This window comes from Scleropages formosus, chromosome 12 (assembly GCF_900964775.1).
Source record: "Scleropages formosus chromosome 12, fSclFor1.1, whole genome shotgun sequence".
Lineage (NCBI taxonomy): Eukaryota > Metazoa > Chordata > Actinopteri > Osteoglossiformes > Osteoglossidae > Scleropages > Scleropages formosus.
The window spans coordinates 1,103,912-1,160,178 of NC_041817.1; the positions used below are offsets into that span (position 1 = coordinate 1,103,912).

General features: G+C 43.4%; 2 protein-coding genes across 5 annotated transcripts; both read left to right on the forward strand.

The window, feature by feature from the left end:
* The first annotated feature begins 9,360 nt into the window (after window positions 1-9,360).
* On the forward strand, window positions 9,361-18,745 carry itgb6 (integrin, beta 6). Its single transcript, XM_018741488.1, has 16 exons — window positions 9,361-9,432; window positions 9,590-9,680; window positions 10,160-10,239; window positions 10,676-10,874; window positions 11,359-11,605; window positions 12,035-12,200; window positions 12,651-12,812; window positions 13,262-13,357; window positions 13,832-13,921; window positions 14,353-14,487; window positions 14,855-15,275; window positions 16,034-16,256; window positions 17,097-17,188; window positions 17,803-17,925; window positions 18,155-18,321; window positions 18,410-18,745. The coding sequence occupies exons 2-16, from the start codon at window positions 9,611-9,613 to the stop codon at window positions 18,494-18,496; spliced, it is 2,358 nt and encodes a 785-aa protein (XP_018597004.1). The 5' UTR covers window positions 9,361-9,432; window positions 9,590-9,610; the 3' UTR covers window positions 18,497-18,745.
* Window positions 18,746-19,877: 1,132 nt separating this feature from the next.
* On the forward strand, window positions 19,878-52,628 carry pla2r1 (phospholipase A2 receptor 1). Of its 4 annotated transcripts, XM_018741607.1 has the most exons (30): window positions 19,881-20,185; window positions 25,240-25,620; window positions 25,725-25,898; window positions 26,338-26,502; window positions 28,136-28,249; window positions 28,504-28,650; window positions 28,889-29,077; window positions 29,335-29,495; window positions 29,586-29,693; window positions 36,102-36,214; window positions 36,298-36,467; window positions 38,069-38,277; window positions 38,404-38,549; window positions 39,911-39,995; window positions 40,377-40,512; window positions 40,878-40,913; window positions 40,989-41,146; window positions 41,583-41,647; window positions 42,495-42,598; window positions 42,998-43,134; window positions 43,377-43,494; window positions 44,609-44,742; window positions 45,040-45,178; window positions 45,334-45,569; window positions 47,388-47,565; window positions 48,238-48,369; window positions 49,565-49,687; window positions 50,612-50,788; window positions 50,912-50,947; window positions 51,397-52,628. In XM_018741607.1, exons 1-30 carry the CDS (start codon window positions 19,996-19,998, stop codon window positions 51,612-51,614), a joined length of 4,479 nt encoding a protein of 1,492 aa, XP_018597123.1. In that variant the 5' UTR covers window positions 19,881-19,995; the 3' UTR covers window positions 51,615-52,628. The 4 variants fall into 4 exon arrangements, with proteins under 4 accessions (XP_018597127.1, XP_018597126.1, XP_018597123.1 ...); XM_018741608.1 differs by lacking the exon at window positions 19,881-20,185 and having other exon boundaries at window positions 25,521-25,602; XM_018741611.1 differs by lacking the exons at window positions 50,612-50,788; window positions 50,912-50,947; window positions 51,397-52,628 and having other exon boundaries at window positions 19,878-20,185; window positions 48,238-48,260; window positions 49,565-49,657.
* The last annotated feature ends 3,639 nt before the right edge of the window (window positions 52,629-56,267 follow it).

Below are 56,267 nucleotides of genomic sequence, written 5' to 3' on the forward strand. Positions count from 1 at the left end.
TGCCATACTCCATCTGGGTTTGAAAGCTGGAGAAATTCTCTGTACAGGAAAACAGTGCTCATTTGATTAACCATCATGTATTAGTCAGCCATTAAGTTATGAAAAAGTAATAATTTATGAGAAACATTTTGTACAGACTGAAGAAATTTAAAAAAAGATTTTCAGAGATATATAATCGAGAGTTAATTTTTTTTTTTTTTTTTTTTATTTTTGTTCTAAGTGTGCCACATACTTGCCAGTGGGAACTTGTATGTTTGGTTAAAGATACTCCTCCTGTATTTTTGTTTTCTAGTCTTTGTTAATGCCAAAAAAAAAAATCTTTTTTTGAACTGTAAATTGAGGTAGATTAAATTTTATTTCTGTTCATTTCTTTGACAAATTTTTGAAATAAAAATCTGATACATACTTGCGGACTGGGTGCGTCTCCATGCTGGTGTGGGAAAGGGGTTGCCGGCCAGTTTTAATAGCGATAATCTCCCGCAGCTGTAGCTGCACCCCCCACCCCATATCGTCGCCACTGATGAGGGGAGACAGCAGGGTCGGCCGCCCGCGCTGCTGGGAACGGATCTGAGCCGTCTCCTCCCCTGCCGGAGAAATGCCAGAACTCGAGCCACGAGAGGCACCGTTTTTGCCCGCGTGGCCATCTATGGTGGCATGGATCGGGCCCGGATCTCCGCACCATGGAACAACTGTTCGGGATCCAGTCATGGAGACCTGGAGGAGGCAGGAGAGGAGATAGACCCTTGGGAGGGGGGAAACCATTTTGGTTCATTTGCTTCTCTTGAACCTCCACGTCAAACACGCCGAGCATGTTTTGCAGACCTCTCGTATGCAGCTCGTCGTGCTGCTGTCCTCGCGCTTTGCGAGTACTGTGTGAAACGCACACGGCTCGTCTTCCTCTCCGAGTTCTTTGTGCTACATTGAAAGAGTCAGGGGCTCCAAGCCTGCAGTGTCAGGACTAACATGACATGGTGCATTTGCAGTTCCTTCTTTGAGCACTAGGGGCCACTCTCGGGCAGTTATGCAGGACATTGGCGTTCATCTGAAAATACATAATCTGTGGTAATATAAAGTGCTATCTAAAGCAAAAAGTGGCACTGAATCACAAAAGATACGCCTCATGAGGCTGTAAAATATCACATGTAATTACAAAACGGTAGCCTTAGGTTGCTTTTAAAATTTTCTTTGAGACCAAAAAAAATCCAGCAATTAATACCGAAAATCATGGAAACGAAGGCAAATTAAAATACAGCGCTGGTAGACAATGGGTTATTTTTAAATCCTTTGTGCGGATGGAAGTGCAGGAGGTCTGGAGAAGGTTGAATTTAAAGCCACAGTCCTCCTTGGGATTTATTCTCATAACTGACAGCGCAGGTAACCTTAGTCCTTGACAAAGCCCACAAAGAAAAGCCTTTCACAGACTCTATTGACAGCGCGAGCCGTTGCTGCCTTTGTATCATCGCTGCTATCGAGTTTTGCCACAAAGCAAAAGGCCTTCAATAAGATAATACCAGAGACAGTGTGGCACCGTGTGTGCTTCTCCCGCAGACAAATGGCTCGGCTGGGCCCGAGGGTGGAGATTACTCCCGGCTCTTTCTTCAACCCAGATCAGAATTCCAGCAATTTTCACAGATCGCTGACCCTGACCTTCTCTCGGCTGTATGTGGTTGGGGGAGGGGTTTTCATGTGGAAAGAAGAATGACACCGCTTACTCGAAAGCCCGGCGTCTGAAAAGGCACGTGATGCATTTCCTGCTCAGTTGCGGGTGGGTATTCTCTTCTCCTCGCTTTCATTCGCTTCCGTGCACGAGCACAGCAGTCCCTGCTGCGCCGCCCCATTTCGCCATCGCAGAAGACGACCGAAAGAGCAGAATGCGGGATCAATACCGCAAGGAACATGAACCACCTCGGACCCCTCCTTATAACCACACAGTCAGTGCCAAGTCGCAATAGAGTGGATGAGAAATCTAAAGCATTATCCCAACTCATAACTGAACCTATGTGGTGCAGATGGTAAATCCACTTTTGAATTCTTGTGAATAATCCTTTTAAAGTATTTAAACGTGAAAAGAAATCTTTAAAAAATAAAAAATGAGATGCTTATTGTGGGTCACTTACTAATAGCGGCCCATCGTGTTTTTCCTCTTTCCGCAAAATACGTTTTTCTCAGCGAACGGCGTGCGGTCGGCACAGGTGCTGTTGAACTGGGTTTCTTTCTTTGCGATTGCCGTCGTGCCACACAAAGGACAAAACACTGCTCCATCGCACGCTTTACCTCCCCTCAGAGCGAGGTGCAGAGTCTGCCTCGGAAGTTTAAGAAGTCATTTCCACTTTAGGGTTCGCTCCCTTTCGGACGGCTGGCGTGATGACCAGCTGTCCGAAACGGCCACCATCTGTGGCCTTACCGGGGATGGGTTAGCAGAAAAAAACCGAGCTAAACGCCGCAGACATAACTTCTCCATGTGTCATCTCTGAGCGCTCGCACACTGGCCTGTCAATCTAAATTTGTCCGATTATCCCTCGACTAATGAACGCCTGGCATCTGTACATATCAGGCCTGCAGTTGCCACTATCATTCATTACCGCGATAAGAGTCCCTTCCCAGCTGCGCCGTGGACATGCAGAGAGGAGCCACGACATGCTCTGTAAAGCTGTCTGTTACTCTGGGTTTGCTGTTACTTGGCTAAAGGGCTACCGTCGTGTCACATGCGTTGACTTGTTTCTTTTTCGCCAGCCTGGAAGCTCCCATCTGCTTAGACAGCATGGTCTCGAAGGACGACTGTGGAGGTAAGTGGTGTGATTCACTGTTACGGAGGTTAAAGCGGTATGTTGTTTGGGTTCAGTCTGGGAAGCTGTAACGGGAGATGCGGGGAGATCGGGGGTTCTGGAGCCGTGGCGTTGAATTACGTGGAATTGGCTATGGGCGGTTCTGATAACATTCTCATGACGGTTATTGTGTGTTAAACGTCTTGGCAACGGTTGGATGGAGGCCTGCTCTTCAGTTAGCGTGAGGCAGCGCTGGCAGCGCTAGAGGGGAGCTCAGGGTGTGAGGGATTGTCCACAGCCTGGGAGAGGGCGCGTGCGCTGAGCCAACAGAGGTCTGGCGTTGGGGGGTGGCTTGAGGCCCTGGAGCAGCAGATGGGGCTCCACGGGATCTGGAGCGAAGTGACGCTGCCCCATGGGAAGCCACGAGCAGGAGACAAGCCATGCAGCCTGCGACGCCTTTGTCTGCGCTTCACCACCTGTGTTTCCCAGCACTCTTAGCGCCCTCCTCCTCACCAGACACATCCACTGTACCATCACACTTACCCCACCAGGCTCCAGATATTTACACCCTGATTCTCACTGTATGGGATTGGCAGTTCCAAACCTGCATGGGCCAGTGATTAATTCGAAGAGATTAAGCTAAAGAATATATCAAACCACAGTCTTCTAATTGCTTCTGTGATGCAAAGTCTAGTCATCACCTCATCCATCCCAGCATGCTGAGAAATAAACAGGAATTGTTTTGCTATCAAGAGAATAAGTGGTAACAAAATGCAAACAGTTTTCCAACACACTCATCGTTATTTCCGACATTAGGCATCTAGGCATGTTAGTTTGATGTTGTTGTTGTTAGGTGCCGTCAAGTCAATGTCGACTCATGGCGACTCTATGGATAGTTGTCCCGAAAAGCATCTGGTCTTGTGCCAGCCGGCTAAGAAGTTTGATGTTAGGCATATTTTCAATGCCTTAACATAAGAGTTCAATTTCTGCCAAAATCTCAGCGATAAAATCTTTACAGGTTCTTTTTTTGGGAACTGAGTCCCAGCGAAACATATTTTCTGGGGTTTTGGATCAAAATATGGATTTTTCTTAGACATGTTTTCTTCCCCCAGCATTGATTAAACCTATAAACTATATTTTAATGTCATACTCTGTATAAGTCTGATCTGGAATATCTGACAGTTCCAGATAATTTTTACATTGTTCCACATTTTGCAATATACTGGGGCTTTGTCATTTTTAGTAGACTGCCCTCACATTTCAGAGATGGACATTTATTTAGTAGATATTTGTGTAGGAATTTTATGGATGTAGATGTATTGGCTGTACAGATGTGACTGAATTTTTCACTCATTGTCACTTCTGTGAAGACTGAACAATTCCAGTACAGTACTGTAAGAAAGCTGTCAGAAATATACTCCCTGAAGAAATTAAGTATACACACACACACACATTTTCAGAACCGCTTGCCCCATACAGGGTCACAGGGAACCGGAGCCTAACCCGGTAACGCAGGGCATAAGGCCGGAGGAGGAGGGGACACACCCAGGACGGGACGCCAGTCCGTCGCAAGGCACCCCAAGCGGGACTCGAACCCCAGACCCACCGGAGAGCAGGACCCGGTCCAACCCACTGCGCCACCGCACCCCCTAGAAATTAAGTATTCTACAAAAAAAAAAACACAACTCAGGAAATAAATCCATGCATTTTAAATGTATTTTCTAGAATAAATCAGGACAGCATTGTGAGGCAGGTAAGCAAATAGGAGTCTAGACAAACCATTTAACTGAATCATGGGATGTCGTCATGAGTGTGCAGACCAGTTTTTACAAGTTTCTCTTCAGACATCTAAACGGCAGTCCACCAGCAAAGAACAGCCTCCCATAAAATGGGAAAACCACACTGGAAAATAGAGAATCCAACCTTTGCCCAGACACCTAAAAGATCCCATAAAACTGCACTTTTCGTTTCCTTAAGAATGGAATAAAAATGAACTGAGCCTGTTTTTGTTTGTCAAAAGGTATATGAGACCTAATCAGAAAGCCATACAAAAGACAGTGTCCAGAGGCAAGACAGACAGACAGACAGACACACACACACACACAGTCTGAAACCGCTGGTCCCAATGAGCCGGAGCCTAACCCGGCAACACAGCGCGCAGGGGACACACCCAGGGCAGGACGCCAGTCCATCACAAGGCACCCCAAGCGGGACTCGAACCCCAGACCCACCGGAGAGCAGGACCCGGCCAAACCCGCTGCACCACCACACCCCCTCTAGGCAAATACAGGCATTTAGATTTACCGTATGTAAATACAGCTATTCTCCAACTTACAAACCAAAGTTAGACAGAGCTGGGCTATTGCTACAAAAGTTAATGAATTGACACGGTGTTAATTAGTGGCATGGAGTTCGCAATTCATTTTACACGCTGTTACCTGTGTAATGTGTGCCAGCAAAAATTGGTGGTACTGGACTAGCTGACAGTACTTTGAGAATCACATGTACGCACCTGTATCTTTCTGCATGCTGTGAAATGCACTTTTGTTTACTCTGAGTTGTATGTCACTCTGAAGAAAAGCGTCTGATAAATGAATAAATGCGAACGTCACCGAGCCGGTTTTGGAGTGCTGCACAGACGCCCTAATCTACAGAGTAGATAAAGGGCACGGAGTTAGGCAGCAGTAGGGTTTTTGCATGGAAACAGAGCACCAGAGGAGACCGTCTCGCTCCCATTCAGCGGATTGCAGACGACGAAGGGGCAGACGGTCCCTCCCTGCGGCAAGCCGGAATGCCTCATGCACACACCTGTGTGATTTCAGTCTCTTGGCAGGAGAATTTACAACTCTGTGCAAATAAGAAAGTTCAATAAAGAGCCCTGGCCCTGAACTGCACCAGGGTGTTTACGTTCATCTGCAGCTCCTCAATACCTCCTTTTAATGTACACATCACACAAAACTCACTAAAACCAAATTAGCATGATCATAAGAAATTTAAAAAAAAAAAAAAAAAACAGAGTAAGCTGTATGTTATTTACCTTGAAGAGCATGAAGTGGCCGATGAATGGATGGATACGGCCAAATTTCGGTTGCAATTTCTAATTTGATATCTTCCTGTTCAACGAACTCAGAAGTTCGGAAGTCTGAAATGTTGAGAGCGCCAGCCTACATTTATAACTGTTTGCTGTCTGAAAAGTTCAAAGATATGATTCAAATACTATCCCTACTTCCTTGTTGCTAAGAAGCTGAAATGATATACTAACACAAGACATGATGTATAAGAAAGAAAAACAAATACTTCTCAATGAGTCACCATGATTTGTTGATGTGTTAATAACAGAATATGTTCAATGCAGAGTATTGTGCCCCATTAGGTCAAGCTCAGTTCTGGATTTGGAAGAGTAACAGACTCCAAAATCAAATTACTTGTCAACTGGGGATCGCGGCAAGCCAGAGCCTAACCCGGCAGCGAAGGGAACAAGGCCGAAGCAGGAGGGGACGCACCCAGGGTGGGACGCCAGTCCGTCGCAAGGCACCCCAAGCAGGACTCGAACCCCAGACCCACCACAGAGCAGGCACCGGCTGAGCCCGTCGCACCACCATGCCCCCACATTATGAAATACAAGACAAAAATATAAATAGTCACACTCATTACCACATCACTCATACTTGTTAAACATTAACAAATTTTTTGTTGTGTTACTTGTACGTGACTCAGAAATACTGACTCACTGACCGGGGTCAGAAAGAGTCATTCAGTCTCGGCAACACTTGTTACTCACTGTATTCTAACACTACAGATGTGTGGAGAACATGTACCTGACTTCAGACGTCCTTCAGATATGAGTTTCTTCAAGCCATTAAGGTCTTGTACGTGAATGTCTGCCATATGATTACACATTATAGGCTACAATAACAACCGTTCATGCATACATGTAGCTCAAATTCAAGTTTTAATGTTGCATTTTCACTGATACATTGCTCATACTTGGAGTAGTGGTTGGCATGGTAGTTAAGGACATGCTGTAATCTGAAACCTGTTGATTCAATAGCCTCAGGGCTGCTGAGGTTGTATTCAGAAGACACCTACTTCAATTGAAACTATTATGTACAGTACCAGTCAAAGGTTTGAGTACATCTGGACAACCTGGGAAATGCCTGTTTGGGAAGAACTGGATAGAAGGCTGAAAAAGTGCCCAGCAAATGTACTCAAACTATTGATTGCTGGTATTTATAAAGGCAAATTTGTGCTCAGCAACACATTATAGCAGAGTTTAAAACATTAATACAGTCAGTATAATGATGCTGCTATGGCCTTATGCATGACTCGGGGTATCGTAGACCACAGGCTTCCAATGCAGATTTAAGGCAATACTGGGACCGCACATCAAGATGATGCTACTCAGAGTTTCCATTTCAGGTCACCACTGATGACTAAAAACTTTTCCAGTATTTCCTGTTATTTCATGTCTAAGAAATAGGATGGATAAAGAAGCAGCTCGTTGGTCGCTTCTATTGTTTTGATAAAAGTTAGGGTTCGGTTAGGAACTGCAGTGTGTGGAGTAACAGTCCTTCACAAGTTGTGTATGAAATATACAAGAGCTATGGGTGCTGCTACTTCTGAGCAGCATGAGGCAAGCTGTTTTGGATAGCTTATTCCCTGTCCTGACAATGTGGTTCTTTACAACCAGTAAACAGTAATTAAATTTTTTCTTCCTTTGAAATACAGGTGGTAAAGTAATGAGATGGTACAGTTCATTATTATAATATCAACTCTGTGTAATTGTGCATTTAGGAGCGATTCCTTAGGTGTGCAAATTAAACACGAGTAATGAATAGCCCCGGGGGGGGGGGGTGGCGTACTGATACGGAAATAGAAAGACTGGAACGTGCTAACGCAGTACCGGTAATCTGTTCTCGGTTCTCCAAAGACTCCCGCGTCCTTTAGAGAATTTGGAAGTAGTGGTTACATAGAAACCCGTGTCTGTTTCGAACAGATAATGCCATGTCTTGTGACATTTGTGTGCGTATTCATTGCAGCAGCACGGAGGACATTTCCCCGTTCCTTACAAATTTTCCGTCTTTTCACGTCGGCATTACAAGGCAACAGCTACCATACCCGAAAAGGCAAAACACCTTGAAGAAACGATACTAACGTGGGTCACCCAGTCAACAGCACTGTTAAGTTTTCCGCACCTGGAGCGTCATTTGTCATTCAGAAGGCAATTAATGGTGTATAACAAACATAAGGTTATTTTGTTGCGCCAACTATAATGTCCGAAAGGGTCAGGTATTGATTTTTACAAAGCATTACCAGAGGTTCTGCAAGGTGTAGGATAATCGTTACACATTACTACCGTACAGTCCATAATTTCAAGTGACAGTAATGTAATTTTGTTTGATAGAAAATATTGTATAAAAGGACTTTAAAATTTCTGGAAATTTAAATTTAATTTTTATCACCACCAAAGAGGGGGGTGTAGCGGTGGGACGGGTCTGGGGTTCGAGCCCTGCTTGGGGTGCCTTGTGATGGACTGGCGTCCTGTCCTGGGTGTCTCCCGTCCCACCTCGGCCCTGCACCCTGTGTTGCCGGGTTAGGCTCCGGCTCACCGTGACCCTGCTCGGGACAAGCGGTTGTTGACGTCGGTTGGTTGGTTTTTTAAGAAATCTTTCTATTTGTTTAAAAAAAAAAAGAATTCTTAAATGTGTTTCAAAGTCAAGTGAATAAATGTGGACAATGTCTGGTTAATGTGGCTATGTGATTAATAATATGCATATTATTTTTCATTGAAAACTTTTCTGCGTAATCTGTATGACACCATTACTTGGGCACAACAGGTAGCATAGTAGTTGGAGCTGTCAGAGCTGAACCTTTGCATCTTGAAGGATCCACATTTGAATCCACACCTCCACTGCATACCCTTGACCAAAGTAAATAATTACTGAGGTGTAAAAATGGCAATATGCTACATGGTAAACGTCATAGAAATGGGTAAAAACAAGTAACTTGGGAGAAAAACTTAATACTGTAACTTATGCTTGGAGAAAATGCATATAAGCAGAATGCATTCAGTCATTTACCTGCAAGACCAGCAAGCTACTGTAGTCACCTGTGAGCTCAGCACACACACCTTCGCGACCTTACCTGTGAGCTCAGCACACACACCTTCGCGACCTTACCTGTGAGCTCAGCACACACACCTTCGCGACCTTACCTGTGAGCTCAGCACACACACCTTTGCGATCTTACCTGTGAGCTCAGCACACACACCTTTGCGACCTTACCTGTGAGCTCAGCACACACACCTTCGCGACCTTACCTGTGAGCTCGGCACACACACCTTCGCGACCTTACCTGTGAGCTCGGCACACACACCTTCGCGATCTTACCTGTGAGCTCGGCACACACACCTTCGCGACCTTACCTGTGAGCTCGGCACACACACCTTTGCGACCTTACCTGTGAGCTCGGCACACACACCTTCGCGACCTTACCTGTGAGCTCGGCACACACACCTTCGCGATCTTACCTGTGAGCTCAGCGCACACACACACACACACACACTACCACACCTTTGTGATCTTACCTGCACGGAAGTGATCGTCCCAGCTTAGCCTCACAAGTATGTCTGAGCAACACGTACAGTCGGTGTTACCTTCTCACACAGGTAAGGCTGCCTTCCTTTTCCCAACTACCTTCCAGCAGTATGAATAGAAATACACGCCACATCAATATTATTTGTTCGGTTTTGTTGCTGTGGAAGTTGCGCTGCGAGATGTAAACTCGTCTGAAATCACGTCGTTTCCCCACTTTTTTACCTGTAGCAAAGAGAGCCGCGAGGACCAATGGAGACTCATGTACTTCTGAGCCTAACTTTTACTCTTCTCTACGTGCAGCAGCTGCGCGGTGTGGCAGGTAAGAAGAAGGCGAAGAAAGATCACCTTTAATAATAATAATTTGTGCCCAATGAAAAACCTGTTCGCCTTCAGACTGTAAATTCCTCTCTACGTTTTGATTTCCTTCGAAGATGGAAACACGATATTATTATAATCAAGTTTTCTAATAATTTCTAACCGTCCTTGGCAAGAAACCCCTCTTCTCCGCTCCCTCCGGCGTCACTTCGGTCTTGTCGTCTCGTCACAAATACTCGGTATTTTTCCAGATCAAGTTGCGCCAAACACTCATTGTTGTAAGAGGAAGATAAAAATGCGTACGCGCGAGTGTAATGCGCAGAGAGATTCGTCTGAGGAGGAGGAGGAGGAGGAGGAGGAAAAGCCTCCGCCGTAACGGCTGCATGCGGAGCGGAGCGGTACGTGTCCCCCCACAGGGCGGGACTGGAGCGAAACGTGCTCGGCTTACAGTGTCTAACAGCGCTGCTGACCGCTCATGTCCAGGTGCTTGTTCCGCGGGCAGCGCCACGACCTGCAATGAGTGCCTGCAGCTGGGACCGCAGTGCGCCTGGTGCGTCCGACAGGTGGGTTCCCGCTAAATCTCTCGCCCCTGATAGGCTCCGAACCACCGCGACCCTGCATGATTATCGCATCACACACACACGTTGTCTGCAGCGAAGCCGCTTGTCCCAAGCGAGGTCGTGGCAAACCGGAGCCTAACCCGGGCGACACAGGGCGCAAGGAGGGGACATACACACACACCCAGGAGGGGACACACCCAGGAGGGGACGCCAGTCCATCGCAAGGCACCCCACCAGGGAGCGGGACCCGGCTAAAGCCGCTGCGCCACCGCACCCGGGCGCCCCACTGACCCTGCATTATTATAACAAGCGCTTATATCGAGAATGAATGAATGAATGAATGAACGAACGGACGTGTGTTGTTGCCTTTTGTTTAACAGGACTTGTTGCGTGGCCAGACTGAATAGCACCGGAATATGTTTTCTGTTTATCCTTGCAGAACTTCACAGATTCTTTTTCTGTGAGTGAGAGGTGTGACACAGTGGAGATCCTAGAGCAAAAGGGATGTAGCAGGGAGTTCACTGAGTTTCCCAGCACCAGTGTTCTGATCCACCAGAACAGGCCCTTGGGAAAGAGAGATGCCAGTGCCAATGTCACTCAGATAGCACCACAGAGAATGTCACTGAATCTTAGACCAGGTACAGTTCGTTCTTTGTCCGCAAATCCACAACCAACTCTTCGACATACTTTAAAATAGATTCGTGGAAGGTGTTTTCCACCATATTCCAAAAAATTCACATTTCTGTTGCATATAGCTGGAGTTTCTAGACACTGTTTGCAAATGAGCTCCTGCTTTTGTTTAGATATCAAATATAGCTTACTATGACAAAGAAATATTATATATATAAGGTAAAATTTTTAAACTTTAAAAAGCAACGTTTTTAACAATGAATAAATAAATAACACTGTTCCTCTTTTTTGAGGGGAAATACCTGTGACTGAATATGTCTGTTAGACTTTTTCAGTGCCTCGCTACATATATGATCTTCTTATTGTCTCAGAATTGTTTATTGTCTCTGCACTGAGTTTTATGAGCTGTTTTACTAGCTTTCTGTTATGTTTTCTGTGATTTCTTCAAAAAAAAGAAAAACCCAACAGAAAATCATTTGTGCTTTCTGGCAGGCAGTAAGGTCACTTTCCAAATTCACGTACAGCAAACGGAGGACTATCCCGTGGATATGTACTACCTGATGGACCTGTCAGCCTCCATGTTTGATGATCTGCAAACAATCAAAAATTTGGGGTCCACTCTGTCGAAGGAGATGGCCAAGCTGACAAGTAAATTCAGGCTGGGCTTTGGATCATTTGTTGAGAAACCAGTCCTCCCCTTTATTAAAATCACGCCTGCAGAGTTAGAGAACCCCTGCAGGTACATATCCTGAACACGGCACTGGCCTGAAGCTGGCTAGCACTCATTTTCAGAGAGGTTTACTAATGAGCTGTTAAGATTTTTATCCCCATCAGTTCATATCTGTCTAAATTTTCTTCTTTGCCTAATTTGTTAAGAGTTTTTTTCAAGGTTAATTTCCCATTAACTATAATTTCCCAACTTACTTTGCAATGTTAGTCTTAGTTATCGGTCAAAATATTTTAAACATTTAGCAAGAAAAAGTTAAATGCTTTTTTGGTTAGCCATCTGGTGTTATTACTATGATATAGACAAGTTTTCCATTGTTTCTGTTCTCAAGAGCAGTGTCAGTGGTACATGTTTATGTTTATATTGCAAGCAGGGGTGGCAATAATATTCCATCAATGTTTTGTGAACAGTGGGATAAAGTCTTGCTGTCGTTCTTCTTAGGAGTGTTGGTACGACCTGTCTGCCCACTTTTGGATACAAGCACGTTCTTTCACTTACCAGCAGTGCAGAGAAGTTCAACGAAATCATCAGTAGCCAACAGGTTTCAGGCAACGTCGACATTCCTGAATGTGGCTTTGATGCCATCATGCAGGCAGCTGTTTGTGGGGTGAGAGTTCTCCAGTCATCCAATTGCTGAGAAGATACTTCTATGCACAACCACTTACATAGCTCAGAGTTCTGAGCAAATGTTTTGCAGACAGGCCGACTAAGTGGCTCAGTTAGTAGCTCTGCACTGGGTGCAGATCCAGGTCTGGCTTGCTGGAGTGGAATTTCCTTATTATGCAGTTTTCCTCCACGCTCTTTGATTTCTTCCTGTAGCCCAAAGGGGTGATGCTGAGTTGGATTAATGCAAGCTCTCATTGCATAAGTGGTTTCTATAGCAATGATACTCCTTGAACCTAGAACATTTAGATCATGAACCCACAAAGATCAAGGATACCTACTTCCTAGAGACACAGCTTATTTTCTCAATATATCTTCAATGTCACCAGAAACTTGGGCCTGTTTCATTTGTGCTGAGTTGGAATAGAAAGAAATATTTATCTCTTCCCATTAGGACAAAATAGGCTGGAGGAATGATTCTATGCGCCTCGTGGTGTTTGTCAGTGATGCCGACTCACACTTTGGAATGGACAGTAAAATGTCAGGAATTGTTATTCCTAATGATGGAAAGTGTCACCTGGATAGCAACAATGAGTATTCCAAATCTACCATCATGGTAAGGAAATATTGATGCACATTGTTGCACCACAAAGTACAACTCTCAACCTAACATCCTGGAGAGCAACAGTCCAGTTATTTTTTTATGTCTACTGATACGGAAACAGAATATGTTTGAGTCACATGTTAATCCAATTCATTACATTCATGTCATGTTCACCTTATGTGTTTGGAACCAGCAAATGATCTGAATGAACAGCGAATTATGAGGAGGCTCTAATAACCAAAGAATAGGGAGGTACTCAAAATAACTAAGTTCTCCAGGACCAGGACTGGAGACCCCCACCACAGACGGTCATTCCATAGTTCTGTGCTGTTTAAGACATCTGTCTAGAAACTCAAGAGGTGAAAAGGTCCGTACCAAGATTAGGGTTGTCTGTTAGATGCACTGTCATTATTGACACTGAGAATATTTGTGAAATTAAAATGTTTTCTTTTCAACTGTAGGAGTACCCTACGCTTGGGCAGCTTATTGACAAGCTGGTAGAAAATAACATCCTGCTAATGTTTGCTGTCACTGCAAACCAGAAAAGTAATTATGAGGTAAGATGTATAGGAGCTATAATTTGGATGTCAGCCACTGAACTCATTGTACTTGAGTTGCTGTGTTGCAGCAGTCTACTAGTCTTATCACACATCTCTCTCTGATGGACAAGTACACAGGTCTAAGTGGATCAAAACTCTGCTAAATATTTATTTCAGTTTCACATGAAATATAGTCATGCTGTGATTATGACTGAGGGTTAGTGAGTTCAGTGTGTTGTTTTTGTATGCATGTCTGAGAGCATGTTTTCCTTGATAGCATATTTTAGCATTAAAGTAGTTGCTTCCTAAAAGTTGCACATATTGGTTTTCAGAAACTGAAAAGAGAACAAAGAAAGAATTGAGCAAACCTGCTGCAACACCATAGTGGCACAGTCTTCAGAATGTTATGAAGTATGAAAAAAATATGAGAGATTACATTTCTCTGTCACCTGAATGCCTAGTACTGACACCTGATGCAATTTTTTTTCCCAGAATTATGCAAATCTCATCCCTGGGGCCACTGTTGGAGTCCTTGAACATGACTCAAGGAACATCCTTGAACTGATCATGACTGCATATAAAGTAAGTTATTTGAGTATGTGTTTACATCTGTTGTACACTCCACTGACAGAGGCAGGGGTAGGTTCTCAGAAAGGTTTGACATATATGAATTACTTCAGCAGACCATCTCACATGGCTGAGATAGGCACAGGCAAATAAACTGGTTTTCAGCAGGCCTAACATACAGTGTGGTGTCTGGAAATGGCCCTTTCACCTTCCTCCTGATGCCATACTCCCCCCCCCTCCAGCATCAGTCAAAGTCAGCTATCAACCTGTCCCCACATGTTCACTCTTTGATCTCCTCCTGTAATTTACCTGCTAAGTCCCTCTAAACGGCTGCAGCTATGGAGCAGAACTGCTTCTTAGAAACCCTTTTTCGGCATCGTTTGGAGAAAGACGTCTCCCTGCTTCATTACTGGCACCTGAATTCACTTCTGCTGTTTTACTTGCAGGAGCTGCGGTCAGAAATTGACCTGGAAGTACAAGGAGACACAGACGGTCTGCAGATGTACTTCACAGCCATTTGCCACGATGGCAGTGTTCTTCCAGGACAGAAGCGCTGCTCCAACGTAAAGGTTGGAGACATGGTTAGTACCGCTAGAAAAATGTGCAACTGTATCCACAATACATACAGTAACGTATATGTTACGGATTCTTAACGCATCAAAAATCTCACAAACGCTCCTCCGAAATTCAGTGATGTTGAAGTAGGTACACTTTATTTAGTTAAATCTTGCATACAGGTCTAAAGGTTCCAATAAAATTAATTTTGTTTCAGATAATAACTATACAGCACATTGAGAACCACAGGTGTGATGGTGAGAATTTAGTTCCTATGTTTTTCCTCCCCAAATGAATTTCAATTAAACTCAACTCAAGCTGATGGTGAAAACGGCAAAGACAGCTCGCTTACCGACTGGCTTACAAGCAGGGCCTGGATCTGTCGTTTCTCAGGTGTCCTTCAATGTGACTGTGGAGCTGTCGGAGTGCCTGCCACGGCCCAAGCGCTTCTCTGTCAAGCCTTTAGGCTTTCAGGATGCACTAGAGGTGGAGCTGATGGCCATGTGTGAGTGTGACTGCCACCATCAACGTGAGTCCAACAGCACGCACTGCGGTGGCAGCGGCCAGGGTTCCCTTGAGTGCGGGACATGTGTGTGCTCTGCTGGATACATGGGACCAAACTGTGAGTGCACCGAGGACAGCATGAACACCGACAACTGTCGTGTCGGCCCTGAGGCGGAATCCTGTAGTGGCCAGGGAGAGTGCTACTGTGGCCAGTGTGTCTGCCACCCCTCCAACTTTGGGCGCATCTATGGGGCCTACTGCGAGTGTGACAACTTCTCCTGTGTCCGCTTTCGCGGGGAGCTTTGTGGGGGTAGGTGACAGTGGCTTCCGGTGATTTTGCGGTCATTAATTATTAGGAGGGGGGTGCAGTGGCACAGTGGGTTGGACCGGGTCCTGCTCTCTGGTGGGTCTGGAGTTCGAGTCCCGCTTGGGGTGCCTTGCGGCGGACTGGCGTTCCGTCCTGGGTGTGTCCCCTCCCCCTCCGGCCTTAGGCCCTGTGTTGCCGGGTAGGCTCCGGTTCCCCACGACCCCGTATGGGATGAGCGGTTCAGAAAGTGTGTGTGTATTAATTAGTATATTTAGTAATTAATAGTAATAATTAGTAACGGGGGTGCGGTGGCGCAGTGGGTTGGACCGGATCCTGCTCTCCGGTGGGTCTGGGGTTCAAGTCCCACTTGGGGTGCCTTGCGACGGACTGGCGTCCCGTCCTGGGTGTGTCCCCTCCCCCTCCGGCCCTGCACCCTGTGTTGCCGGGTTAGGCTCCGGTTCCCCGTGACCCCGTATGGGACAAGTGGTTCGGAAAGTGATGATGAAAGTAATTATTAGGAGTTAAATCCACAATTCCACTTGTGTAACTTTGGAGCACAGTCCGATTTCCAGTTGTTTGACACTTTAAATGAAAGCAGTACTGTATATGAATTTATTACACCATCTACTGAGAGGGTGCAGAATATAATATTGGAATATATACATACTGCATACTCTGATTTTTTTTTTTTAGCAAATATACGTACGTCTGTATACTCTGATACGATCACGTGTCTAAGACTTGCCGCTGTGCATTTGCAGGCCATGGTGATTGTGACTGTGGGCAATGCGTGTGCCACAATGGCTGGATAGGCGAGTACTGCAACTGTAGCAGCAGCACAGAGGCCTGTGTGTCTCCAGATGGGATGCTCTGCAGTGGTCGGGGCAGGTGTGTCTGTGGCCAGTGCATGTGTTCTGCAACTGGAGCCTCAGGCAAGACTTGTGAGAGATGCCCCACCTGTGGAGACTTCTGCAGCTCCTCCAAGTAAGGCATCTGGAAAGCCTTTCCATGGGAAATATTTTGTGGAAATTTGCATTTTACCTTTGTTAAGTCAAGGCGGGTCCTTGTGTATACAGGCTTTCCTGCCATCTGTGAACTGCTGACCGCCTCAAAAGAGCGATAAAATAAGTCTTTGTTACTTCTTGCACTGTCTCCTCCTTTCCTAAAGGATCAATTTCAGCCTCCTGGTTCACCTGCAAGCTCAGTTTATGTGATTTGTTAGCAAAGGTTGTGTAGTATTAGCGTTAGATACAGTACATGCCATGACACGTTGTCATGGTGTACATTCCTGTATTGTCAGGTTACATACAAAGACTAGAGGAAGTAATGTTAAGATGATCAATAGTCATCAAGAGTCTGGCTGGCTAGTTGTGGTGTCTCTTTGCTGTTGAGAAATAATAAATATATAGAAACCCACAACAGTTTTAAGTGTTTAAACATAAAGAAATAACCAGGGTGTTAGTTCAGACCCAACTACTGATATAGTATCTTCAAGCAAGGTACTTAATCTGAATTGCTTTAGCAAAATACCCCACTGTATAAACTGCTAATAATACAGCCTGTTTCGGAAAAAAGTGACAGTCCGAGCCCAAAATATTCCCTTTCTCTTCTTCAATGGTCCTGTTACACGTAGTCTAAATGATATCTTTGAGTTAAATCCTTGGAAACCTCCTGGAATTTATATAAGTTTGAAAGAATAAACAAGACTTTCCTCCAGTTACAGTAAGTTGTTTAGGCATGTTAATTTTACCCAGAAACAGAGAAAAAGAGCAATGTAAGGGGACATGTCTTCTGAGAGCAGTGACGATCTTTGTGTTTCCCCAGGGGCTGCGCCGAGTGCCACCTGCAAGAAGAACACCCTGAGAAGTGTTATCATAAGTGCAGTGTCTCTCATATCAGCGTCAACCACACCACAGGTCTCTATGAATGAATGTGTTGCATTGTTGGTTGACCACTATCTCCATTTTAACTGTCCTTCTGACGTATTTCAGCAGTGTTGTTAACTCATTATATTCCATATTACCAAAAAATCATAGCATCAAATGGGCTAAATGTAGCACTGAAGAGGGCCATTTTAAGCCCCTCATTCAGGTCAGGGAACTTGAGGAATTCTGTTCTGCTAATGTTAATGGATCCCTGTACTCCACATCAGCCCTCTAAGGCACTGTGTAGATTTGTCTGGCTGACACTTCACAAAGGAGAACATATTATTTACCTTGTTGTACAGACAAGCCTATTGTATTCTCTGAATAGAAACCCCAACCCCTTTATATAGTGCTTTATTATTAGGTCCTTCACACTAGTGCAAGTTGAGAAGTGTATCTGATGGGAGAATCTGATGACACATGCATGTGTTGAACGCATATATAAGACTTGGGAATCAGAACAGAGGCTTTTGGCCTTCCTTTGACATGGACACTACAGAAACCCAGAAAAGAAAAGACTGGATCATCTTACACTCTGGAAGAGACAAAACCGCTAAAGAATGCTGAGACAGAAAACACGACAGAGTTTTTTATTCTGTATGAAGTTTCAGAGGATGTTGTGGGCCAGGCTGTGGTGTGCTTCCTGCCGACTGAGAATGGGTGTGCTCTTTCATTCGCTGTGATGTCCGGAGAGCAGGGCAACGTCATCTACAACCTCAAGGTATCCGGTGAGTTTCCAAAACTTCCAGTCGTTTAACCCCTTTATTCATTTCTCCTTGCTATTATACTTGCCACGTTTTTGTTTATGGCATTAATTACATTATTAATTAATTGTTTATGGCATTAATAAGCATTGCTCTATTGCATCTTTTTATATGGGATATAAACTCTTTTGAGGTACTTTGAGGAATTTTGACTTTCCAGAACTATTCTGTTAATTTGTACTAATCCTTGCAGACTGCCCTAAACCACCAAACATAGCGATGATTGTGCTGGGAGTTTCCCTGTCAGTCCTTACAATCGGAATCATCTTGCTGGGAATCTGGAAGCTGCTTGTGTCTGTTCATGACCGAAAAGAAGTGGCAAAATTCGAGGCAGAGAGGGCCAAGGCAAAATGGCAATCGGTATGTTTTTGTGAGTTGAGTCTTGTGTATCAACGCTCGGTGGTTGTTTTTTCTAAATCAGGTTTCTTTTAACTTCTTTCTTTTCTAGGGAACAAATCCACTTTTCAGAAGCTCAACATCAACGTTTAAAAACGTGACATACAAAAATACCGGGAAACAAAAGCTAACATTATAACGGATGGCTACTAACAGTTACTTCAGTGCAGTGTAGCAAATGTGTTTGAAGACCAGTTGAGTTTATCTGTTTTGTCTCTTTACAGTTGTTGCGGACTTTCAGGGATATTTCAGTTTTAGAGCAGTTCAAAATGTGTGTATATCTGTTTAGTGCCCAATGTACTACATTTTGCTGCTGATATACTGTACTACTGATACAGATGCTTGGTGGAACACTGGAATATTCTTATATTTTGTTGCTGTTTCTTGTTGGAGGACATTTTGTAAACCATGTTGTGCTTTATTATTTGTATTTATACTATAGGTTTAAGAAAATGCTGAGTATTTTGAGGCTGAGCCTTGAATTGTGTTGGAATGGATTTTTTTATTTCAGAATTACGAGAATAAAGTTGAACTTTGATGAACTTCATGTTTTAAACATTCTATTTTGTAACAGCTGTCCAAAGAGAATGGGGTGTCATCTTTTACAGAGGTACCTTTTCACTTAGAAAACTTAATTTGCTTTAGCTTTAGCCTGATCTTAGGCCTACCAAAATGCTGCAGCAAGGTTTTTTCTGATCGCTAACAGCTTCATTAGTTGGGTTCTTGCGTTGTATTCACAGCACAATCATTCGCAGTCAAATGCAGCAGAAAGTGACTTTTGGGGGATTGTACAAAACTGTTTGCTTTGCTTAGTGGATACTTGAGAGTAAATCATCTGGAACAAGAAGCCACACGTTGCTTGAGCTTTAACAGCCCTGAGTATCTAGGAGCTCCGAATACAAAAGTGCTCTGTAAAGTTACATAATTCTGGCACAGCGTGCATAAATCACCCAAGTGTACTCTTTGACATCTAGTTGAAAAGATAAGATCTAAGTACAGTATGTTTTTGGTCTCAGGGTGGACTGCTCCAAGGCTGGATGTCACACCCGGCCTATTATCATTGGTTATATCTCATCAGGGTGGAGGGAGAGACCAGGGGAGGCTTGTGTACAGGTCCTGTCTTCTGCTTCCATCCATTCAGGAGGCACTAAACTAATACTGTGACCAGTATTAAGAGACACTCCTCTCTCTTTCTGTGACTGGAAATTCTTTGCCGGTAGTACATCAGTGCCGGGTCTTAAATAAACTTCCATTTTCATTTTTTTTTAAAAAAAAAAGCTCAGAAATAACCTACACAAACTATTCACTTTCTGTTGTGCTCAGTAGTCATCATGCTGTGTATTAAAGGGGTTTAACGGTTAATACTCGTAATATACTGACTAAGTTCGGTTGTTTCTGTTGCTGTGGGGTCAAAAAAAAAAAGTTTTAATCTTAGCACAAAATTAATTTCCAGATGAATGTACCCTTGAAACAACTGATGAAGACAGATGCACATAGAGAATGTGTGTTCTTTGTGTGCGTGTATGTCGAATCCCGCCCAGCAGCAGACACAGCTTACGGAACAAACCCTAACGGAAAAGTTGCAGGAGAAAGTTCTCGAGTCGCTCAGGAACACAGCCCCGCTCCCCCCCTCCCGGAATGCTTTCGCCTACGTTAAGTGGCGTGAAGGACATGAAGACGCACCGCGCGATCCGCGTTAAGCCGCGAGCCGTGGGGCTCCCGCTCACGCTGTGCGCGCTGCTGCTGGCGCGAGGCTGCTGCTACGACGGTGCGGAGGAGGAGGTCGACGACGAGCTTCTGGACAAGAAGCAACTTTCCGAACTGTACAGTAAGTCGAGTCGGCCTGGGCGGATACTCGGAAACTGCTCGACGCATTTCGTCCCTCACAGACGTTTTTAGAATGGATTCCATAAGCGATAAGACACGTTTATTGGAATAAGAAGAAGGTAGCTGGGGGTTGTAATTGTAAACGCGAGTCGGTCGTTGAGCCGCGGGCGAACCGGGACTCAAGCCTCTACTTGTCTGGTGGCGGTTTCCTCCTATCTGCTTGTTCGGAAGAGCGCCTCACCACAGCAGAGAGAGCCACACATTCCTCCGTGCGAGCGCACACTGCCTATTTTGCCAGCTTGTTTACGTTCCCTTCGCTTCGGAGCTTTTTTTCCACTAAGAATTTCAGCTATGTCTTTATCCATAATCTTCTTGTCCTTATGAAACGTTGAACATAACAGAACAACATCTGTCGTGCGTTCAGTTTTAGTAAGCCGGTAGGGGCCGATTAGGAGTATTTTGTGTAACAACCTGAGGCTGAGCAGACAACTTGGTTTCCAGAAGAAACAAGAACAGCCGTATGTTTGCATTAGTGACACGTGGTGGTGGACAAAGTGGTTCTGCCCATCATCATGTCTGCCTGCTGTTTTCACGGGGACTAATGACTGTGTTGTGTTCAGTTCCAGCTCAGAGGTTGGGGGTTTGGGGGCTTGTGGTGCTGACAGTAGCCCCTACAGATCACAGTAGGTTCAGGTCAGTCTGTCTTTTTGGTTTATGAAGTTCCCTAGCTGTTCTCCTGGGTGGTGTGATGTGGGTCGGAATCCGGCTGTGTGGGGAGTTAGCTTTAGTTATTGAATACATCATTTGATTGAATGGATACAGTATATTTTTACTCAAATGAGCGTTGGTTCCTTAGTAACAAGTGTGCTTAGATTTGAGGCCTAAGTAAGGAACAGCACGTTGTTACCATTGTATTATGCAAAGTCTCAATGGGACATCGGTGCAAGTGCCTTCGAGTCCAATCCAACTCATGACGACTACTTGTATGGTTTTCTAGGTAGGGGAGCACGCGAGGGGTTTACCGTTCCCTTCTTTCGTGCATCTCTCTGGGAGGCAAACATGGAGAGAATGTGCAAACTCTATACATGCTGAGCTGGACTTGAATCCGTGCCCAGCTAGAAGTTCAGAAGCTGCGAGGCACAAGCTTTAGCAGCTGTGCCACAGAGTCTCAACAACACTACGTAAATTGCGGGTTTGTGAACACACAGTCAAGATGGTTTAGAAACCAGCTTTGTTTTTGTTCGGAAGTATATAAGACGGTTTGATATTCACAGTGATCCTGTAACATAAACAGCTGTGAAATAAATTAATTGAAAACGACTGGGGGTCAGACAGTTAATCTCGGTAATAGAAGTGCTTTTAGCAGTTTTACGGAAAAAACCTAGGTAGCACAATCATCTAAATGATTGCCTCCAGGCTTTGATTTCCCAACCTGTGCAAAGCACCAGCAGGGCTCCCAGCTGCCGAGTGACTTGTTTGTGAGCTGGATGAAGTGAAGTAATGCACCATGGAAATAGGAATAAAAGTAACACGCAGGCCCAAGCTTGTCGAGAAGAGATTTCCTTATGCTTGTGGAATCTGTTTTGAGCATTATCTTCCCAAAAGATACACCTTCATTTACTCTTAGCGCAATTTTGATAGCAGTGAGATGACACCACTAGGCTGCAGTGTGTGTATCATGAAAGCAAGAACATAAACAATTTTCAACCCTCATAAGACAAGTAGTTGTTCACATTGCATTTACCATCAATTAAGCACTGCACAGTATAATTTTCTCTCTTTAATTTATATGAAATTCATGCATATTTTCTCTACAGGGCTATATTTTGTGGTGCATTTTCAGTAGTGATGTAACATTTTGTGGCAATTTCTCCTTGTGCTGCAAATTTGCCCCCAACCAGTTAAAATGGATCCTTTTGTGAGTTGTGTGTGTAGTTGATGTGGCATCAGCCTTCATGCTTGGACCCACAAAGAGCTCTTTTACTGTGCTGTGCTTTGTGGTGTCTTTTATATGAAGTTCCGTCCCTAACCAAGAGAGGGCATACAGATGCTCCTCGACTTATGATGGTTCGACTTAACAATGGTGAGCTGGCGATAGACATTCAGTAGAAACCGTATTTCGAATTTTGAATTTTGATTTTTTAATTTTTTTTCCTGGGTAAGTGATATGCAGTGCGACACTCTCTCACGATGCTGGGCAGCGGCAGCGATCCGCATCTCCCAGTCTGCCACGCGGCTGTGTTTTGTGCATCCATAATGTCACAGAAATACCCATCTGTGTCTCCTGCTACTGGTGGGAAGAAGAAGAGGAGGGCAATTACTCTTGAGGAGAAACTCAAGATAATTGCCCAACATGAAGGCAGCAAGTCTGTAATCGCCATCGGACGTATGCTAGGCTATGATGTTTGATAGGTCCACTTGCAGTGTGTTATATTTCTGCAGTCTGTCTGTACTTTGTTCATCATTGCCAAATGTCTGGATGAAACGGGAAGGTCTTTTTATTCAGCAACACTGTCATCATTTAGCAGAGGCTTTATATTGAGTAGGGCTTTGCAGTACTGTAAAATAGTAACGTCAACATATTTTCTGTGATATTGTGACATAACTGCAATGTATTTCATCATTTTATTTTTCATTTTCCATAAGTTGGCTTCTCAGCACTTAGTCTTAAATGCTTCATTACAAGTAACCAAGTACTCGTCTAATATTGGACAGAACTTTTTTTCAGAGCTTTCTTGCTTGTTTTCAACCTGTTCTTTTACATATGTTTGACAATGTCCTGTATTATTGCCTTTTTTTTAAAAGAACTATTCTCAGCTGAGTTGCACAAATTACCAAATGCTTTTGTAAGAATATAGCTCATCTTCCACGGCCATCTCTATATTTGAATAAGCTGGGTTGCAACCCAACACGAGATACTGTATGTCCCATATTAACCGAGAATGGGTTAACTTTGATCAAGCATTTTAATTATCAGCTAGTTTTCAGTGACAAATCTGATTTGTAACTTGTCATATTGGAAAGAATTCAAAATTGCTTCCTTCACTTTCTGAAGAAAACCATGGCTGATATACAGTTCAGTATCATAGTCTGCATCTCAGAAGAGTGTGTAAACAGGTGCGGAACCCTGTTCGAAAAGTTGGCTGGTATTGTTCTAACTGAACTCCAAATTACTCAAACTTAATTGGGATTTTGATCTGATGCATTTCACAGTTCATCACACTAAACTGTAAGATAGCAAGTTCTCAGCTTTCTTCAGCCATGTTAATGTTAAGAGGAAAAACTGTTGTCAGTCATCATGGTGGAGATACTTCTGAATTTTTATTTTTGCTGCTAAAATGTTTAATGCCATTTACTTTAATCAGCTATATTTTGTCTTAGCTTTTGAACAATGTAAAACTGATTATTTTTTTGGATGATTGAAAATTTTTTCTTATTTAATCAAGTGATTTTGATGACAATATATTCAGTCAAAGGTCAGTAATTACAGTAACAACTCAATTAATAACATAACTGAACCTAAGTTAATAAAAAATAATATAGTGTGCCTTATACCCACCCTTGGTGTACCAGGACTCTGTTGCATATTTGTACACAATTCTTTGAGCAGCAAGCCATGATCACATTGTAAGGTCACAAATCTTTTAATTATAGCAACATTATGGAAGAACAGTGAAGTGGGTGCAGAATGAGACTTGTTGCAAATCATATTTAATTTGTTTGTGAATGTCTTTACATGTAATGTATATAATTTTATACTGTATATGTAGTATATAAGTACACTTAAAGCATTTAAATTGTGTTTGTTTAGGGATATATGGTAGCGTATTGGTTAAGCACATTTAAATTTGAAGGTTGAAGATTCAAGCTTAATTTTCAGCTAGCACTGCAGTATCCCTGAAGAAGGTAGTTACCCAGAATTACTGCAGTAGAAATACTCAGCTTTGTAAATTAATAAATTAATAAGTCCTTTTGGATGAAAGTGATAGCATAATAACAGTAGTGCAAATTCAATGTATTAGAAACACTGTTTTTGATTTTCAAGTATAAAAACTATTATTGGGTATAGTGTATTATATATGGGGGGTGCGGTGGCGCAGTGGGTTGGACCACGGTCCTGCTCTCCGGTAGGTCTGAGGTTCAAGTCCCGCTTGGGGTGCCTTGCGACGGACTGGCGTCCCGTCCTGGGTGCGTCCCCTCCCCCTCCGGCCTTACGCTCTGTGTTACCGGATTGGCTCCGGTTCCCCGTGACCCCGTCTGGGACAAGCAGTTCTGAAAGTGTGTGTGTGTATTATATATCTGCAATAAATAGAAATGTATGTATGACTGAAGGAAAGCTAATTGAAGTACACAGAGTTATTGTCAATTTTGCAGTATCTCATACTTTAGCACCATGAATATTATGTTTCTTTGTAACACCATATTGGTAGATTTTTAAAATAAGTTATAGTGCTCAGTCCAAATACAGTGCTAATCAGTAATGGCTGACAATCAAGCAAGGGATTTAAAGGCAGCCGGTCTTAGCTAGTAGGGGCAAAGGGGCACAATGCATTAGATGTATACTGGTTCTGTTAGATGTATAGACATTTTAGGTTTCCTCATTTAAGTCTGTGATTTCTGCCATTAAGGGGACTTATCAGTGCTTTTAGTTCAATTGTTTTAATAAGGGACCATTTTGTTTTGACAAGCCTGGTGTCCAGAGCTGCTGTCCTGCCAATGTGGCATCCTCCCCTACTCAAGTGACAACAATGTAAATATTCTTCTATTTCTAAAATGGATAGATATGTGTAGACATGGGGTCGTTCAAATGCAAGTACCCATAAGACAATTTATGTTAAATGAGTGATTTGGTCTCAGTTTTTCCACTCTTAAATGTACAAATCTAAGAAAAATATGGAATATTTAACTTTAATGCTAGTACCACTAGTACAGAAAATGTAAGTTAAATTAATATGTACATTTCTCAGATAATAAAAATGTTTATCATTTGAATTTCAAAATATTTGAATTTGACCTGAGTGGTACCTCATTTTTTTACACCTTTTATCTTCTCAGACAAAGGCAGTTTTATCCTGGAGAGTGTTCAGCTAAAGCGCTGCATTAGCATGGACCGCTCCAACCTGGTGCTGGAGAGCTGTGAGAAACCAACACGTCGCATGCTGTGGAAGTGGGTCTCACGGCAGCGACTCTTCAACTTGGGCTGCAGCCTGTGCCTGGGCCTGAACACCAGCGATGCACTGCAACCGCTGGGTGCCTTTGAGTGTGATGCACCACTCCTGACCATGTGGTGGCGGTGTGCTGGCAGCATTCTGTTTGGGGCATCCCAGTTCAAACTGGCCGTAACAGGGCGCTTGGTGGTGGCTAAGCGCACAGCATACCATCAGTGGAGGAGGTACCTCACCACTGGAGAGGGGCCCTGTGCGTATCCCTATGAAGGCAAGGAGCTCTTGCTGCAATTTAACTTCAGGTGTATGTGTTAGCCAGCTGTGCACTCTGAGGTCAGGCTTGGCAGTGATGTTTTTTCCCCTCATTCTTTACAGAGATCCACACATTACTAGGTAACGCACAAGGCATGCCATGTGCCCTACCCTTCAAGTACAACAACAAGTGGTACCCAGAGTGTACAGCAGAAGGGCGAGAGGACCACCACCACTGGTGTGCCACTACCAGTCGATACGACAAGGATGAGAAGTGGGGGTTCTGTCCAAGTCCAGGTGCAGAAATACAACCACATCTGTGTTTGCTTCTTCAGCATTCCCTCACTTTGACTGCCATTGTGTCATAAATCTCAGCATGAAGATGCTGTTGAAGAGGCACGGTGGATCCGTGGGTGGTGTTTAACAAATACGAGTTGTGGGTTTGAACATGGTACCAACACTCTATTTACATGTTCTCTACATAACAGTTTGTGTTTAAGGTATGAAAAGTTGCTGTTCAGGGGAACTGGGGACTTCAACAAGTGCACAGATTGCATGACAACTTTTTTAAAAATATGTTTAAAAAGATAGTAAGATTTAATGAAGTTATTAGTCCAATTAAGTTTCGTTTGTGGCAACAGTGTAATAATCCTTTTGTTTCAGGAAGACAGAAATTGTAGTATAAATGTGTAGCAGAGTGCTTTGGTATACATACTTCAATGACTGTGATTTCCAGAGCCGGGCTGTGACACATTTTGGGACATGAATCAGGAGACAAGCACTTGCTATCAGTTCAACCTGTACACCATAATGACGTGGAGTCAGGCTCACACATCCTGCAGGGCTCAAGGTGGGGATCTCCTGAGCATCACAGACTTGGCAGAGCAGAAGTACATCCAAGGTATGCAATGGTGTGGATGGGATAGGGCTTTTTCAAACTTGTCCTTTTGCCTGCATATGTCGGTCTTGGGGAACTTGTTGGATTGCATTTATAGATGTTCTATGTACATTTATTATACAATTATTTAGTATAATTTATTTATTTACAGATGCTTTTTTCCAAAGTGACCTAGAATGAGTACTGTGAAGTATTTAGCTATCATCTTTTCATCCAGGATGATTTACAATGCTACAATCCAGGTAACAATTCACCTGAAACACATCTTTAAACAATGGGAGGAAACTGGAGAGCTTGGAGGAAACCCAACTCAAACACAGAGAAAATATGCAAACTCCACAAAGCCTGAGAAGAGATTGATCCGTCCTCGCACACCATTCAGGCGCTGTGAGACAGCAGCACTATTTGCTATGTGCACCTTTCTATCCATAGGGCTTGCATCTCCATCTCGGGCAACTACGTCACATTCATAAGACAAAATGGAACTCGTCACCAATCAGTATTGGAAATCCTGGCACTGTGCAAAACGCAGGCATCCCTCAAGTTATGAGCTCTTTTTATCCGAATTTTAGGTATAAGGGCTCTTGACTTTAGATTGGACTTTAGCCTCTCCAAAAAAACATTTATAAGTCTTGTATTTCATGACTGAAGCAGAAGTGCAGCAATGTACTCTACTGTTGTTGACACTCAACTCTAATTAATTGGTATGTTTCCAAACTGACTGTCTAGAAGCATACCAATTAATTATCTCATTAACTGTTTGACAGTCATGTAGTGATTAATATGTCTGTATCCAGATCTCTTTGTGTTCAGAATATGAAAGTGTTGCATTATGGGAAAAGTATGAAATTCCTTGGGATTGTCTACTGGCAATATTCCGTGTGTTATTAACATTAATGAAATAATTGGGGAGACAGGAGAGCTATAGGTTTAATATTATTGTTTCAACATACTGCCTAAAAATACCAATTAATAACCTCAAAGTTTTAAATCATGAATTTTATATCATGCTGAAATCATGTGTTAGTAGTTATTGTGGCTCTCCCATAATGCAGCGCTCTCTGTATGTGGTATATGTGTGTGTATGCATAGTTGAATGGGCATCTGTTTTGGGGAAGTATGGGGGAATTGCTTGTCCCCAGTGTTGTTCTGTCTGTGTTATACAATGTGCTGGATATGTGTGTGCTCTGTCAGTGCTACTGTTTAATCATGCTGCACCGACGGCCAACAGAACAATCAAGGTGGGCTGTAAAATTAAATAGATGTTTTACAATGTTCTACTGATATTTGGGAAGTTGGTTTGTGGTTTTTGGATAGGCTGGGAATGCATTATTCTTTTTCCCATTTCAAGTAACGGGACATATTCTTCGGGTATCTGAAAAGTCAATATATGCAACATTTTGTGGAATGGATTTGCTTCATAAATCAAGGGATACCTGTATAGACCAAAGTATATTTTAAAGTCTAAATCTTACCTAATGTTAAATGTGAACCTCACTTTAGAGAAAAGCATTTCCTTAAAAAATAAGTATGTGTATATTTGGATGGGGGACTGAGTCCAGTCAGCAAATTCTCATTCATCAATGCTTGGAAGTGTTTTGTCTTAGTGATGGATAGTAGTTTGTCTGGTTTTCAGACAGGCTGAGTGATGTCGGGGTCACTGTGTGGATCGGCCTTAATCATCTCAATGAGAAGGCTGGCTGGCACTGGTCTGATGGCTCTCCTTTAGTCCTGGTGAACTTCACTGAAGGTAAGTCCTTCTGCTTAATGACTACTTCCTGACAATTTCTGAGTTACACACTTTCCCACTTTTAACAGTCCATGACAAATAGGATAAAGAGTAGATGGTAGAAATTTGTGTAAAACTGTAGAAACTGGGTAACATGCCAACCTATCATAATGTATTGGGTAAGTGCTAATATACTTGTACTTCTGGTTCTCATTATGCTTCTGTGGTTCAGCAGTAGACTGTATTTTATGCATTGCTGTGATTCCATAATGCAGGTGTCTCAGCCGCATCTCACCAAGATCGCCAGTGTGGGGTTTACAGCTCAACCTCAGGGTATCAGTGGCAGAGTCTCTCCTGTGAGTCTGCACTGCCCTACATCTGTAAGAAGACCCCCAACAATAGCAGGAAGGCAGAGCCCTTTGGTAATGTTTGATACCTTACCATTTAACTCCTTTCTTTTATAATGGGTTAATTTCTATATTTCTTCTGTGTTCCTTCGGCTTATAGGAATGACATAAGGTATTTCAGCTTTACATCTGAACACGAAGGAGAATGTGTATCTATCTTGCCTGTGATTGTATCTCTTCTGGAGCCATTATGCCATGTGTAACCCTGGTCCACAGGGCTGTTTCATCACATGTGTCTCACTCCCCTCTCTAGACAATTGGCAGTACTACCATACAACCTGTGCCGCTGGGTGGCACCCCCACAATCGCTTCTGCTACCGGGTCCTGGAGGAGCCAAAGAGCTGGATGGATTCCTCATCTTCATGTCAGTCAATGGGAGCTAACCTGACCAGTCTGCACTCCCTTTCTGATGTAGAGCTGCTGCTTGGCCTTCTTGCTAATCGTAAGCACACCTCGGCACACTGATATGTCTCTGTTTCTCAGGTGTTTCTTAAAATTTAGGAAACCTCACAGCAAGCAGGTCATAATGGAAGGAAGCAGGAGTACAAGAAAAAAGTTTTATTTGCTGTTCTCTGCTTGACCAAATTGGTACAAATTCGGAGATCTTGTAGACAAAAAGACTTGTATTTACTATAAAACACAGTAAAATTGTATTAAATTATTGTTTCTGTTTAGTGCTCATATAGCTCTTCCATGAAGTTTCAGATACTAATGCTGAGGTGTGGATCGGACTGAAAAATAGGATCTCATCTGTCTTCGAGTGGGCCGATGGCTCACCTGTGACGGTCACCTACTGGCACAAACGGCAGCCTGACCTTCGTTACAGCCACTTGCAGCTCTGTACCAAAGCCAACAAAATTGTATGTGACACCTCCTCCATTATAGTTGCAGTATTTTTTTACGCTCCAGTGTAATTTTCTGTAACTTAAATCTCATTTTTATTGTTCAAGCATGGAAACTGGCTGTTGGTGCCCTGTGATGCAAAACTGCCATCAGTGTGTAGAAAAGCAGGCCTCCCCATCCATGAATCCAGGGAGTGGGATGTGGGCTGCCCAGAGGTAGGTCCCTGTTGCAATCACATGTGTTACTGACACTTTAACAGTTGCTTGCGCTTAGCAGAAGAGCTTTTTCGATTGATTGAAAGGTCCTTAGGCTAAGTGTAAAGAACTTTGTTTTTCTAAAGGTTCTACCCATATAACAAAGGATATGACAAAATCTGAAAGCTTTTTTTTTTTTTTTTATTAAATACATAACTCTCCTTAAGCCCTTCTGTAATGGATTTGTTCCACAAGATAACGGATTCAAGTGCAGAGTTCTTCAGATCGTTGTTTATTATAGCAGACAGACATAATCCAAAAGAGAAGTCGTGGGACAGGCGATGGTCGGGTAATCAGCAAATGGAGTACAAGGGATAAGGCAAGAAGCGTGGTCGAAGAATGCACAAGCTAAGGTCAAGATCGGAATGAGTCGCGGGTAACACAGTGGGGAAGGAAGCAGCGGTTGCCAAACAAGGTTTCGCATCCACGTCTGTTCGGCGTCCCGTTTTATCCCTGTTTCCATCAAGGAACAGCAGGTGTTGCTGATGTGCTGGCTGCTGGGGATGTGACAGTACACCCCCCCGATGGGCGGCCCCAGACGCCCTAGGCCTAGACGGCGGGCGCCCCTGGGGACGAGGGGCCGGACACTCTGGATGTTCCCTGTGGAAGACAGTGATTAGTGCAGGATCTAAAATGTCAGATGCAGCCACCCAAGACCGCTCCTCCGGGCCGTATCCCTCCCAATCGAACAGGTATTGTAGCCAACCCCGCTGCCGACAAGAGTCCAGCAGGGCCCTGATCTTGTATGTTCGGTCCCCATCAATAGGTAATGGGGGGACCGAACTGCGTCGGCCGGCGGCTGGTGAAGTGACACTCCTACAGGCTTCAGGAGGGATACGTGGAAGGTGGGGTGCACCCTGAGATCTGGGGGCGACTGCACACAGTAGGAAACTGGGGTCACTCGACATAATATCTTGAACGGGCTGATGTAGCGAGGCCCGGGTTTCCTCGAAGGGGTCTTTAGGCGAAGGTCCCGGGTTGCCCAGGTAAGAAGGATGGAGTGCGCCGATGACAATCTGCCTGACGCTTGTGCCTTTCGGAACTGCAAAGCAGGTAGTTCCGCACCATACGCCATACTCCATTGCTCTCTCGGTGCCAGGACTCTACTGCCGGGACCGGACTCTGCGGGGATTCCCTAGGAAACAGGGCAGGCTGGTATCCCAAGACACACTGAAAATGCGAGAAACCTGTGGATGAGTGCGGAGCGGAGTTGTGGGTGTACTCCGCCCACGACAGGTAGCGAGCCCATTGGTACGGTCGCTGGGAACAATAAGCCCAGAGGTACCTCGCGATGTCTTGTTGCAGGCGTTCAACCTGCCCATTAGCCTACGGGTGGTACCCCGAAGTAAGGCTTATCGTCATGCCGAGCCGCCTCCAAAAGGCCTTCCAAACTCAGGAGGTAAACTGTGGTCCTCAGTCGGAGACGATATCCTCTGGAAGTCCATACAATCAAAAGACCTGCCCGAATAGGATCTCTGCGACCTCTAGTGGGGTGGGCAACTTAGGAGAGGGACCAGTCGACAAGCTTTGGAGAACCGATCAACCACAGTGAGTACCACTGTCTTACCCTCTAAGGCGGGCAGGTCTACCACGAAGTCAAGGGCAACGTGTGTCCAGGGCCAAGTTGGTATGGGCAGTGGTTCCAAGAGGCCGGTGGTCTTTTCTGGCAGGGTCCAAGTCTGGGCACAAGTGACACAGGCCTACACGAAGTCCCGGACGTCGTCTGCCAAGGAAGGCCACCAGAACCATCCTTGTAAAAGAGAAGGAGTACGCCAGATACCTGGGTGGCTCGCCTCAGGGGTCTCGTGGGCCCACTTCATCACTGCGGTGCGAACTTGACTGGGCAAGTAGTATCTTCTTGCGAGTTTCCCTGGAGGTTCTGGCTCGCTGGCCTGGGCATCTTGGATGTCCTGGAGTAGCTGCCACCTGACAGGGCCCATGATACATCCTTTGGATAGAATCCCTCAGGAGCTGTCTGTCAGTTCGGGGTCGTGGATCCTAGACAGGGCATCTGCCTTCGTGTTTTTGGAACCCGGTCGATAGGACACAGTAAAATTGAACCGGGTAAAAAACAGAGCCCGTCGGGCCTGGCAGGAGTTCAGCCGTCTGGCTTTCTCATGGTACTCGAGGTTCTGGTGGTCGGTGAGTACGAGGAACGGGTGTACAGCCCCTTCTAACCAGTGTTGCCATTCCTCGAGCGCGAGTTTGATGGCTAGGAGCTCCTGGTTCCCAATGTCATAGTTACGTTCTGCCAGGGTCATCTTCCGTGAGAAGAAGACATGGGGGTACAACTTCGGAGGATCCCCTTGCCTCTGGGACAGGACGGCTCCCACGCTGACAAAGGAGGCGTCAACCTCCACCACGAACAGCAAGGAGGGGTCTGGCTGTTTCAGCACCGGGGCAGAGGTGAACTGGGCCTTCAGCTCCTGGGAGCCGATGCGCCTTACTGGCGGTGAGAGTGGTGAGGGGAGAGGCCACTGTGCTGAATCCTCAGATGAAATGACGGTAGAAATTAGCAAAGCTAAGGAAGCGCTGGAGTGCTCTTACCGTGGTAGGTTGGGGCCAGGATGTCACAGCACTGACCTTCCAGGGGTCCATGGAGATCCCCTGCCGGCTCAGGATGTAACCCAGGAAGGAGATCTGGCTCTGATGGAATTAACATTTCTCCCCCTTGACATAAAGTCGGTGCTCTAGGAGGCACCGTAAATGAATATACCTGATGAATGTGTTCTTCTCGGATCCAGGAGTAGATCAGGATGTCGCCTAGGTAGACGATCACACAACGGTTGATGCAGTCCCCCAGCACGTGGTTCAGGAAGGCTTGGAATACTGAGGGGGCGTTTACCAGGCCAAACAGCATGACCCGATATTCATAATGACCTAGGGTGGTGGAAAATGCCATCTTCCATTCATCCCCTTCGTGGATCCTGATCAAGTTGTAAGCACTGTGGAGCTCGAGCTTGGTGAACCAGGAAGAACCATGAATGCTTTCCAAGGCGGCTGTGATCAAAGACAATGGGTGGGGATATTTGACAGTAATTGTATTCGAACCACAGGGGGGTGCGGTGGCGCAGTGGGTTGCACCGCAGTCCTGCTCTCTGGTGGGTCTGGGGTTCAAGTCCCGCTTGGGGTGCCTTGCGGCGGACTGGCGTCCCGTCCTGGGTGTGTCCCCTTCCCCCTCCGGCCTTACGCCCTGTGTTACCGGGTAGGCTCCGGTTCCCCGTGACTCCATGAGGGACAAGCGGTTCTGAAAATGTGTGTGTGTGTGTGTGTGTGTGTGTGTGTGTATTCGAACCCCGATAGTCAATACAAGGTTGCAAGGCCCCATCTTTCTTACTGATGAAAAAGAAACCGGCTGATGCAGGAGACGTGGATGGCCGGATGAGGCCCAAAGCGAGGGCCTCGGTGATGTAATCTTGCATGGCCCTCTGTTCTGGTAATGATAGAGGATACACCCGACCCCGAGGAGGTGTGGTCTCTGGCAAGAGGTCAATCGCGCATCCCAGGGTCGGTGTGGGGGTAGTTCAGCTGCTCAGGCTTTACTGAAGACCTCCTGAAGATCCTCGTACTCCGGGGGAATCTTTGGCGGAGAGAGACCCTCTATGCCCTCCACCGAAGTTGCTCAGCAGGGAAGAGTCAGGCAAGAAGAGTGACAGTTATTTCCCCATGACACCAATTCTTTAGTGCTCCAATGGAAAACCGGATCATTTCACGTCAACCAGGGATAGCCTAAAATGATTGGGGTGTCAGGGGCTCATATCAGGAAAAAGGTGAGTACCTCTTGGTGACAGGCTCCCGTCTTGAGCTGGAGCGGAATGGTACGAGTGTCCACCGCACCGGAACTGAGGGGTTGGCCGTCGAGGGCTTTAACCTTTAGGGTGACCTCACAGGTTTTACGTGGAATATGGTGTGTTCTAGCAATGCCCAAATCCATAAAACACCGAACTGCACCGGAGTCTATCAGCGCGCTTGTCTGTACCCGGTTCCCCTCCCAGGCGATGCAGATTGGCAATCGTAATTGGCTCCGGTGCTCCGCGGAACTCACCTTGGATTCCCTGGATGTCCCTTGGGGTGGTCGTACTGGGCAAGATGCACGGAGGTGTTCCGGGGAGCCGCAGTAGAGGCGCAGGTTCCCCACCAGGCGTCGCCTTCTCTCCTCAGGGCCTAGCCAGCTCGGCCCAACCTGCATGGGCTCTGGTTCCTTTTCGGAACTGGATGCGGGGGGAGAGGCTGCCCCCCACGATGCTGTCAGTTCCGGCCGAGATTATCTATAGCAATGGCGGTTTCCACAAACCGATCAAAGGCCCAATCCTCCCCTCTGTAGGTCAGCTCGGCCTGGATCCGGGGTTCAGCCCATTACTGAAACAGGTAAGGAGAGCTGTGGAGTTCCAGCCACTCTTCACTGCGAGGGGTCGGAATTCGAAGGCGTATTCAGCCACGGTCCGGTTTCCCTGGTTTAAACGCATGAGACGGTCACCTGCTGTGCAGCCGGAGTGTGGGTGGTCAAACACCGCCTCGAACTTTTCACGAAAGGTGACATAGGTGGTCTTCTGGCGCGTGCGTCACCCCGCCGCAGCTCAAGCACGAGCCGGACCAACCAGTAATGACAAGACGAAGGCGATCTTAGCTTCATCTGTCTGGTACATGCAATGGAAGCATTCAAACACCAGCTCACATTACATCAGGAAGTCCTGACAGTGGTCGGGGGTACCATCGTACCGCTCCGGAATAGCGATGTGCGTCACAAGTCCTAAAGCCTCTGGAGGTGCGGGTGGTGCACTGTCCTCAGGGGCCGCGGGCGTCTCTTCTGTGGTGGTCTGGATTATTCCTCCGGATTGTAGCGCCTGAATCAGTCTTTTGACGATCTCTTCCAGGTGCTTCAGGGCCTAGTCTTGCGCCGCGCCCTGGGCGGCGAGCGCAGTATGCATCTGAGCATACTCTGCTGAGTCCGGCTTTGAGGTGGAACCTTCTGTCGTGGTTTCATTCCACGAGATAACGGATTCAAGTGCAGAGTTCTTCAAATTGTTGTTTATTATAGCAGACAGACGTAATCCAAAAGAGAAGTCGTGGGACAGGCGATGGTCAGGTGATCAGCAAACAGAGTACAAGGGATAAGGCAAGAAGCGTGGTCGGAGAATACACAAGCTAAGGTCAAGATCGGAATGAGTTGTAGGTAACGCAGTCGGGAAGGAAGTAGCGGTTGCCAAACAAAGTTCCGCATTCACGTCTGTTCGGCGTCCTCTTTTATCCCTGTTTCCATCAAGGAACAGCAGGTGTTGCTGATGTGCTGGCTGCCGGGGACGTGACACCTTCTGTGATAAGCGTAGCCATTTGTGGAATATGTGGTATTGTAATATTTAACTATATATGTCATTAAACAGGGGAGCGTGGTGGCGCAGTGGGTTGGACCGGGTCCTCCTCTCTGGTGGGTCTGGGGTTCAAGTCCCACTTGGGGTGCCTTGCGACAGACTGGCGTCCTGTCCTGGGTGTGTCCCCTCCCCTTCCGGACTTACGCCCTGAGTTGCCGGGTTAGGCTCCATCTCCTGCGACCCCGTATGGGACAAGCGGTTCAGATGTCATTGAACACACTCTTATAACAGGCAAATGTTTTTTTTTTTGTTTTTTTTTTTTTTTTTTTTGTTTCTGTTAGGCTTTATTTTATTTGACACAAGATACAGCCAGCTTTTTAGCTTTATCTGCACTGTATTTACTCTGTTTGGAGATGCATACTAATTGAAATGTATTTGTTGAATTACTCCAACTAGACAGGGGTGTCTGGGCAGAAAAGGTAATTTAAATGGCTGTGTGACATATTGTCTGAGGCCTTTCTGGAGTTGAGCTCTTAATTACAAGAAAATTCCTCCACTGACTCACAGAAGCCATTGCATGCGATGCTGACGTGTGGAATTCCTTTGGAGAGAAGAGATGTAACACTCAATAATCCACCGTCAGCACCATAAGAGACACCTTTTCTTACATTTGTTATCGATTTAAGATAGTGGTTCCCAGCTCTTTTGTCTTATGTATCCCCACAGCCCAATATTTCAATATGGCTCAAATACCCTCTCATTCACACCAAATTGATATCATTCAGAGTGAAAGTTTTTAAACTTTTTTTATAAAAAAACATGAAGTAGTCATTTCTTTTTTTGTAAATTATACTTAATCCACAATCTTCCCGTGTACCCTGCAATATCTGCAGTTTGTTTTGGTTAATCTATGGCACGTTCTTGTTTTAGTTGTGCCTGTCAAAAATCATAGTTGGCAGTTTCCTTATCTGATTTTTGTGCTGACTTCTGAAATCTTGCATTTACTAAATATCTGTAGTTTTATAACATGTACTAGCCATCTGTTTCTTTGTCCTCACAGGATTGGAAGCGAAGAGGTCATTTTTGCTACAAAGTTACTAGTCATTTACAGACCTATGAAGATGCTGTTATGGGTTATTATTGTGGGGCTCCTCTTGTGACTGTGGAAAACAGGTAGGAATGTCTTTCATGAACATTGTTCTATATGATGTTACCAAGGCAGTCACACAAATGGAAACGTTTTTCCTCAATTTCAGGTTTGAACAGGCCTTTCTGAACAGCCTTATGAGTACTGTGAGCTCTAACATGGGTCAGTACTACTGGACCGCCCTGCAGGACCAGAACAAAACGGGAGAGTACAGCTGGCTGGCCCACAATGGGTCTGCTCCACCTCTGCTTTACTCAAACTGGAACAGACATCAGCCAGGTCTGTAGACAGGCAGGCGTCTGATGCTCTGAGTCCTAGGTCAAGATCAGGCCTGTTTTTACCAAGAGCTGAACACAAGTCAATGTCCAGACAGTAACTCAGGTGTCTCTAAACCTCTTACATACCACTTCAGGTTCTCCGGTTGAAAAACAAACCAGGCAGGACCGTGATTCTGGGTGAGAGGTAATAGGGAAGTGTGTGTGGTTTTTTTTTTTTTTTTTTTTTTTTTTTTTTTTTGGTATCTTCTATTCTGTGAAATCCTCCAATTCTATGAGTTGCATTGCATTCAGTTAGCAGTCCTTGTGTCAGACATGCTTTTGCATAGTAACACTGCTATATGCCTCTTCAGGCAGTCATATTTGGATGTAAGTATTAGTTGAAGGCAGCGTAAAATGACTGTGATTCTTGACCCTGCTATGGGTGTCGGTGCATACCAGTTGTTTCCTGTTCACACAAGAATTCACCAAGATCTCAGTTTTATTCTTGATTGCTTTCTAAGCAAAAACTTTGACATTACACTAACATTTAGTAACATTTACACAGACAATTAGTATTTGAACCATCAGTGCGTGTCAGTAGTTTGTTCAAGTATGCAGCAGTCTGTCTAGAATGATGCCTAAACCAGATGATGCCTGAGAGGTACTGCTGTTGTACCTTTTTGATGCTTGTAAATATTTAAATTTGGAAAAATTGTGGAATAAACTAAATCCATTACTTTCATCGGAAAATGGTGTAAATGAAAAAGACATAAGACTTTGTTTTAATTTATATCTTTTGGCTGTAATTAAATCTAATGGCTAGTGAACTTTGCTGACCTTTTTTTTTCCAGGTTTTAAAATGTTTCTTTAATTCTGTTTCTTTTCATAATTTCACAGAAATGTAATGGTACCTGGGTTTACATTTTCTCAGTTTGCAACTCTTTGGACCTTTTATGAACTGTTCTAGTGAACTGTACTTTCTGAGACAAGGTTTTAGAAATGGACTTGGTGGCCTGCTTCCTCCATGTTTTTTAATTATGTATTCAGTGTTTTTAATCTTCCTTTGCATGTGCTTTGGATTATACGTTCCCCCATGGAGCTTGCAGTTGCTAGAGCTCTCAATTACTATGCTTGTGCTTGCTCACATGTGTGTTTTTTCTCACCAATATTTGGTTAGTCCATCTCATCTCTGAATCTCACATTTCTCAGGACATTAATCAGAAGTCTGTTTGGTTGTGTTTTGCAGGAGGTAACAGAATTGATTGCTAGTGCTTTTTAAACCTCCGGATTATGGTAAAAGGTACTAATGGTACAGTGTGAATGAGCTCAAATTACAGATGCACATAATGAAGGGGAGGAAATTGTTGTTTTGGTTAAAGACCTCCAGACTGGGGCTTCCAGTGTTAGAAATTGTAATAACTTTGCTCAAGGTTGTGTACAGATCTATGAATATACTCTCAAGGGCTGCTCCTTGTTACCTAAATAGCTATCTGTCTACATTTTAAACTGTAAGACATATTGAATAAAAGCAAAAAATATATATATTTTTTAAACACTTTTTCATAGGTGGATTGACATAGAATTGCTTTAATGTCATGCATTGATTTGTATCTCATTCTGTAGTTGGCGCTGGTGGCTGTGTGGCAATGAGCAGTGGACAATCTCTTGGCCGTTGGGAGGTTAAGGACTGCAAATCCTACAAGGCCCTGTCAATATGTAAACAGAGCATTAGTGGTTACCAGGAGATGGAGACGTCCAACAATCACATTGACAAGTATGCACCCTGCCCACCCGGGTGGCAGAGTAGCACTGGCTTGCTCCACTGTTACAAGGTAAGGTGATCCAGAAAAGTTTCCCAGAATTCCTTCAAGATCAAGTACATGTCACATTGTATTCTGAAAACTGCATTTTCAGTTGAACAGATGGGGGGCAAAGTGTTAAATGCGGTTGTTGTTTAGGTGTTCCACAGTGAAAAAATTCTGATGAAGAGATCATGGGCAGAAGCAGATTTCTTCTGCCAGGCTCTGGGGACAAATCTTGCCAGTTTCCACCACTATGAGGAGGAAGTCTTTGTCAGAGGGATGTTAGGATCAATGTTTGACGGGTCAGTAATTTTGCTTTGTGCATATTTCAAGATCACTTGAATTAAATGTAATTTGTGTGATATTGTTTATTATTTTTGTTGTTTGAAAATTGATTTTCTTCAAGTAATGAGTCCTTGTGTTATGAACATTCAAGTTCTACATTTTCGAAGATGAAAACATTTTTGAACATTATTTAAATGTATTTATTTTTAATTATATTTTACATTTATTCATTTAGCAGATGCTTTTCTCCAAAGTGATGTACATAGGACATACAATGTATGCATTACATTAGCAGAATTTTTTTTTCTTCACTTATGATTTTAAAAAATGTGCTTGTTATGACCATCATGTGCATTTTCAGCTGTAGACATTAGTTAGCAGTAAAACAAACAAAAAAATTCGGGACTGGATTAATTGTGCTGATCTCTATTATTACAGTTTTTTGATTGTATAGATAACAGAGTAAATGGAAGATGGCCACATACTGACAGAAGGTGCACCTGCTGCCTGTGATCAACCTGTCAGCATTGAAAAGGAGGTTGTGGAGATTGTAGAGTTTTTTCTTTCAGCAATTTAAACAGTATTTTAATGTTCTTTCAATGTGGGTGGCACGGTGGCACAGCAAGTAGCATTGCTGTCTCACAGCGTCTGGGTGGTGCAAGAGGACATGAGTTCAATCCCTGCTCAGTCTGTGTGGAGTTTGTATGTTCTTCCAGTGTCCATGTGGGTTTTCTCTGAGTGCTCTGGTTTCCTCCCACAGTCCAAAGACATGCTGTTCAGGTTCCCCCATCGTGTGTGAGTGACAGAGAGAGTGTTTCACTGATGTATGGATGAGTGACCCATCGTAAGTAGTGTATCTAGCAGTCTAAGTCACCTTGGTGAATAAGGTGTGTGGGCTGATAATACCACATAGAGTTCATTGGAAGTTGCTTTGGAGAAAAGCAACTGCTAAGTAAATAAATGTAAATAATAAGAAAAAGTCCTCTAATGCTAGGAGTCTTGTGTATGATTTTCTCAAACTCACGCCCAATATTTCCAGCACAGATTGTAGAACATGGTAACCTTGCACTGGACAGGTCTATCTGGGGTTTTTATAGAACCCAGCTGGTGAATAAATTTAGGGAAATATGTAGTCTTAGGGTTTTATTAATTGTGTCTTAATGGTAGTATTTTGAGAACAAACCTCCAGGCCCTATTGTATTTGTAAGTTGAGCACCCAGCATCTTGTCTCTTTTTATTTATCAGAATCATCATGTCATTTTTATTTTAAGATTCTTCAATGTACATTTCACAGAGGTTTGTCATACACATACTATCACAGCAGTGCAATGAACAATGGCTCTGTACATTGTTGCTTACTTTTCTGTAATTTCTGCAGGACAGAAGGACGTTGGTTCTGGGTAGGTTTCACCAAGAGGAACCCTGAGTCCGCAGGTAGCTGGGAATGGTCTGATGGGACTCCTGTGAGTACAGAAACACCACTTTGTTCTATCTGTTCCATATTATTTAACTAATAGCTTATAATTTGGCCTCAGGGACCTTTTTCTTATGAGCTTGACAGTTACTGTTGTGCTCATTTCAAAGCCCACTTACAAATAAAAGTTAAAAAGGTATTGCACAAAGGTATTAAAGTCTTTACATGATCTAATTTAATATAAATAAACATTGTATGATCTAAATTAAGAGAAACATTGTATTATTGTACCTTTACAGTACATTGTACAAACTTTGTTCACTTTTGATGTATCTGCTTTGTATAAAAATGAACAAAATTGTTATTTTTTAAAAAAGCTGTTAAATATATTGTGTAACTGGTAAGGACTTCCTTTTTTTTATCCCCTTAGGTGGCTTCTTCATTCATAGAAGATGAAAATACCGAAAACGATAAATACAACTGTGCATCATACACTGATGTAACAAATTCACTGGTCCCTCAGTCATGTGATGTCAAACATGAGTGGATCTGTAAAATACCAAGAGGTAAAGACCGGGACTTTACTTTCAAGTGAGATTTCGGCATAGTTTGTAGGGAGTGCAATGTCTCAAAAGTAGGAAAATACAGAAATATGTGTGCCATATAAATGTGCCATATACATTGCTATGCCATAATAAAGTTTATGCCAAACATTAAACTTGACATGCAAGTGTATTCTGAAGAGAGCATACTTACATACTTTTACATACGTGACACAGTGAGGTGGTATTAAAAGCAGAAAAAGTAAATATATTAACTTTCATTTAGTGAGTCAACCTCTGGCTTCAGCATGTTTAATAAAGGGGGATATCTAATATTTTCACTACAAGATGATTTGTTTCTCATTTACTACTGTTGTTAATTTTTGTAGGTATAGAGCTGAAGAAGCCTTACTGGTACACTGAACGTAGGTGGCACAGTTTTTCTTTTTTTTAAATTTAATGAGGAAAAGCCATTGAACTGAGCTTCCCTTCTCCTTTAGCGAGAGAACCCTGGGTGTTCTACAAAGGGGCAGAGTACTACTTTGACCATAATCCCTTCCCATGGGATGTAGTGTCTTTTGCCTGCATGCTGATGGGAGCTGACCTGGTCTCCATCCACTCCTCTGGGGAACTCAGCTTCATCAAGGAGCGGATGAAGGTCAGTCAAGTCAGTAATGTGAGCATGCTAATAACTTTGAGGGATTCTTTCTTTTAGAATAGACAGACTGTTTTGTTAAACAGCTAATCCTCAGGGTGCATTGAAATTGATTAAAACTTGTTCTGGTTTTAGGTGTTAGTTTAACCATACTGATGGGTCTTCCATAATCCTGAAAATGGATTTAATGAATGGAGTGGGTTCTTCTATTAATACACACACTGTCTACAACCGCTTGTCTCAAGCGGGGTCACTGCGAACCGGAGCCTAATCCGGCAACACAGGGTGCAAGGCTGGAGGGGGAGGGGGGACACCCCGGACAGGACGCCAGTCCGCTGGAAGGCACCCCAAGCGGGACTCGAACCCCAGGCCCGCCAGAGAGCGGGTCCCGGCCCCCCATTCTTTTATTAATAGAACATTTTTATTTTTGTTTTCATAGCTATATCATGGTTCTCCCCAGTGGTGGATTGGACTGACTGCAGACACGACAACGAGAGAGTTCAGGTACATTGTGGTGTTTTCACCTGTATTTAATCTTTCATGTGTTTGAAAGTACTGTTAACATTTTTAGTCTTAATTATTATATATAATACAAACCCACACACTGTCTGAAACCGCGGCGAACCGGAGCCTAACCTGCAAACACAGGGCACAAGGCTGGAGGAGGTGGGGACACACCCAGGACAGAACACCAGTCTGTCGCAAGACACCCCAAGCTGGAATTGAACCCCAGACCCACCAGAGAGCGGGACCTGGTCAAGCCCGCTGCGCCACCTTGTCCCCCTGTTTTATATATAATACTTTCCACACTTTATTTATACGTCTCAGTCATCTAAAATTTGACTTTCCAGACACAGTTCTTTTTCACACACACACACGTTGTCTGAAAGTGCTTGTCCCAAGCGGGGTCACGGCGAACCGGAGCCTAACCCGGAAACAAAGGGTACAAGGCCGGAGGGGGAGGGGACACACCCAGGATGGGACACAAGTTTGTCGCAAGAAACCCCAAGCAGGAGTCGAGCCCCAGACCCACCAGAGAGCGGGACCCGGCCAAGCCCTCTGCGCCACTGTGCCCCCCTATTATATATAATACTTTCCACATTTTATTTATACATCTCAATCATCTAAGATTTGACTTTCCAAACACAGTTCTTTTTTAGTATTTCCTAAATTTATTACAGCTGTATTGCAATTAATGGACTTGGTATACTGAGCTTCAGGATATATTTCTGACCTGAGGCATCTGGGCTGAGTGAAGGTGCTAATGTGTTTTAGCTTATCATTGTAAATCACTTTTCAATAAAGTGTCAGCTAAATGAATAACTGTAAATGTAATCATTTGTTTCCACAGCTGGAGTGACGAGTCCCCTGTGCAGTACCAGAACTGGCCAAAAGGGCATTCCCACCACTCTCCAGGCCAAAACAGGCTCTGTGTCTCCATGTCTGCGCTGTCTGGTGAATATAAACACTGCCTTATAGATAGGTTGCTTGTATAAATATACAAAGCAAGCAAAAACAGAGTAAGTCTTTGGGCTTACATTTACATCTATTCATTTAGCTGATTCTTTTTCTTTTTTCAAAGTGACTTACAATGATATACTTATTTATACAGCTGGGTAGTTTTTACTACAGGGTAAGTAACTTGCTCAAAGTTACTACAGTTGGAGGTGGGTTTTGAACCATGGTCTTTCCAACACAAGGTGCAACTCTGTCCCCTTTGCCATCGATTGCCCCACACTTACAAAATTTTTCACATGAAGTTCACAATGCAGGGGCTATTTACTCACAAATATCCAAAACTGTTTTGTATACAAATGTGTGTACTAACCTAGGAAAAAACATTGTCCATCACAGGACAGTGGTCAGAGAACCAGTGTAGCAATCAGCATGGCTACGTGTGCAAGCGCAGGATCGTGTCTGTGGTGGAGATCCCCAGGGAGCCCCATTACATCGGACAATGTCCGGAGAAGTGGCTGTATTTTGGACACAAGGTGCAGTTGTTCTTGCACTTGATTTTACTTGCATAAATTCTTCTGAAGAGCAGAACTCTTGTTACTGGTAGAACCATCAGCATTTGTGTGTATCGCCCTCTAGAGTAATTGTTTAAAAACTGCATTCTGAGTCAACATATTTACATTTTTTGTGCACACTTTTGTCTTAAGTATATCTTATAGGTTTATGTTTTAGTTTCTTTCCTAATATTTTTATTAAAACCATCTTAACATTTTGGCAGTGTATTTTGCTACATTTACCAAACTGCCAAGAAGAGAGAAAGAGTTGGAGAGATGCTCAGGGGATCTGCTCATCTTTCCAAGGATCACTGGTAGCCATCGAGAGTGAGATTGAGCAAGGTAGTGCTGTGGTGTTTCATTGTGTCTCATATAAGAACATGACAAAACCTGCTTGTTAAGTGCAACATGATCACACCTTAGAAATTCAAGTGGTTCAGGTTTATTCTTTTGCATAGGTTTTCCTCTGACTTAATGTGACTTTGACTTTGTGAAAATGACTGCAGCTGGGTGGTAGTTTTCAGCTGATATGCCATAACGGCAAAAAAACCTGCCAGTCAGATATTTTAATAATTTTATAGATTACTCTGTCTGAAACTGATGGCAGCATGCTGACAAAAGTTACCGCAACAACCCAAGCAGTCTTGCTTTGTAAAGTAAACCCATTAGATATACATGTATATAATCTTTGTCAGCGATTTAGGATTGGACCTGCTCTATGAGGTTATGTAATGTACATAAAATATTAAATGCATGTAGTAGACAGACACATTTCAGAGTTGTCTACTGCCATCTTTAAGAAACAAGTTTGTAAATTTCTAAAAGCATACATTACATATTGTTAACAATACTAATTAATTTGACTTTTTAAAATAAATGCAGCTATTTTTAAATAATATTTTTAGAATAAAAACAGTATTCTAAAGTATTTTTACTTATGTGAATACTGAGAAGTACTCATATTGCATTGTTTAATATTGCACAAAATGTCTTTAGTTAGTCAAAAATTACAATGACATTTGTTACTGAAATTATGTAAAATTACATATTTTTTGTGAGAAACAGTCCATATGTTTTATTTGCTACATTTCAAGTTTATTTACATTTATTCATTTAGCAGACGCTTTTCTCCAAAGCAATGTACATCTCATAGAAAATACAATTTGTGCATTACATTAAGAGAAAGAGACATAGTTGCAGATGTGTGATTCTTAAGTACAGTTAGTTTTCTTTCCACCATATGCACCAGTGTTCATCTCACAAGTAGCTGCATAAAACTCAGAATACTGACGATTCCTGATACCTTCCTACTAATGTTTTTTTTGAGATACACAAACATTTATGTACATTACAGGAGTAGCTGGGTATTATTATTTTTATAGTTTTTCTAGTTTATTTTTATAGTTTTTTTTTAAATATATAAAATGGTGTTTGTTTTTGTTTGCTATTTGTGAAGCCTATATCACAATGTTGCTCTCTGGGGCCACAACGGATGTCTGGATTGGGCTGCAGAATGAGCACCACTGGGTCAATGGCAAATCCCTCACTTATACCAACTGGTCACCCATTCAGCCTGAGAGTACTGTGTCTGTAGGTACATTTATTACATAAATACATAAAAGGATGTCATCTTATGGATTGTATGGGATGGGGTATTATTATAATAATGTCAAGCTGCAGACATGGTATAACACCAGAAAATAATTATGAAGACCAATTCTATGTCCCTCAGGTTTTATGTGTCAGTCTGTTGCATTGTTTATCTGAACACTGTAGGATTCACTTAAAAGCCTTATTTCTGCATGTAGCTCCCACAAAGATCAGTTTTCCATTTTGACCTATGATGCATGTTTGACAGTATTAAATAATGACTTCTGCACCTAACAGGATTACTATGGGCCACTTGACAGTGACAGTCGATTTTGCACCTTACTATCCACCGACCACAACTTTATCTTTAATGGAAAGTGGTACAATGACAGGTGCTCGGCGGCAGAGTATGGGTTTGTTTGTCAGAAACCACAAGGTATGTCACACAATGCAGTTCAAGGCTCATATTGCTGTTAAAAAAACCTCTTGTAAAAAATGACAACTGTTTAGTTCAAGTCCATATGCCTTCTGTCATTTCTTCCTGTAAACAATGTGTTTTCCCTCCCCCACTTGCTCTCTTTCTTGGAACAGACCCATCTAAACCCCCATCTCAATCCTATTTCCACCCTCTTCCTGACATTATTGAGTACAAGAACCGCAGCTACAAGGTTATCCATGGAAACATGAGCTGGTACGACGCGCTGAATAGATGCTTAGAGAATGAGGCTGAGCTAGTGAGCATTACAGACCCCTTCCAGCAGGCTTTCCTTACTGTCCTTGTGAATAAACTGGCATTCGCCCACTGGATTGGACTGTTTAGTCAAGACGTATGTATTCCCTGTTATGTTATTGGAGTACATTTTGTATGAATTTTATCATGTTGTGGCTGCACTTGGGCATGAATTTTCCAACTCTCTTTGGGTCCTTATTTGCTTTAAATATACACACTACTTGTAGCTCCTGTATGAGACTGCAAAATGCTTATTGAATAGCCACTAAAACTCCATAATATTAGAACCCACACATTGCATGAAAATTCCTCTTCTTTTAAAAGGGGAGGTTCATCCTTTTTCACTTCTGGGGTCTTTATAGTCTTTCTGCACACCTATTTACGATGTAGACCATCTTTATCTTAATTTCTAAAAGGTAAATCCTTGCACAAGTAACAAGTAAAAGAGCTGTTCCTCAAGTCAAAGTTTTAAACATATTTAAAACATACCTTACCATTTCCCATGGCTGAGATATTTGTAATAAATTTCAGCAAAGTTAAGTTTTTGAGCAAAGTTGTTTAGAGTTATCTAGTATTTATGTATGTCATTTTAGTCTTTAAATCTAGGAAGTAAGGTTACAGGGGTGGACAAAATGACAAACACTTAAGAATATGTGAATGTCAAGGACCAATTAAGGAGTAGGCCCATGCTTTGCCTTCAGAATAGCTTCAGTTCTTCTTGCAGTGTTGTCATACAAATCCTGAACTGTGTGTAGTGAGATATGGCAGGTTCTGTGGTAATTTTTGAGGGTTTACTTTTGTGACAGTTGTCCTGTGAAGTATCCATCTATCCTTGTTTAGTTAAACTCCTTTGTCGTGTTTCCATTATTGTGTGCACTGCCTATATATCAGTGCATGACAAGATGGCACAAACTTCCAGGATGGACAAGAGTGAAAATGTAGAGAAATTACTAGTTCACTTCCTGTTAGCTTTAACATTGTGGAAATCTAACTACTGCATTATAACAAATTCATTCTTCTCCATTTAGTTCCTCTATTTAAGAACATCCTGTCCTGTGAGTGTAAACAAGAACCATTAAACTATAGAAGAGCTTGCACTGGCAAAAAAAAGTTTTTTTTTTATTTTTTTTTATTTTAAATTAAGTATGCATTTTGTATTTACAAAATGCTTAGAATTTTAATTTAGCAGTTTCTGTCACTCTTGGTTGCATAGTAAATTTAGTATCAACACATACAAAAGTTAATGTTTATAAAGATCCCACATGTGAAAAAGTGCAAACTTTTTATCTTTTTAAGTATGTATTTAATAGTTGGCCTGTACAGTTTTTCTCAAGTTCTTTTTTCCTCTCATCCAGTCCCATTGTTCTGTTCTTGCCTTGCTTTGCCTTGTAATGGTCTTTTTGAAGCATAACATGATACACTGATATAAACATTATACAGTATTTTAAAATTTATATTGAACTTGCATACAAAAAGTGTCTTTTGCTCATTACTAACTGGTACTTGACATATTATGCTTCCAGTAGAATGAACCATTTTAAACTCTGAGAAATGAAAAGGCGTTGTTTTGGCAATTATGCTCTTTGTTACTTCTTATGCTGGCATGTATACCATATATTTTGCTTACTTCACTGCCAGTTTTAAGCATGATCGTTAAATTCATGATATGCATGGACAGTCTGTGAATCTGATAGAATATCTAGGCTCTAATATAGTGTGTAACCTCGGAGATTTGATTCATTTCACTCAGTATGTTTGTGACTGACTAAGGCAGAGAAGCATACCCTCACATCATACTCACTCCAGCATAGCCAGCCAAACCATCACCTTTTTGAGTATGCAATTTACTCAGCATGTACTCTCTGATCCTGGTTACCCCTTAACTGTGTCTCCCAATGTCTGCTGCCTCTTTCAGAATGGCATCAGCTACACCTGGATGGATGGCAGCACTCTCCAATTTGTGCACTGGAATTCAGAGGATAACGGTGACGAAGCAGTAGGGAGTTGCACATACATGAATGTCAGAGGAAGCTGGCAGAAGTCAGATTGCGAGATTATCCTACAGGGAGCTGTGTGCCAGGTTTTTCCCCCAAGTGAGCCTCGTCCAGATGTTTCAACCCTCCATAGGTTATTAGTTATACATATATAATATTTAGTGCTAATTTACCAGACGAAGATTAAGTCTAGTTTTGGATTAAGTTAAACTTTCAATAGGGCTTCTTGGTGGAAAATCCTTTTTAGTCTGAGTAGAATTAATCTGTATCCTGAAAGCTGGCTCTTGGTGTATCACTATGTTATGATTAAAGGATTAGCATTAATTGTGTCCTCTTAGCCACTGAAATTTCTGAAATATTGAGAGGAATGCATAAATAATACATTTAGCTTAATTTTCCCCTAACCCTTGCATATTATTTGTACTCTTTTCAGAAACTGCGCCGATGTGCTTGTATATTATACAAAGTTTAATATACAGTTTCTTTTAATGTTTCGCAAAGACATTATTACTGATAATTTAAGTTTTCCTTTTAAGTCAGACATAGCTAGAAGGTGCATTGCTTAGGAGCAGCTGTTTTTACAGGGTATTGTTTTCAAATGCAATCTCCAATATCCTCACTAACTAAAAATTTTCTGATTCTAAGCAGGTGTTTAGAGCTCTATCAGTCTTTAAGTTGTGAAACCTAATTTGCAGGGAAGTAGATCTATGATTACGCTTGTTCCAAAGAAAATGCTATGATTATTTTTTCTTATGCTTTCTCTCACTCCAGGAAGCCATTCTGTCTCATATGAGGTGACTTGCCCTGATGCCTGGGAGAAGTTTCAGAGCAGCTGCTACAGCTTTGAGCCTGTGATTCGGAGGCTGAGCCTTGGGGAGGCGAGAGAGCATTGCAGACATAAAGGTGGAGCAGGGTGTCCCGCCAGCTCCATACCAGTGTGTTTGGCTGAGCCTGCTGTGACCTACAGGCTGTGGCCCTCCTTCTTCAGAAACTTGCACCACTACATTCCTTGAGCTGCTCGACTCTTGTGTTGAGAGAGCTGCCTCTAAAGGAAGGATGTAATGTTTCTAGACCTTCCTTGACAGGGATTCTAAGGAACTTATTATTTGAACTCTTTGAAGGTTCTGTTCATTTCTGTCTGTTCTCGGGCAAGGGGGGTGCGGTGGTGCGGTGGTGCAGCAGCTTTGGCTTGTGCCCACTGTGTGACGGGATTGGGGTTCGTGCACCGCTTGGGGTACCTTGCGGCGGACTTGCACCCTGTCCAGGATGTGTCTCCTCCCTCTTCAGCCTTGCACCCTAGGCTCCGGCTTGCTGTGACCCCTGCTTGGGATGGGAGGTTGTAGACATTGCATTGCATTGCATTGCATTGCATTATTGTTGGGGGCGAAGTGGTACAGCGGGCTTGGCCGGGTTCTCCTCTCTGGCGGATCTGGGGTTCGAGTCCTACTTGGGGTGCCTTGCGACAGACTGGAATCCTGTCCTGGGTGTGTCCTCTCTCCCTCCAGCCTTGTGCCCTGTGTTGCCGGGTTAGGCTCCGGTTTGCCATGACCCTGCTTGGGACTGTGTGTGTGTGTGTGTGTGTGTGTGTGTGTGTGTGTGTGTGTGTGTGTGTGTGTGTGTGTGTGTGTGTTCTTGGGCGGTGGCATGGTAGCATGTCACGTAGCATGGGTGTCTCATAGCACCTGGGACAATTGGATGTACATTCGATTCACACTCTGTATGGAGTTTACAGTTGAATGTTCTTCATGTGTTTACCAGCCTCCAGGTGCTCTGGTTTCCTACCATAGTAGAGAGACATGTATTTCAGGTGGATTGGTGTCTAAAATTGCCAATAATGTGCATAGTGTGTGATTGCTCTGAGATTGATTGGTGAGTAGCTTGCTCTATGCCTCCAGGATAGATTCTAGACTCCCATGACCTTTCCTTAGGATAGTTGGTGTTTGAATGTGTGATATCAGTTCCCATCTATAAGTCTTCTTACAATTAACCTCATAGGTTTATAATAGTCATAATTTGTCAGTATCAGTTATTTTGTCTTAAGTATTTTTCTGTGCCCAACATTCTAATGATCTGATATTTCTTTTCATTTGCATTCTAGCAAAGTCCTCTGACTTACTGATGGTTAAGAATGAGGATGAGAACCAGTTTGTCCTGGAGAAACTAAAGTTGCATGCATTACCACACCAAACAATCTGGCTGGCCATTTCATATGACACAAATTGTAAGCCTTTCTGCAAGCACGTCTCATTCTGTTTGTTGTTCTTCGTATATGAATCATGATATTCAACATCATTAGGAAAAGTGGCAGGTGGAATTTATATTATGTAATTTCATGAATATACTGGAATATAGACTGGTCTGTATACTACAAATGGGTAGCACAGAGGTTAAACACATGAAACTGGAACATAAATGTTGCCAGTTTATGTCCTGGTAGGGTTTTGGCTATGCATGTGTACTTAACCTAAATTGGTGTGATGCAAGAAGGTGCCAAAATAGAATGTTTTCAAATATTAGAAAATAAAGTGTAAATTGTAGGTATTATTTATGGATTATTGGAAAAATTGTTTGTATTCTGTAGATAATGGTACATGATTTTTATTGGAGTGATTGGAGTGATTTTTACTTTGCAGGTGTTCTTTGCAAGGACAGATAGTTTGAAATAGTACTCTTAGTGTTTTAAATGCAGTTCAATGCAATGTCTTTTTACTTTTGACACAACTGTAAAATCAGATTTACTCCAATAAAATAGAACTTTGAAAGTGTTTCTGCAATGATTGGTAAGCACTTGTAGGTAACAGAAAGTATCTGTATAATTCTAGTATTGTTTGTTGAGTGACATAAACATTTAACCCACAGACTTAACCAAACTCAAGAAACTTGAGTAGACCTAAACAAATCAAGCATTTGAATAGACAGCATCCTAATGGAATACAACTGTTTATTATATTTAATACATATGTTTACAACTAGTTAATTGCATTGTTTACATTTTATTAAACTGAGCTTCATTTAAGTAATTTTGTAAAGTTATTTCAGCATTAATGGGACACATGGTTATCGAGAAAGCCGTGCTGTTTTGCTCAGAGGCTATGTCCTATTGTGTGTTTTTAAGCTTTTTTTTCCCCACCCTTGCCTTCCTCAGTGAACACTCTGACCTGGATGGACGGCTCTGCCATCGAATACTCCAACTGGCACTTTAAGGCTCCGAACACGGACCTGCTTACAGCAGACACATGCGTCTCCATGAGGATATCAGACAGCATCTGGCACCTGGCTCGCTGCAGTGACAGCCTGGGTTTTGTCTGCAAAACGATTACAGGTACAGCCCATATACAGCTGAATTTTACTGAAGACTTGATACTTTGAGTCACTGAAAATGTTTTGTGCTGAGGTGGAATAGCTACATATATGTGCAGATTTATCGTGTTGTTTCTTCTTACAGATACAGTCAGTGAAGTAGAGGTTCAACCAGTGAGTGGTAAGAGTTCATGTGTTCAGGTCTCAACTTTAAAATATAATTTAAAAGTTTTGTTGGATTACGAAAGCACTAAAATAATAATGACATCTACATTTCACAAGTTTGGAAGCTAGTCTTAAGTTTAGTGCTGCATCATCCAGTTCTACCTTATTTCCCCCTCACACTGGGTTTGAGTGAGTCTCACAAAGCCTTTTTAGTGCTATTACATGTAGAATAAATTAACCGTCTGTTAATGCTTGGAGGTGTCTTTTACTGGGAGCATTCAGTTATGTAGCGTTGTGTACTTGTAATGTTACAGATAAACATTAACGCTTTTGTGTTTAACAAATTAAGAAACACTGGTTGTGTGTCAAAGTAATGTGAAGAGCTGTGCCTTTAATTTCTTTTGCATTACATTGTCCAGCTTATGGCACCTGTAAAACTCATTTATATCACTTTGTCTTGTCCAGGGTTGCATCATGGCATCATCCCAGCCGCTCTTGCTGTTGCCATTTTGATTTTCAGCTTGCTTGCAGCATCACTGTGGTACGTGTACAGGAGGAATGTGACACGGTTCCGAAGACTTCCAACCCTGGGGAATGCCTATTATAGACAGGCCAGCTCTCAGGCTACAGACTCTGATGGAAATGTTCTCATAATGAACCTCGAAATAAACACAGGAGAATAAGGATTTCTTAAATCTACTTCTTCAGGTAAAGTGATGCCAGCAACTGGGAGGACATAGAGGCTGGATGATGAGGGTGGGAGTTGATGCAATTTTGATTATGGTCAGCCAAAGAACATATTCATTGTTTACATCTGTTCATTTTTACAGACAGAAAATTGAATGAAGCTGTGTGGGGGGGTTCATAGTTTGTTCTGTTAAGTTTACCTTTCTATTCAAGTGATTTTGTTCTTGCATTTGAACTAAAGTGCTTTAAAATAGTGAGAATATGCAATGCATATATGTTGAGTATAATGCACAAATTCTTTCAAAACTCTTCAGCATTAGGAAGGTGTTTTGTCCAATAAAAAAAATATTTGTTTTGACCTGTCAAACATGGACAGGAATGAACACAAGTGTATCCACAGCAATCAGAGGGTTCAGTAATGACTTGCTGTGAATCCTCAAAACACAGGGTGGCTTTGACGCATTTCTTTCTACTGCACCTCAAAGAGTTTGTGCTTTGGAACTGTGGTTTCCTAGGAATTGTTTTTTAAATGAAGGTATTTTTTGCAGATCTTTTTTGGTCTTGGAATTTGGGTAATTGTATTTAAACTGACAAATTCTTATAACATGCACATAATGTACAAAGATAGCTATAGAAGCAAAAGGTAGATTATGGTAAATATTTTATTTTATTAATATTGTACTTGTAGGACATATGCTGTAAAGGTTGTCAAGATTTTTTTTCCAGCTCTCGTGTGCAGTAAGCTATTGTGAGGTACTTAGTTGTTGCCTACAACTTATAGTTTACGTTCATATATTAAATATCTTTAAAACATTTTAACACTGCTTTCACACGAAAACAGTTTGTTTTGTTGAAGGAGTTCCTGTATAGTTAACATATCTGCACAGGTGATGAATTTCATCATCTGTTACACATGTACACAGGAAATTTTATATTTTGTTTTTGCCATTTTGGTTCAAAGGTACATTCAAACATGATGAAATAAAGATTATTTCTTGTGTACCCAACTACTTTTTGTGTATTGTGCATTATATTTTGCTTTGGAGGTGCGTCGCTGCTGTTCGTGGTGTTTCTGGTAAGTGTAGTTGTTTTGCTACCTCTACTGCTTTTTCCCCGTCACGCATTCGTGTCGTGTAGCTGTGCAGGTTGATAGATAACAATTGGTTGTGTGTTTGTGTAGCGTGGCACTGTAATTATTTTTTTTAAGATGAACATTCTCCGTATCATTTCTCTGTCCCGTAGCGGGAGTGGGCGTGACTCCGTGAGTTCGATTAATCGCGTCTGGTTGGTTGGTTGTTTTGGTCGCCATTGTTGGTGTAGTTTCGGTTTCGATTAGGAAGTCAGCTGATAGGCAGTAGCCCAGTTTGAATAGCAGCTGGTGACCCGTAGCGGCAGCGGTTGCAGCAGCCTCTTGGTGCAAAGACAAGGGAGTCTACCTGCGAGAGTCCCCCGAGGAAGGCCACTGCTACAGTTGTCCTCAAGGGAGCATGTGTCCAACATGTCGGCCATCAAAATCTTATACGGTAAACGAGCCGTGCGATTTTGCCACCACCGGAGACCTGGGTGTTCTCGCTGCTACAGCAATCTGGTTTATCCTCACCTGTCAAACTTTCCATCTTGCTTTACTTTCTCTATGGGACTCTGGAACTGCCAGTCTGCTGTGAGAAAAGCTGACTTCGTACCAGCCTATGCCTCCCATCTCTCACTGGACCTCCTAGCCCTAACTGAAACCTGGATCACCCTGGGCAACTCAGCCACACCTTCAGCACTCTCTACTAACTACTCCTTCTCTCACACCTCTCGTTCCCCTGGCAGAGGTGGAGGCACAGGCCTGCTCCTCTCTCCCTGGTGGGAATACTCTATTCTTCCTCTTCACTTGCATGATCTGTCCTCCTTTGAATGGCATGCTGTCTCTATCACTGCCCCAATCACTCTTGTTGTGGTTGTCCTTTATCGCTCTCCTGGCCCTCTTGGTCGCTGCTTGGATGACCTTGACATCTTGTTGAGCTTTCTGCCAGGGGACAACTCTTCTCCTGGGTGACTTCAACCTGCATGTCGATGACATTCATGCAAGCGGCCTCCTGTTGCTCCTATAGTCCTTTGATCTCTCCCTGTCCCAATCCCCTGCTACTCACAAAACGGGCAACTGTCTTGACCTTGTATTTTCCCTCAACTGTGGCTGTCCCCGTTCTCTCTGTCACTCCGCTGCATGTCTTTGACCACTTCATTTCCTTTCAACCCTCCCTCACCACTAACTCTTCGTCTCTTTCCTGCACCTGTTGTCACCTTTCGCCACAACTTAAAATCTCTTTCACCTTCCTGCTTTGCCTCTGCTACTCTGGCTGCTCTCCCTTCTGCTCCGCAATTCTCAGATCTATCTACAGATGATGTCACCAACACTTTCCTCTCTGCCTTATCTTCCTCCCTTGACTCTCTCTGTCTTCTAGACCAGCACGCCCCATTGCTACCCCATGGCTGTCTGATACGTTACGTGCTAATAGGACCATACTGCGGGCTGCAGAGCGAAGATGACGTAAATCCAAAACTCCAGTCACTCTTAGCTGCTTTTCAGTCTGCTGTCTCTTCAGCTAAAACCTCCTCCTTCCACAACAAAATACAGCCTGCATCCAAAAAACCACACAGACTCTTTCCCACCTTCTCATCCCTTCTGAGTTCCTCGCCACCTCCTCCTCCTTCTTCTCTCACTGCTGAAGACTTTGCTTTGTTTTTCAGAGACAAAGTCAAAGCGATCACTGATAAATTCTCACCATCAACCTGCCTGGTTCGCGCTGAACCTCCCTGCAAAGCTATCCTCTCCAACTTCAAGCCACTCTCCGAATCTGAAGTTGCTGACCTCCTGATTTTGCGCAGAGCCACCACCTGCTCGCTTGATCTGATCCCATCATCACTCCTTCAGAACACTTCCCCGCAGCTCTCCTTCTTCATCTCTTCTATCATCAACTTCTCACTCTCCTCTGGCTGTTTCCCAGCTGCCTTCAAAACCGCTCTAATTTCACCTCTGTTAAAAAAATCCTCCCTGGACCCCAATCTGGTTGAAACTTACAGACCGGTCCCTCTCCTCTCCTTCCTGTCCAAAACCCTTGAGCGGGCAGCCTGTGATCAACTGTCTGATTTCCTCACCCGGAACAATCTCCTTGATGATTATCAGTCTGGTTTTAAAGTTGGTCACTTCACTGAGACCGCCCTTCTGGCGGTATCTTACGCTCTCCGAGCTGCTAGAGCTGCCTCCCTCTCCTCGGTCCTTATCCTCCTCGATCTGTCTGCAGCATTCGACACTGTCAATCATCGGATTCTACTCTCCTCTCTTAACCAGCTTGGGATCAAAGGTGCGGCACTAAGATGGTTTGAGTCCTACCTCTGACAGATCCGGAGCTCTCGTTGTTCTCCTCTGTCTCTCTCAACTGGTGTTCCGCAGGGCTCGGTATTGGGTCCTCTTCTTTTCTCCATCTACACCTCCTCCCTCGGTCCGGTCATAGCCTCCCATGGATTCAAATTCACACCACCTGGTGTGTCAGACATCTCCGCATGCATTGCTGCCTGCCTGTCGGACATCTCTTCATGGATGTATGATAACCACCTCCAACTTAACCTCTCCAAAACAGAGATTCTTTACCTCCCAGCTGGCCTATCCTCCTGTCGCGACCTCTCAATCAAACTGGACAACTCACTCATTTCACCTAGCTCCTTCGCTAAAAGTCTGGGAGTAATGATTGATGCGAGTGTCATTCTCTCAACATATCGAAGCCACAACTCGATCCTGCAGATACATCCTGTATGATATTTGTAGGATCCGTCCCTACCTCGCTTCTGACTCCGCCCAACTACTTGTCCAGGCTATGGTGACTTCCCCTTTGGACTACTGCAACTCTCTCCTGTGTGGCCTTTCTACTAATGCCATCAAACCTCTGCAGCTTCTACAGAATGCTGCTGCACGAGTTGTTTGATTTGCCAAAGCACTCCCATGTATCTCCTCTACTATTTCTCTGCACTGGCTTCCTATAGCTGCCCGAATCAAATTCAAAACCCTTATTACTGTGTACAAATGCATCAATAGAACTTCTCCCAGCTATTTACAAGATTTAACCAACCCGTACACCCCAGCCAGGCCCCATCACTCATCTACTTCTGCTCGCTTGGTGGTCCCACGCACGAAAGGCAAAGCTCGGAGGTTCTCGGTTCTGGGTCCGTTGTGGTGTAATGACCTTCCCCTGTCACTCAGAACTGCAGAAACTCTGTCTATTTTCAAGAAGGGTCTGAAAACCCACCTTTTCCAGATCCACTTCGCCCAAGATCTCTTCAGCTCATTTATGGTGTAGCTGTTCATGCATCGTAACTCCATAAGCATCCCTAGATACAACCTTTATTCAGCCATTACTCTAGCATTGTACTTGCTCATTTGTGTATATTTAAAAAAAAAAAAAAAAAAACATTCGTGGGAGGGTATCAGGATTTGTCTATCCTGTGTCCTATCACCTACTCGAACGATGAACCTCGGTGCAGCAAGTGGTAGGGAAGAAACAGGTTTGCTTGAGACTTTCATGTCTGCAGCTATGTCTCCTCTTAATGTAATACATAATTGTACTTTTGCTGAGATGTACGTCGCTTTGGACAAAAGCGTCTGCTAAATG

Coding starts and splice junctions, on each gene's coding strand:
- itgb6 (XM_018741488.1), top strand. CDS start 9,611: ATGGAGACTCATGTACTTCTGAGCCTAACTTTTACTCTTCTCTACGTG. Junction 10,240..10,675: donor GCGCCTGGTGCGTCCGACAG/GTGGGTTCCCGC, acceptor TTATCCTTGCAG/AACTTCACAGATTCTTTTTC. Junction 17,189..17,802: donor CAGCGTCAACCACACCACAG/GTCTCTATGAAT, acceptor TTCTGTATGAAG/TTTCAGAGGATGTTGTGGGC.
- pla2r1 (XM_018741607.1), top strand. CDS start 19,996: ATGCTTTCGCCTACGTTAAGTGGCGTGAAGGACATGAAGACGCACCGC. Junction 29,078..29,334: donor GCTTGGCCTTCTTGCTAATC/GTAAGCACACCT, acceptor TCTTCCATGAAG/TTTCAGATACTAATGCTGAG. Junction 50,948..51,396: donor AGAGGTTCAACCAGTGAGTG/GTAAGAGTTCAT, acceptor TGTCTTGTCCAG/GGTTGCATCATGGCATCATC.